The following is a 66,160-nucleotide window of genomic DNA, read 5'->3' as shown; positions in this document are numbered from 1 at the left end:
CAGTGAAGCTTCCCTCCAGGCATTCCTCTCAAGCCAGACAAGTAAAGATCTGGTGCCGGGAGGAGTAAATGTGTTGGAGGGAGGTCTCCTTGAGCCCGAGCGGGATTGGTAACACCTCGGACCGTACCACCCCGAGTAGGTGGAGGTGGGGAAGGAGGAGCTCGCCAGGAATGAAGGGCACAACATTTGACAAAATGATTCTCTGGGCAATGGCCTCCAGAGGGTCCACTGCCAGGAAAGCCCCACCCACCGTCAGCCCTTTTTCTGGGGTAGGGTGAACAACCTGCTCAGCCTTCGGGAAAAATATGGCTTTGCTTTACATTTTAGAGGCAACTACAATGGTGGAGGGGTCGACAACCCCAGCCATTGCCCTGATCGAAGCCTCTATGGTCATGTCAGCGTGAGAGTAGCACTTAATCCCAAATTGTTTTATCATCAGGCAAAATCATAACAGGGCTTTGGGAGCGGCAGAGGCCTGAGAGCAACCACTGCCATGTATGAGGGCTGGAAAGGCACACCACCGGCAACAATGGTATTGTCGTCATAAAGTGATGTACATCCACGCCTAAGTGACGTTTGACTTATTAAAGGTATTGGGCGGGGAGGGGGAGCGAATGGAGATGAGGAGCTTTCCCCTGTTGATGGGTGTTGTAAGGAGGGAGAGGGGAAGGAGAGAGGGAAGAGCAGGACAAGTAATGGGGGCTTGTGGGCAGGTGCAGAGGGCAGGTAAGTGGGGCCAGTAACGTGTTCCCAGTTGGTGTGGTGGGTGGGAGGATTTAGTATCTTCAACCTAGAAGCGGTCTAACTTCAAGTCCAATGCTGTCCTTCACTTCCCACCCCTTCAATTGGTAGAAAAGCCTTTCCCCTCCCCCAGCAGGAAGCACCAACCTTAAAATGAAAGGGCAACAAGCCCAGACTCAGTCCAATTTTCCTCTTTCTCCCTTGCAGGCTATGAGGCCACCAGGCGCCTCTCTCTTCCTCACTTTAAGCAGCAGGCTTCCCTCTCAATTGCACTCAGCTCCTCACAGCTCCCAGTTTGGTTGAAGCAGCAGTAGCAGATTTCCAGCAAGTGCAGCAAACTCAGAGTCTAACAAAGCTAATCTAGCCCCAAGAGATGCAGAGGGAGAGGAGAGGGAGATATTATCAATAAGGTGTTCTAAAATGGTGTAATGTATGGGAGGACTTAGCTTTCAGTCCAATACTGTCCTTTACCTCCCACCCCTTCAGTTGGTCTCAGAGCCTTCCCCTTCCTCCACCAATCTTAAAATGAAAGAGGCAGCAAGCCTCAGACCAGTTTTCAGGCTGAGTCCTGTTTCTCTCCTCTCTCCCTTGCAGGTCATGAGGTGTTTGAGCCTCCAGGCCGAAAGTCTCTCTCTCCCCAAGCAACAGGCTTCCCCTTTCGGTAGCACTCAGCTCCCAGTGTAGCTGTGCCACAGCAGCAGCAACAGATTTCCAACAAGTACAATAAATCCAGGGTCTAACGACACCAATCACTAGTCCCTGCTGAGGACGACAGTTCAGCAGGCCCAGGACTGGGCCTGCCTTATAAAAGGCTCAGGTAGTGAATTCCAGCTGGGCAGGACACTGCCTCCGACCAGGGGAATTCATAGTCAATGAGCCCTAAAGGGGAATCAATCAGTGACCCCATCGACCTCATGAGGGTTATCACAGTTTGAATTAGATCCTCTCTTATTCTTCGGAACTCCAGTGAATAGAGGACCAGGCGACCCAATCTCCCCTCATACAACAATCCTGTCACCCCAGGAATCAGTCTGGTGAACTTTCATTGCACTCCCTCTATGGCAAGTATATCTTTCCTTAGATAAGGAGACCAAAACTACACACGATACTCCAGGTGAGATCTCACCATGACCCTGCACAGCTGCAGTAGGCATCCTTGGTCCGTCTCTCAAGTCCTCTTGCAATGAAGGCCAAGATACCATTGACCTCCCTAACTGTTTACTGCACCTGAAGATTTTCTTTCAGTGACCGGTGTACAAAAACAGTCAGGTCCCAGTGCACATCAACATTTCTCAACCTATCACCATTTTAATAATACTCTGCCATTCTGTTTCTCTGTCTGAAGTGGATATCTTTACATTTATCTCAATTATACTGCATATGCCATGTATTTACCCACTTACTCAATTTGTCCAAATCATATTGAAGCCTTGAAGAGAGCTAAGGCCTTTCATTAGAAGGATAGAGTTGACTATTACTCCTCAGCAGATGAGGGGAGTGTGGAGGAGGGGGCTGAGCAGCTGAGGCAGAATGATGAGTTCCTTACACTGGAGCCAATGGGCATTGCAAGGTGCACAAGGGGTTTTAGGATAATCTCATTCACACCTGCTTCCTGTGGCCATGATATCCTTTCAATTCCTGCCCATTAAAAAGCTCACACCTACTTTGACAAGACTTGTGCTCCCCCATATTGCTCACCATCACTGAGTGTCCAGGCCCTCCACACACACACCGACATGGCTGAGGAGATGACCAAACTTGGCCTTCCCCAAACAGACAAACAGCTGAAGGTGGAAAGATATAGGTTCCATTGACAAGGCAGCAATAACTTCACAAATGACCCACAAAATATGACAGTCATTTTACTGAAACGACATTATCAACCCTTTACATGTATAAAGTTTAAACAGTAAGAAGGCCTTTGTGCATTGAAGTACTTTTCTTTATGCACATTTTCTCAAAGTATTCTTTCATTGGATGTGGGTGTTGCTGGCTGGGCCAGCAATTATTGCTCATTCGTAATTGCCCATGAGAAGGTGGTGATCTGCCTTCTTTAACTGTGGCAGTCCGTGTGTTGCAGATGCACCCAGAGTGCTGTTAGGGAGGAAGTTCCAGGATTTTGAAGTAACAGTCATATGTTCCCAAGTCAAGATGATATTTGTCTTGGAGGGGTACTTGCAGGTGATGGTGTTCCCCTGTGTCTGCTGCCCTAGATAGTAGAGGTTACAGGTTTGTAAGGTGCTGTCAAAGAAGCCTTGGTGAGTTGCTTTCATGCAGGTATTTGTATGAGATACGACTATGCAATTGAAGTGGATGGAGGCTGCTGCCCTTTCTGCCCTGTGGCCTGGGATAAGCTGGGCAGTTGGGAAGCATGGTAGCACATTGGTTAGCACTGCTGCTTCACAGTTCCAGGGACCTGGGCTCAAATCCCAGCTCGGGTCACTGTCTGTGTGGAGTTTGCACATTCTCCCTCTGTCTGCGTGGATTTCCTCCGGGTGCTCCGGTTTCCTCCCACTGTCCAAAGATGTGCGGGCTAGGTTGATTGGTCATTCTAAATTAGGGTCCTTGGATGCATAGGTTAGAGGGATTAGTGGGTAAATATGTCGGGATGTAGAGATAGGGCATGGGTGGGATTGTGGTTGGTGCAGACTTGATGGGCCGAATGGCCTCTTTCTGCATCAGTTTGGGGCTCAGCCTGAACCAGTCCTCCAATAGGCCTCTGACAGTTAGTGACCTCGGGTGGTCACTGCCTCCATCAGCTTCTCAGGCGAGGCGGTGGGGTGCTCACCAGCTCGTGACACTGAATGGAATCGTGAATGAATACTCACTGACGTGAGAATACAGGCACTGGAACACGGTGTGGGAAATGATGGGTCACTGAGTCCTCGGAAGTATCCCCTTCCTCCTCCGAGGTGGACTGCTGGTGTCCAGTCTCAGTGTCTGCCTGCCTATCTGGAGTGCGGAGACCTGAGTGAGAAAATACAAATAATTAGAGGCTGAGGGCTTCATATGGTCTCCTCACATCCCCACCTACAGTGAATCTCCATCTGTCCAGTGATGAAGACAAAAGCTCAATGTCGCTTCACTCTCTGGATTCACCACCCTCGTTCCACCAATAATCACCCAGTCACATTGTGACCCCAGCCATTCAAGGGACACATGTTACAGAGATGTTCAGTACAGTCACTGCAGTTCAGGTGTATTTAGTACAGTCACTTGGCTTCAGGGTTATTAAGTACAATCACTGGGGTTCAAGGGTATTCAGTGCAGTCACTTGGGTTTAGATGTATTAAGTATAGTCACTGGGGCTCAGGGATATTCTGTACTGTCACTGGGGTTCAGGGTTATTCAGTACAGTCACTGGTGTTCAGGGGTATTCTGTACATCACTGGGGTTCAGGATATTCAATACAGTCACTGGGGTTCAGAGAAATTCAGTACAGTCACTGGGAGTCGGGGGTATTCAGTACAGTCACTGGGAGTCAGGGGAATTCAGTACAGTCACTGGGAGTCAGGGGAATTCAGTACAGTCACTGGGAGTCAGGGTATTCAGTACAGTCACTGGGAGTCAGGGTATTCAGTACAGTCACTGGGGTTCAGGATATTTAGTACAGTCACTGGGAGTCAGGGGAATTCAGTACAGTCACTGGGAGTCAGGGGTATTCAGTACAGTCACTCGGGTTCAGGATATTTAGTACAGTCACTGGGAGTCAGGAGAATTCAGTACAGTCACTGGGAGTCAGGGGTATTCAGTACAGTCACTGGGAGTCAGGATATTTAGTACAGTCACTGGGAGTCAGGGGAATTCAGTACAGTCACTGGGAGTCAGGGGTATTCAGTACAGTCACTGGGGTTCAGCGATACTCAATATAGTCATTGAAGTTCAGGGGTATTCTGTACTGTCACTGAGGTTCAGGGGTATTCAGTACAATCACTGAGGTTCAGGGATATTCAGTATAGTCACTGGGGTTCAGCAATATTCAATATAGTCATTGAAGTTCAGGGGTATTCTGTACTGCCACTGAGGTTCAGGGGTATTCAGTACAATCACTGCGGTTCAGGGATATTCAGTACAGTCCCTGGGGTTCAGGGGTATTCAGTACAGTCACTGGGGTTCAGGGGTATTCAGTACAATCACTGAGGTTCAGGGTTATTCAGTACAGTCCCTGGGGTTCAGGGGTATTCAGTCCCATCACTGGGGTTCAGGGGAATTGAGTACAGTCACTTTGGTTCAGGGGTATTCAGTGCAAACTCTGGGGTTCAGGGATATTTAGTACAGTCACAGGGTTTCAGGGTTGCTCAGTACAGCAACCGGGGTTCAGGGGTATTCAGTACAGTCACTGGGGTTCAGGGGTATTCAGTACAGTCACTGGGCTTCAGGGGTATTCAGTACAGTCACTGGGATTCAGCGGTATTCAATACAGCAACTGGGTTCAGGGGTATTCAGTGCAGAAGCTGATGTTCAGGGATGTCCAGCACAGTAACTGATGTTCTGAAATGTTCAGTTCAGTCATTTGGTTCAGTGTATTCTGTCACTGGGGTTAAGGTGTATTCAGTACAGTCACTGCGGTTGAGGAGTATTCAGTGCAGTCACTGGGGTTCAGGGGTATTCAGTACAGTCACTGGGGCTTGGGAGTATTCAGTACAGTCACTGGAGCCCAGGGGTGTTCAGTATAGTCACTGGGGTTCAGGTGTACTTATTACAGTCACTGGGGTTCAGTGTATTCAGTACAGTCACTGGGGTTCAGGAGTATTCAGTACAGTCTTGGGGTTCATGGGAGTTCAGTCACTGGGGTTCAGGGGTGTTTGGTACAGTCACCACGGTTCAGGGTATTCAGTAGAGTCACCGGGATTCAGGGGTATTCAGTGCAGTCACTTTGGTTCGGGGTGTTCGTTACAGTCACTGGGGTTCAGGGGTGTTTGATACAGTCACCGGGGTTCAGGGGTGTTCAGTACAGTCACCGGGGTTCAGGGGTGTTCAGTACAGTCACCGGGGTTCTGGGGTGTTCGGTCCAGTCACTGGGGTCTTCACTGCTGCTGAGGATATCCTGATGACTGCTGCATTCAGCGCTAACAATCTTTTGAAGATGTCACCAGCATTTGCCTTTCTATCGGGGGCACTCAGATCAGTATTTTGTTTTCCACTCCCACTTGTTCGTTGGAGAATTCCCTCAGCTCCAGACCATGATGGAGGTTGGACCATATTCTTAAACAGCAGAAATCCAGGGTTATCACCATGATGGACACGGGGGCGGGGGAGGTGATTAAATTCAGCTCATCATTAAACGCAGCAGCTCAGTGAGCTTCCCAATCTTTTCCTCATCTGATTCCCACATAATAATCCTGAATTATCCATTGGTTGTGAAAACTCGGAACACCCTGAGATTTGGATTGTTGCCACAGAAATGGAAACTCTTTCTTCAGTAAGAAGCTTTCAGTTACAGACTGTCGAATCCTTTAAAATTCCCTCTCTGCCTCCTTCACCCTCTCACCATGGAATTAGTACAAACAATATTCCACTGTGGTGACTTGATCAGCAAAATGCATCCAAACTATTGAGCAATATGTTGTTATTATTGTTGTACAGGTGGGTGCGGATGGTCAGACGATGTTTGCTGCAGTTGAGGTTTTTTTGGGATATCGTGAACCCCTATTTGGTCCTCCTCCGCGGAGAGCTGTCATCACTCATTTCAAGAACAAAACTTCAATCCAGGTAACGGAGCGAAACTCCTCCATCTCAATCTGCAGTGATATGGGTTCCACACGGTCAGTGTTTATATTTATTCTGCAGTTTTTATTCACTATTTATCTATAACCTGCTGTTTTTACAGTGTTTCTGGACTGGCTCCTACTCACTTCTGCCAAAGTCAGTCTGTAATTCATGGGGTTCAAGTGAACATGAGTTTAAATTTGCAAACTTCCTGACATCACCTGAGTTTATCTGAGATCTTCCAGCCCATCTGCTTCCTCAGACCATGAGAATATATTTGTTTATTCATCAAACATCAATCCACAGAAGCATATTATATTCCCAGAAATCTTTACAACACCTGGGCGGAATTCTCCCAAAATATTTCTGAGTGTTGTAACAGTGAGAAAACAGGAGCAATCCGTGCTGGTCTTCTAGGTGTGTCCAGCACCGCAATCCTTCCACACTTAGTGCACTGAAGGAGCCTCCATGTGAAACATGCCATCATGGAGACTCCAGGCGTGTGATTCATCCAAACTGGCCACAGCTGTGTGGCATTAACCGGGGGAGCTGCAATTAAACTCTCCCCACGGCACCCACAGCCAGTCACACCAGGAGGATGGCAGCCCCATCTCACCGAGGGAGATATAGGATGGCTGCTGGATGCTGTGGAGGAGAGACAGGCCATCCTGTACCCCCAAGAGCACAGAAGAACCATCTGTCACACCCTGGCACCAGTCCCACCTGTCACACCCTGGCACCAGTCCCACCTGTCACACCCTGGCACCAGTCCCACCTGTCACATCCTGGCACCAGTCCCACCTGTCACACCCTGGCACCAGTCCCACCTGTCACACCCTGACATCAGTCCCATCTGTCACACCCTGGCATCAGTCCCACCTGTCACATCCTGGCACCAGTCCCACCTGTCACATCCTGGCACCAGTCCCACCTGTCACATCCTGGCACCAGTCCCACCTGTCACATCCTGGCACCAGTCCCACCTGTCACATCCTGGCACCAGTCCCACCTGTCACATCCTGGCACCAGTCCCACCTGTCACATCCTGGCACCAGTCCCACCTGTCACATCCTGGCACCAGTCCCACCTGTCACATCCTGGCACCAGTCCCACCTGTCACATCCTGGCACCAGTCCCACCTGTCACACCCTGGCATCAGTCCCACCTGTCACATCCTGACACCAGTCCCACCTGTCACACCCTGGCACCAGTCCCACCTGTCACACCCAGGAACTAGTCCCACCTGTCACATCCTGGCATCAGTCCCACCTGTCACACCCTGGCATCAGTCCCACCTGTCACACCCTGGCACCAGTCCCACCTGTCACACCCTGGAATGTCCACATCAATCCACTCCAATGCCATTTGGCTGTCTAGTACCCGAACCCCCAGCATCATCCTCGCATCCCTCTGAACCCCCCCCCCCCAACCCCTCACAAACGCTGCCTGGTAAGCACAGTGCCAGTATACGCCACCTGTTCCCCCACATTCTCCCCTCCTCCCCCCGCCAACCCTCTCTGCCCCCGGGTCGATCAGCCATCAGGTTCTCACTCATCCCCTTTTGTCCTGAAGGAGAAGATGGCGCACAACAGAAGGGAGAGGGAGAAGACTGACAGGGAAATTCCCGAGTTGAGGCCCTTCAATGAGTGTGTATTGGAGTGCCCGGGAGGCACCCAGGCGAGCTGTGAGTGACAGTGAGATTGGAATGTGCCACAGAAATGAGAATCCACTAAACTTTCATTCATATGACCTTCCTTCTGTTGTTTCCAAGCTGCCCAGACACCTGTCCCTCCCTTGCACTGAACCGACTCTTGCCTGATGAGGCTGGGCCCCCCTGCCCTCCCCTCCCCCTCCTGTGGCCCCCGCTACCTCTGAGGAAAGCACTGACCTGGTGTCCAAGGCATCACCTGCACCATCCACCGGGGCAGAGACACACCCCAGTGAGTGGAATTAGCAGACAGGCTTTGGGGTCACTTTCTGGTGAGCAGCACACAGCTGCACATCAGGTGGAGAGGAAACGTTTGAGGCAGGCGGAGGTCTGCCGGATCCAAGGAAACAGCTGGCCCCCAGTCAGATACTGAACCTCTGGAAGCATTTTTCACAGAGCTGTTGGAGATGGAAAGGCAGAGCCGGGTACTTCAGGAGGGGGTGGCAGTGACACTCTGCAATTGCAAGGCCTCTTGGAGGAGCCCCACAACCTTCAAGTTCAGGAAATGGTATCGGCATTGCGTGGCACCCAGTCCAACACTGCAAGGGTGGCGACTGTGGTGGAAAGCTTCAAGCAGGAAATCGTATCCATGGGTGACAGTGTCCAAGGCCTGGCCAGTCACTGAGGACCATGGCCGAGTGTCTTGGGAGCATGCTTGAGACACAGCGGGCCATTGGAGAGAGGCTCCAGAGCTTTGTCCAGACTCAGAGGACTATCGCTGAGGGCTCACACACCATGGTGCAGGCAATGTTGGGCCTCCTGGACTGGCATCGCCAACTGGTGCAGATATTCCTGGAGCTCACTCCAGCTGCCCTGAGGGAGGAGGAAGAGCCCATGCCAGGGCCTCCCACCCAGAAGATTCCAGCAGTCACCAAGCCTTCCAAATTCTCCTTTCCTGATACCGGTGCATCTCACGGACTGCAGGCTGAACTGGGTGGTAGGGTTGCATCCGTGACACTCGAAAGTCAGCCAGGGCCTCCCAGGACCCGGCCCTCCCGGGGACACCCACCAAGGGCATCAAAGGCCAAGGGGCACGGAACACAGCAGACCGCCTCCACCTCTGATCTGCATCCTGAGGGTCACCTAGATGATGGGCCAGGCCACATCAGGTTAAGAAGTTGTAGGAATCACCAAGAGGGCATTGATGAAGGTAGACACTAGTTGGGGATAGGGTAGGATGTACTGTAAATAATCACGATTAAAGGATATTATTCCCCAAAGCCAGATACCGATCCTTGATACCACAGGCCATTGGCTGCAGCATGATGCTGACTGGGCTCAGCGCTCTGGAGCTCACGTAGAGCATAACGGTGGCTGCGGGAAGCTCTTCATTACTGTATTAACCTGTGTGCACCCACCTGGATGTTTGGTGCAAACTCGCTTCCAGACACCGTGCAGTTCAGACAGAGAGTGGGGAAGTATCCTCCTGTCTTCAATACCACAGGTGCCCATTGTAGGGAGCAGTGTGAAGAGGCATGTTAAGAGCTCTCCAGCTCCCTTGATTGGATCGACAGTTGCTAGGCCTGGTGCTTGTTACTATTATTGGGGCCTGGGATAGAATGTCAACGATAAACCACAACCTTTCCAGCAGACAGATGGCAGAGTAACCAGTTTTACATTAATGAGATTTGAACTCGATCTCTTATGGAATCCCTTGGAGGTCTGTCAGCAGGCAGGGAGAATGCTCACCACATGAGCCCCATATCCAGCGGAGACCCCCGATCTAGGTCCCCCAGGCCTGCCCAATCCCTGACCTGAAGCCCTCCATCCTGCACCTTGGCATTGGATGGCCATTCCTCTTTCACCCTGGAGGTTGGTGCTCTGCAGGACTTGCCTCCAAAGGATCAGTAATGATTCACGCCCGTTGGAGTTCCGCTGGAGAGGTGGGAGCGTTCTGGGAGTGGGAAGGATCACATGCCGAATTCACTAAAGAAATCCAATCAATCTCATGCTAATCAGCATCGCACCCAGTTTGTATCATTAGAAAGGGGTCAGAAGAATCACTAACCATCTCATGCCAGGTACAAAACTGATTTTTAGGCTCGCTATTCTCTGGGATCACTACGATCTGTGCCAAGCTCAGAGAATCGCTTCCCAACCCCTGCCCCCAATCAGAATCAGGATCTTGTTGAATGTGAAGGGAACCTGGATACTAACAGGAAGGTGGGTAGGGTGTGGGGGAGCCCAGTGGTGGGTAAAGAACCTGACAAGGCCGGGGATGTGGGGGTCCTGCTGATTGGAACAGGAGAGGCTCATTCCAATAATTCTGTTCAGAATCACAACTGACAGTCGACCAGACTGAGTGCCTTGCTTTCAGACAAGAGCAAGACAGTGGATCTTGCTGGTGGGGGTTGGGGGGGGCGGTGGGGTGGGGGGCGTGTTGGAGGAAGAGAGGGGGTACCCCAACAATGCACTGGTGAACCACCCTCTGAGGTTCCCCTGTAAGGATTGCACAGGAAGATTAAACTCCTTTTGACAAATGCCCTGCAACAGGGACCATCTAACAATGTGATTGCAAACTTCAGGGGTAGAACCTTCCCAAAATGATCCGAAGAGCGCGATCTTACAAAAAAATCTATGTACTGAATGACTGAGAAAATGGGGCAGTTTCAGGCCTGCTTTTTAAGAACATAAGAAATAGGAGCAGGAGTAGGCCATCTAGCCCTTCAAGCCTGCCCTGCCATTCAATAAGATCATGGCTGATCTGAAGTGGGTCAGTTCCACTTTCCTGCTTTCTCCCCATAAACCTTAATTCCATTATCGATCAGAAATCTATCTACCCGTGACTTAAATATATTCAATGAGGCAGCCTCCACCACTTCAACGGGCAGAGAATTCCAGAGATTCACTACCCTTTGAGTGAAGAAGTTCCTTCTCAACTCCATTCTAAACTGCCCCCCCTTATTTTGAGGCTGTGACCTCTAGTTCTGTTTTCCTTTCCAAGTGGGAAGAATCTCTCTACCTCTACCCTCATTATCAAGCCCCCTCATTATCATATATGTCTCTATAAGATCCCCCCTCAGCCTTCTAAACTCTAACGAGTACAGGCCCTGTCTACTCAATCTGTCTTCATAAGCTAAGCCCCTCATCTCCGCTATCAGCCTGGTGAACCTTCTCTGAACTCCCTCCAAGACCAATATACCCTTTCGCAAATAAGGGGACCAAAACTGCACACAGTACTCCAGTTGCGGCCTCACCAATGCCTTGTACAGTTGCAGCAAGACCTCCCTGCTTTTATATTCTATCCCCCTTGCTTTAAAGGCCAAGGCTTTTTAGGCAAGTTTGAAAATACAACCTTATGGCATTTGGTGCAAAAAAAAGTGCCAAAATGCAATTCTCACCAGCAGGGGGTGGGGAGTTGGGGGGGAGGGGAGAGTGTGGGTGGAGTTTGAACTCTTGCCCCTCCCCCCACTTTCCCCAGCAAATCAGGCCAACCGCTCCATGCCTTTTTTTTCCCACACCCCCAGCTGCCCCACAGACATCCCCAGCCCCACTGATTGTCCCCCTGCAGAGTTTCCTTCCTCCCACCCTGATCGCCAGCCCTTCTGCAGATTCTTTTCCTTCCTACCCCGATCACCACCTCTTCTGCAGAGTTCTGCCTTCCCTCCCACCTCAGCTCCACCCCACAGGCTGTGCCCCACCACTTTTCAGTGGCCCTGGCACAGTTATGGTGCCTGGTAGGAAGCGCCAGACAAGCACTGCCAGGATGGCACTGCCCCATGATTGTTGCCCCCAATCAGTGGGGAGTTCACTAAGGCCTTTGACAAGGTCTCTCATGGCAGACTGGTGCAGAAAGTGAAGTCGCACGGGATCAGAGGTGAGCTGGCAAGGTGAATACAAAACTGGCTTGGTCAAAGAAAGAAGTCCCGCAACACCAGGTTAAAGTCCAACAGATTTATTTGGTAGTAAATGCCACCAGCTTTCGGAACGCTGTTCCTTCATCAAGTGAGTGGAGAGTTAGAGTCTCTGGAGAACTCTCCACTCACCTGACGAAGGAACAGCTTGGAGGACTGAAAGGGCCTATTCCTGTGCTGTAATTTTCTTTGTTCTTTGAGGCTATCTTGAACTAGGAACACAATTTCAGACCAAGGAGTCTCATGTTTAAGATGGAGATAGGAAGGAATTTCTCCTCTTCGAAGGTTTTTTTTTTGGAATTATCTATCGCAGAGAGCTAGGAAGTCTGATTTTTGAACATGCACCAGGCTGAGTTGGACAGATTTTTGATCAAGATGGAATCAAGTGTTGTGGGTTCAGGCAGGAATGTGCACTTGAGGCTATAATCAGATCAGCCATGATCTTGTTGAATGGTATAGCAGGTTGGAGGGGCCTAATGACCAACTCCTCCTTATTATTATGATCACATGAGCCTGTTGATAGCAACAAATGGAGGATGTGTGGGAGTGATTTGCTGATAGCTGTGATTGGCTGAGGTGTAGGTTCAGGCTGAGGAAGCTTCTCTGGCTCCTCCAAGTTCACAAGGAGTTTAAAACCTGGGAAGGTCTTGTTGTGACCACAGTAGATATTCTTCACTGAGGGAAAGTTGTCTTCCTGACCATAACCTTTTCTTTATGTGTTGAAAACTAGAAAAACTAGTGATCCCAGGAGCACATAATTCCAGTAATGCCTTGGGGAATTTAAAGAATGAAAAAATTTATTACAAGAAGAAAACTTAAGCATCCAAGTTAAACAGTATAAACCATTTATTAAAACATCCCTCCAACATAAACTTCACTTGCTCTCATAACAAACAATAAACACCACCCTGGCAACACTTTCTTATGTATTTTAACCATAAAACTGTTGTCACTTAAGTAAAACCAAACCTCTTGACTTCTCATTCTGTTCCATTCTGTTGTAACATCTATCCTCACAGTTCAAAAAATTACCCAGGCCACTTCAAAGCTGTTGGTTCCTCCCAGTGGGTTGCTGCTTCTTCATGTCAGAAATTGCAGGATATCCTTTGCATTGAAGTTCAAAAGGCTGCAGGCCCTTGTTCCTCTTACTTTTCTCATGCTTCCAAGTTAATCTGCACGTTGAATTGAAAAACTGCGAGGACCACTGAAGACACTTCCATGAGTTTCACAATAGAACATAACATAAGAACATAAGAACATAAGAAATAGGAGCAGGAGTAGGCCATCTAGCCCTTTGAGCCTGCCCTGCCATTCAATAAGATCATGGCTGATCTGTCGTGGCTCAGTTCCACATTCCTGCCCTTTCCCCATAACCCTTAATCCCCTCGCTTATCAAAAACCCATCAACCTGTGTCTTAAAAATACTTAGCGAGGCAGCCTCCACCACTTCAACAGGCAGAGAATTCCAGAGATTCACCACCCTTTGAGTGAAGAAGTTCCTCCTCAACTCCGTTCTAAACCACCCCCCCTTTATCTTGAGGCTGTGCCCCCTAGTCCTACTGTCCTTTCTGAGCGGGAAGAGTCTCTCCACCTCTGTCCTATCCATCCCATTCATCATCTTATATGTCTCAATGAGATCTCCCCTCATTCTTCTAAACTCTAACGAGTACGAGCCTAGTTCATTCAGCCTCTCCTCATAGCTCAACCCCCTCAACTCCGGCATTAGCCTAGTTAACCTCCTCTGCACTCCCTCCAAGGCCAAAATATCCTTGCGTAAGTGCGGCGACCAAAACTGCACACAGTACTCCAGCTGCGGCCTCACCAATGCCCTATACAGCTGCAGCAGGACCTCCCTACTTTTATATTCAATCCCCCTCACTATGAAGGCCAGCATCCCATTAGCCTTCCTGACCACCTGCTGCAATAAGACATCTTCCAGCTTCTATTCCCTTGCAAAATTCTGGGATGAAACCTCAACTGTATTCCACACACTGATTGATGATATAAATTGATGTTTTGACTTTGCTAACAGTGCATGCCCACTAACTACCATTTACATCAGCTATTTCTTAGTTAGCAGAAAACCACACCAGGTCCAAACTGCAACTAAAACATTTTCACCCCTCACTCTATTTTACCGGCTCACCACACTGGTCAGCCGATATGGCGAACTGTTAAGTTCCCATCCATCATGTTTCCACCAAAAGATTCACAGATCGATTGTGTATTCTTTCAGTTTCTCCACCTTTCTGTTTTATGATCTTGCCTTTCCAGCTGTTAAATCTCCCAAATCAACCATTTCAATGTTTAACCTCATGCTGTTTTTGATTACATTTAGCCCATTTCCTACTGTTAAAATTTTTATTCCTAAAACTAAATGTAATATTCTGAAACACATGAACTCTGAGCTAGATATTTGCAACAGTTTAGATTTGTGAATTCCTGTCCCTGCTCCCAATCTCTGTCACCCATCGAGAGGTGGGGATTAAAACTGAGGCCAGGAATTCAAAACAGGTGGAACCCATAGGATCTGAATTTGGGCATTTCTCTGGGTAGTCTGAAACTGACTGAGTTTCAAAGAGGAATGGGGGACTCCCTCATCACAAACACATTCCATCCTAAAACTGTCAAACTTTACTAAATATATGTGGCAATTTCCTTTGGTATTTCATTTTTAAAATCAATTTTGATATGAAAAGCCAAATGAATTTGTGTGGTAAAGGTTGCAATTTTCAGTGAAAACCTAGAGGTTGTGATTTCCCGACCATGTTAGTTATATTTTAGATATATTTAGTGTTTGTGAGTGTTTTTTAGTGTTTTTTAATAGAAAAGGATTATCAAAGCTACTCGATTGTTATAAAAAATTATTTGGTTCTCTAATGTCCTTTAGGGAAGGAAAATTGCTGCAATCACCTCATTCGACTTACAAAAGACTCCTGTCCTGTAAGGTTGATTTTTAATACTCTCAGGATATTTAGTGATGAACAATAAATACTGCATTGCCAGTTGTAGTGTTCAATTATTCTGTGTTTGACTATGAGAGTCTGTTTATTATTGATGCTCACTGTGTTTGATTGGTTAAGCCTGGGAATGAATTCAGAGAAAAATCAACAAACTGCAAAGGGTGCTGGACGGAAAGTTGTTAATGTGGAAATTTAAAATATACAACACCAGTACCGTCCATATCGCAGGAGCAGAGCAATATCATTCTGCTTTGATGCCCACATTAGCTCTAAGTCGTTTAATTCTTTATTTTTCCCTAAGATATATTTTATTCATAAAATTTAGTGAGGTACATTGTATCATATAATTTAATGTTACATGAAGTGTAAAAGAGATCAGATTTTCTCTACATAGTTTCAAATACTCTGAAGTGACTCTTAGACTTGCCTATAGATACAGGTTATGTCTACATAATTCATTTCATATCAATCTTACAGCCACAAGGGTTTTATACAGTTTTCACCTCCTTGATGTTCTATAACAAGAAGGTCTTAATCATTAGCGTTTCCCAATTGCATCTTCGCAACAGCTGCCCCAAGCTTTAGTGCATCCCTCGCCAGAAGTCCTGGACCTTGCAAAGTGTCAGTCTGTGATACTCCTTAGTGTTATAATCCAGGACAGAAACTTCAAGTTATTTTATGAAGTCAGCCTAAATCATAAGATTTGCACTTTGAATTTGGCACAGGTAAGTATCAGATGTTTCACTCCAGATGTGATTCAAATGACCCACTTGGGAGCTTTTTATCAAATAAAGTTTATTTATGAATACAGTTAACATACAGAAAGAAAACTGTCAATACCTTTTACCAATTACAAACAAGAGAAAAAAGCCATGATATTGTATAAACCTTAACAACCAAATGCATTGTTCCAACCAAACAAGCCTCCTTCCAAATATACACCCATCCCAGGTTTAGCACAGAAAACAAGGATGCTCACCTGGTTTTGCAGTTTTGCAATACCTGATGTGAATTGAAATGTAGTATGTCGGAGCAGGAGGAGGCCATTTGGCCCTTCAAGATTGTTCTGCCATTTATTATGATCATGGCTAATCATCCAATGCAATAGCCTAATCCTGCTTTTTCCCCAAAACCTTTGGTTCCATTTAGCCCAAGTGCTATATCCAGCTGCCTCTTGAATACATTCACTGTTTGGCATCAACTACTTCCTGAATTTCACAGGCTCACCACTCTTTGGGTGAAGAAATGTCTCCTCACCTTTGTTCTAAATGGTCTACCCTGATCCTCAGGGAGCGAACCCTGGTTCTGGACTTCCCCACCATTGGGAATATCCTTCCTGCATCCATCCTGTCTAGTCCTGCTAGAATTTTATAAGTCTCTATGAGATACCCCCCTCATTCGTCTGAACTCCAGCGAAAACAATCCTAACCTAGTCAATCTCTCCTCAATCATCAGTCCTGCCATCCCCAGAATCAGCCTGGTAAACCTTCGCTACACTCCCTTAAGACCAAGAACATCCTTCCTCAGAAAAGGAGACCAAAACTGTACACAATACTTTAGGTGTGGCCTCACCAAGGCCCTGTATAACTGCAACAACACATCCCTGCTGAGCCTGCTTTAATTATCAAGGGGCCACACGGTGAAGCCTTCCATTGTTTGCTGGAGCTGAGAGAGAGCTAAGATTTTACCTGTTAAAAACCTGTTTAAAATAAGTTTAAAGCACTTTACTCTTTGTAGAACTGTTTAAAGCATTTATTTATTGTATTTACTGCTTTAAGAATTCTGAGGGTGTGGTGAAAAGGCATTTGTGGACCAGCCTGCTTTAAATCAGCGCCAGGTTTAAAAGGAGGCCTGGTGTAGACAGCGGGCAGCGTCTGAGCGGGCAGCGGAGTGAGGGGGAAGCAGAGTGAGTTAATAGGGCTTAATATCAAAAAGGGCTGGAAGGAAAAAAGGCCAGGTGAGTTTGTTTGAAAAAAAACAAGGAAAAAAAATTTTTTCAAAACTACTACAGCAAGAAACAAGGAAAAAAATTTTTTCCCCATAAAAAATTACAGTGAATAATGGAGGGGCATGTGATGTGTGGTTTCTGTATGATGTGGGAACTGGCGGACCCCAGGGTCCTTCCCAGTGACCATGTCTGCAGTAAGTGCAGGTTGCTGGAGGAGCTCCAGCTCAAGGTGGATGAGCTGGCCTCTGAGCTACAGACACTGAGGCTCATCAAGGGGAGAGAGGGTGCCCCTAGACTGGCTAAATCTAAGGGTCAGGGACAAAAGGGGACTGCTGGGAGGAGGAGGAAGGGGGGTGAGGAGCGGAGGCCTCAGCCTCTTAATCTGCATAACAGGTTTGAGGTTCTTGCTTCCACTCTGGAAGAGGACGAGGCAGGTGAGGTTGGTGAGCAAACTGCACACGGTACAGTGATGCAGCAGGACATAGGCAAAGAGAAGGGGAAAAGGAACGTAGTAGTGATTGGAGATAGTGGGGTGAAGGGTATTGACACTGTCCTTTGTCACAATGACAAAGTGCACAGAAGGGTGTGTTGTCTGCCTGGTGCTCGGGTACAGGATGTCGCAGCTGGGCTGCAGAGGAACCTGGAGTGGGAGGGTGAGAACCCGGTCGTTGTAGTACATGTGGGTGCCGGCGACGTAGGCAAAGTGCGGACTGAGGATCTGGGGAGGGAGTATGAGAAGCTGGGAATGGAATTAAAAAGTAGAACCGACAAGGTGGTCGTCTCTGGGCTACTGCCTGAACTGAGTGCAGACGGGCGTAGGATTGACAGGATAAAGGAAGTGAATGGGTGGCTCAGGGATTGGTGTGGGAGGAATGGGTTCGAATTTATGGGGCATTGGCACCAGTATTGGGGTAGGTGGGACTTGTTCGGGCGGGATGGGGTTGGTCTGAATCGTGCTGGGACCAGAGTGTTGGCGAATCGAGTAAAGAGGACTGTAGACAGGGCTTTAAACTAATTAGGGGGGGGGAGGGTGCGAGGGTAGGTGACGCTACAAGGTCTAAAGTTAAGGATAGGGTACAGGTAAGGGAAGAGGCCGAGGATGTCCCAATTGGTGGCGTTACGGCAAATAGGGTCCAGGTGAAGGCTGGGATGAAAGCACTTTATCTGAATGCACGAAGCATTCGGAATAAAGTGGATGAGCTGGTGGCGCAGATCGACACAAATGGATACGATCTGGTGGCCATTACAGAGACGTGGCTGCAAGGTGACAGGGACTGGGAGATGAATGTACAGGGCTATCAAGTGTTTAGGAAGGATAGGCAGGAGGAAAGAGGGGGTGGCGTAGCTCTGCTGATTAAGGATAGTATCAAGGTGGTAGCAAGGGATGATATCGGAGCCAAAGAGCAGAAAGTGGAATCGTTGTGGGTGGAGATTAGGAACAGCAAAGGGAGGAAGACGCTGGTGGGTGTCGTCTATAGGCCCCCGAATAATGATCTGGAGGTGGGGCGGGCTGTTAACACGCAAATAAGTGCGGTGTGCAGGAATGGGACGGCAGTAGTTATGGGAGATTTCAATCTGCATATTGATTGGTCGACCCATGTTGGACGAGGTGGGCTCGAGGAGGAGTTCCTGGAATGCTGCCGGGATAATTTCCTTGAACAGTGTGTGTTGGAGCCGACGAGGGAGCGAGCTATCTTGGATCTGGTGCTATGTAATGAGGCGGGTAGAATTAGGGACCTTGCGGTGAAGGATCCTCTTGGAGAGAGTGATCATTGTATGGTGGAGTTTCTGGTGCAGATGGAGGAGGAGAAAGTGGGTTCCCGGACACGCGTCCTTTGTTTGAATAGAGGGGAGTATGGTAGGATGAGAGAAGAATTGGCGAATGTGGACTGGGGGAGTGCGTTGGAAGGTAGGTCTGCTGAGGAGCAGTGGAGGATCTTTAAGGAGATCTTTCTTGGTGCTCAGCAGAAATTTATTCCGATGGTTAAAAAGGACAGCAGGAAGAGAGGTAATAAGCCGTGGATAACGAAGGAGGTGAAGGAAAGTGTTAAATTAAAAGCGGAGGAATTTAGAGTAGCTAAGAGTAGTGGGCGAGAAGAGGATTGGGAAAGGTTTAAATGTCAACAAAGATTGACAAAGAAGTTGATAAAGGAGGGTAGGAGAAGCTATGAGGCTGGGCTAGCACTTAATATAAAAAAGGATAGCAAGAGTTTTTATAAATATATAAAAAGGAAGAGGCTGGCTAGGGTGAACGTTGGTCCTTTAGAGGATGAGAAAGGGGAGCTAGTGGTAGGGGATGGGGATATGGCTAAGGTCTTGAATAACTTTTTTGTTTCTGTCTTCACGGAGGAGGACGTGAATAATTTGCCGGGTGTTAGCGATGGAAAGGTGGTAGGAATGGAGGGTCTTAATGACATTACTGTTACTAGAGAGGTGGTGCTCGACAGACTGGAGGGGCTGATTGTGGACAAGTCCCCAGGACCGGATGGAATGCATCCGAGGGTTCTGAAAGAAATGGCGGAGGTGATAGTGGATGCCTTGGTGGTTATTTTCCAGACGTCGCTGGATTCCGGGGAAGTGCCGGAAGATTGGAAAACGGCTAATGTTACGCCGTTGTTTAAGAAGGGTGCCAGGCAAAAGGCGGGGAATTATAGGCCGGTTAGTTTAACGTCTATGGTAGGTAAAATGTTAGAATCCGTCATTAAGCAGGAAATTGCGAGGCATCTTGAAGGGAATTGCTTGATAGGGCGGACGCAACACGGTTTCATTAAAGGGAAGTCGTGTCTGACAAATTTACTGGAGTTCTATGAGGATGTGTCTAGGGCAGTGGATAGAGGAGAGCCGGTGGATGTGGTCTTTCTGGATTTTCAGAAGGCGTTTGACAAGGTACCTCACAAGAGGTTATTGCAGAAGGTCAGGGGACATGGAGTTGGGGGTAGGGTGTTAGCGTGGATAGAGGATTGGTTGTCAAATAGGAGGCAGAGAGTGGGGGTCAATGGGTGCTATTCGGATTGGCGGTTGGTGACTAGTGGGGTGCCCCAGGGGTCGGTGCTGGGGCCTCAGCTATTTACCATTTATATAGATGATCTGGAGGAGCGAACCGAGTGCAGGGTGTCGAAATTTGCTGATGACACCAAGATTGGGGGAAAGGCAAATTGTGCGGAGGGTGTGGAGAGTCTGCAGAAGGATCTAGATAGGCTGGGCGAATGGGCCAGGAAATGGCAAATGGAATTTAATGTTGGCAAGTGTGAGGTGGTCCACTTTGGTAGGAAGAATGGTAGGAAGGACTATTACTTACGTGGCGAAAAACTGCAGCAGGCGACGGTGCAGAGGGACCTCGGGGTCCTTGTGCATGAGTCGCAAAAACCCAGCTTGCAGGTGCAGCAGGTGGTCAGGAAGGCGAATGGGATGCTGGCCTTCATAGCGAGGGGGATTGAATATAAAAGTAGGGAGGTCTTGCTGCAGCTGTATAGGGCATTGGTGAGGCCGCAGCTGGAGTACTGTGTGCAGTTTTGGGCGCCGCACCTGCGCAAGGATATTTTGGCCCTGGAAGGAGTGCAGAGGAGGTTTACTAGGCTGATACCGGAGTTGAGGGGATTGAACTATGAGGAGAGGCTGAATAAACTAGGCTTGTACTCGTTAGAGTTTAGAAGAATGAGGGGAGATCTCATTGAGACGTATAAGATGATGAATGGGATGGATAGGATAGAGGTGGAGAGACTCTTCCCGCTCAAAAAAGACAGTAGGACTAGGGGGCACAGCCTCAAGATAAAGGGGAGGCGGTTTAGAACGGAGTTGAGGAGGAACTTCTTCACTCAAAGGGTGGTGAATCTCTGGAATTCTCTGCCCATTGAAGTGGTGGAGGCTGCCTCGCTAAATATTTTTAAGAAGCGGGTTGATGGGTTCTTGATAAGAGAGGGGATTAAGGGTTATGGGGAGAGGGCGGGAAAGTGGAACTGAGCCACAACAGATCAGCCATGATCTTATTGAATGGCGGGGCAGGCTCGAAGGGCTAGATGGCCTACTCCTGCTCCTATTTCTTATGTTCTTATGTACTTGAAACTTTGTGCAATGAAGGCCAACATACCATTAACCTTCTCTAATGCCTGTTGCACCTGCGGTGATTGGTGCACAAGGACATCCAAGTCCTGCTGCATACTTCCCTCTCCTAATTATCAGCCATTCATTAGTAATCTGCCTTCTTGTTTTTGCTTCGAAATTGAATAACCTAACACCCAAATTATTCTGCATCTGCCATTGATTACCCACTCACTCAACCTGTCCAGATCATTCTGAAAGATCTCTGCATCCTCATCACAGTTTACCCTTCCATCTAACTTGGCGTCATCTACAAACTTTGAGATGTTACATTTTGTTCCCTCATCCAAATCATTAATATATATCGTGAATAGCTGGAGCCCAGCACCGATCCCTATGGCACCCCACTCGTTACTGCCTGCCAATTTGAAAAACACCCAGTAATTCCTACTCGTTGTTTCCTCTCTGCCAACCAGTTTTTGACCCGTCTCAGTACATTTTTCCCCAATCCCATGTGCTTTAATCTTGTACGATAATCTCTTGTGCAGGACTTTATCAAATGCTTTCTGAAAGTCCAAATATACCACATCAACTGGTTCCTCCTTGCCAACTCTATTAGTTACATCTTTAAAGAATTCCAACAGATTTATCAAGCTTGATTTCTCCTTCATAAATCCATGCTGACTCTGTCTGATCCTGCCACTGCTTTCTAAATGTTCTGCTAAAGTCCTTGATAATGGATTTGAGAATTTTCCCCACTACTGATGTTTAGCTTACTGGTCTATAATTCCCTATTTTCTCTCTACCTCCCTTTTTGAATATTGGAGTAACATTTTCTACCTTCCAATCTGTAGGGGCTTTTCCAGAGTCTATAGAATCCTGGAAGATGACCAACAATGCATCCACCATTTGTCGAGCCACTTCCTTAAGTACTCTGGGATGTAGATTATCAGGCCTTGGGGATTTATCCACCTTTAATCCCAACAATTGTCCCAGCACCATTTCTCTATTAATATTGATCTCCCTCAGCTCTTCCCTCTCATTAACTCTTGCATTCTTCAACATTTCTGGCATTTGATTTGTGTCCTCTTTTGTGAAGACAGAACCAAAGTTTGTATTCAGTTGCTCAGCCATTTCTTTATGTTCTCCTGTTTCTGTCTGTAGGGGACCTACATTTGTCTTCACCAATTTCTTTCTCTTTACATATCTACAGGAACTCTAATGTCAGTCTTTATGTTCCCTGCAAGCTTACTTTGGTACAGTACTTTCTTCTCCTTAATCAACCTCTTGGTCCTTTTTTGGTGAGTTCTAAACTCCTCCCAACCCTCAGCCCTATTATTTATCTTAACCAATCTGTATGTTTCTTCCTTAGATTGGATATCTCTCTAATTTCCTTTGTAGGCCATGCATTGGCCCTCTTACCCATTTTGCTTTTGTGTCAGACAGGAATAAACAATTGCTGCAGTTTCTCCGTGTGTTTCTTGAATATTTGCCATTACCTATCCACTGTCATCCCTTTAAGTAACTCTCCCCAATCTATCACGGCCAACTCATGCCTCATATCCTCAGAGTTTCCTTTATTAAGATTCAGCACCCTAGTCTCTGAATCAACTACTTCACTCTCCATCTTGATAAAAAATTCTCTCGTGTTATGCTCGCTCATCCCCAAGGGGTTTCATACAGCAGGATTGACAATGATTCCCTTCCCATTACACAGTACCCAATCTAAGATGCTCTCCAGTTGGTTCCTCCACATATTGGTTAAGGAAACAATCCAAGATACACTCCAGGAATTCCTCCTCTACGGCATTGTGGCTGATTTGATTTGCCCAATCTATGTGCAGATTAAAATTACCCATGATCACGACATTCCTTTATCACATGCATTTCTAATTTTGTGTTTAATGCTATTCCCAACATCACCACTGCAGTTTGGGAGTCTATATTATCACACCCATGAATGTTTTTGTCCCTTGGTATTTCTCAATTCTACCCATACAGACACCATGTTGTCAGAGCTAATATCCTTTCTCCCTATTGTGTTAATTTCCACCACCTTTTCCTTTATGCCTGTCTTTCCTAAATATTGAATACCCTGGGACATTCAATTCCCACCCCTGGTCAACCTGAAGCCATGTCTCTGTAATCCCAATTATACCGTACCCGTTTACATCTATCTGTGTGGTTAGTTCATCCACTTTACTGCAAATACTCCACTCATTAAGGCACAGAGTCTTTAAGCTTGTCTTTTTAACATTGTTTGCCTTGCTCCCAGTAATTTTCTCTGTAGCTCCATTTGAACTTTGTCCTTGATTCCCTTTTCTACATTTTGTTTTTATCCTTGTTCCTTCATTCTCTGACTCATGACATAGATTCCCATCCCCCTGGCATATTAATTTAAACCCTCCCCAACCGTTGTAACAGACAGTCCCCCGAGGACATCAATCCCAGTCCTGCCCAGTTGGAACCCATCCAGTTTGTACAGATCCCACCTCCCCCAGAACCAGTCCCAATGCCCCAGGTATCTGAACACCCCCCTGATACTATCTCTTCAGCCACATATTTATCTAATATATCCTGTCATTTCTACACTGATTAGCACATGGGACCGGTCAGATTTCTTAACTTTCTTCCTAGCTCACTATATTCTGCTTTTTGGACCTCATCCCTTTTTTTAACCTATGTCGTTTGTACCAACTTGTACTTTGACCACTGGCTGTTCACCTTTCCCCTCCAGAATGCCCTGTACCCACTCCAAGACATCCTTGACCCTAGAGCCAGGGAGGCAACATACCGTCCTGGAGTTTCGTTTACAGCCACAGAAACACTTGTTTATTCCTCTTACAATTGAATCCTCTGTAACTATTGCACTGGCACATTTTTTACTGCTCCCCTCTTCAGCAGAACCAATCATGGCTGCTGCTGCTTTCCCCAGAGAACTCATTCCCCTCATCAGTATCCAAAGCGGTATATCTGTTTTGCATGGGAATGGCCACAGGAGATTCCTGCATTACCTGCCTATCTCTCTTGCTCTGTCTGTTGGTCACCCATTCTCTTCCTGCCTGCAGAGCCTTAGTTTGCTAAGTGACCACCCTCTCTACGTGCTATCCACAATACTCTCTGACTCGCGGATGCCCCACAGTGTCTCCAGCCGCCACTCCAGCTCTGAAACTCAAGCTTCCAAGAACTGCAGCTGGAGACACTTCCTGCACACATGCTGATCCAGGGGATTGGAACTGTCCTCAGCCTGCCACATGGAGCATGTTAAGTAGTGAAATGAGCCTCCAATTTCTGATTTACCCCTTCTGCTTGATGAGGGTGATGGTGCCTTTCCTCGTGGATTCCAACATGCTGCCAGCCGGAAGCACACTCTTGTATATTTTCAACAGGTCTGGGCCAACCCAGTTCCAGATAGGCAAATACAACTCAGCTGGTAATCACTTCCCAGCGTTTTACTTGTTTTGAGGGACTTGTCAGTCTTTGTCACCTTCTCCAGAGTCATTGGTTTGTCCAGACTGTTTGTTGTCTCACGTATTGTTGTCTCAGACTGCCATGATAGAGCACAGGAAGTACTGGAAGGCTTTGGTGTCTGTGGTTTTCACTTCTTTCAATTCAGCATAAAAGGATTTCCTGATTTGCAGATTTGCTACTCGAGTTTGCACTGATGTTTCAGAGCCACCTTCTTCCTTCAAGCTGCAGATTACATACTCTTTCTCCCTCTGTATCTTCTGCAAAGAAAAACATCAATACCTCTCATCCTGCTGCATGGAATGGATTCTGGACCAGACAATGATCTTGGAGACCTCTTCAACAAAGGGTGAGGCCTGTTAGCTCTTCACCTATGGAGATCCTCCTTGATATTGACCCAAGTCGACTATAACAGGAACAGATTCTAAATCCTCTCCTGGAATCAGGACATTTCCCTCTGTCTCACTCTACCTTGTACAGATTTGAAGATGAAAAATCTCCTTATTTACCTTGATTGCTTCCCATGAGCCCGTTGGGGAATTAAAGAGGATCTTGCAAAGTTCTCCAACTTTTGGAATAAATTTTAGTTCCTCCATGTTTTCTGATGTCATCAGTTTCATGTTCAGCTTCCATCTCCCCAACCAACCCTCTGATCTTCCTGTAGGTGACAGTCAACCGGCGGGAGGAAGCGTTCGGACAAGAACAGTGGGTTTCCTCCAGGTGCTCTGGTTTCCTCCCACAGTCCAAAGATGTGCGGGTTAGGTTGATTGGTCATGCTAAAAATTGCCCTTTAGAGTCATGAGATGCATGGGTTAGAGGGTTTAATGGGTAAATACGTAGGGATATGGGGATAGGGCCTGGATGGGATTGTGGTCGATGCAGACTCGATGGGCCAAATGGCTTCCTTCTCCACTGTAGGGTTTCTATGATTTCTGTGGTTTCTATGAACACTGGTTTGACGTCAATGGATATGACCATGAACAGGTGGGACACAATCAGGAATTCTATCCTGGAATGGAAGGAACCCTGGCCTTGATCACGTGTAGCCATGCGGTGCTCCATCTGCATGGTCACTAAAGATATCACACAGCTTGGGGTCTTTTACCGTTTCCATTTGGGGTCTGAACATAGTGTCCAGTTTGCTGTCAGCCCTGCTGGTCATCCATCTGCATTGATGATGCAGTTGAAGTTACTGTCTGGAATGATCAGTCTGGATGTTGCCAGCAGCAGTGAGGGCTACTGAAGGATGGCCAGCCACTCACTGTTGAGGTGACGTGCTGATTAACCAGAGCAGAGTGTTTTTGTACTTTACGTTTGTTCTGTGGAGGTGACTGTCGATCACCTCCTTAACCTCAGGGGTGATGAAGTTCCCCCCAAAGCAGAATGCCCAGGCCAGAGGATTGAGAATCATTCACTTTGACCATATCAGTGGTCATGGAACCATCACTGTGGCCATTACCTGCGTGTGCTAAGATGCAGAATTCCTCACTCCTGCAGAAACAGCTGGTCAGCTTTGACCTTGTGAAGTATCCCAAGGTCAAAACTCAGGAAACTTAATGCTCTGTACATTCAGGAAGGCAATCTTTACACCCATTAAAACAGTGTGTGCTTACCAGACCTGTTATAAGACTATAAGACATAGGAGCAGAAGTAGGCAGTTCGGCCCATCGAGTCTTCTCTGCCATTAAATAAGAACATGACTGATTGGAAATGATAATCCTCAACTCCACTTTCCAGCCTTATCCCAATAACTGGAATATTTTATGCTTTTTTTTTCATTGGGAGTTCACACTAGAATTTCCCACACTCTGTGCAATGCAAAGGCCACCAACATGAATATTATTCGATTTCAGGGAATGCCCTGAAGTCTCTTGCCCAGTAGGCTAAAACCAGCACATGGGCATTGGCCCTGAACTGTCAGCTTCCCATTCGTAGGTCAGCCCGCGACCCCCGCAGGGCCCAATTATGGGGCCCATTCCCGAGCCAGCCCTGACCCTCCCCACCACCCTGATCTGCAGCCCTTGTGAGGCAGACACTCCCCAGCTGACCCCCTTCCCCAGGCTGTTCATCCCCTTACCCCAACCGAACCCCCCCCCGCCCAGCTAACTCTAATTGCTGGCCTCCCTCCTGCACTGACCGATCCCCGTGCAGAGTGGCAGTGGGACTCCCCATCCCTACCAGTTACCCCCAGGCCCTCTCCATCAGTGCCTACCCTCACAGGCCTCATCCCCTTGGCACTGCCCCATGCCTGATGGACAGTGCCAAGGTTCCCCTGAGCATGGGCACTTATCCCCTTGGGCAGTGCCGAGGCACAGGCTGGCACTGCCAGGGTGCCCATGCCCTGGGGCACCACGCCCCACCACCCAACCACCTGGGGGCCCCGATTGCCCCCCACTTCACTCCAGCAGTGTCGTTCTGATAGTTCTCCGAAAGTGGGAACCTACTGTAAACCTTGGGAGAGTGAGACACTCTGGTGGGACAGGAGAGATCTGTGGGACTGCAGAATTCAGTCCCGGGCTCTCTAATTATTTTTGAATTACATTAAAAACAGATGACATTACTTACCTTCCAGCCAGTTTCTGGCATGGATCTGACAGCACCAGAAATCTGGCGTTGGGACATATGCCCATGGCTGGAATGCATGAACGAATCCCTCACATGCCTGGCATTGAGATTCTCCCACTCCACTGAGTGAGGACATTAACGCAGCAAGTGGGAGAATCACCCCTGTTATTTGTATTGTCCTTTGTGAAGACAGAACCAAAGTATCTATTTAACTGGTCAGCAATTTCTTTGTTCCCCATTATGTAAGGGACCGACATTTGTCTTCACCAATCTTTCTCTCTTCACATACCGATAGAAATTTTTACAGCAGTTTTTATGATCCCTTCAAGCTTAGTCTCATACTCTATTTTCCTCTTCTTAATCAATCCCTTGGTTCACCTTTGCTGAATTTTAAACTAATCCCAATCCTCAGGTATGTTTTTTTTTCTGGCCACTTTGTATGCCTCTTCCTTGGATCTCGTACAATCTCTAATTTCCCTTGTAAGCCATGGTTTGGCCACCTTTCCCATTTGAATGTTGCACCAGACAGGAATAAAAAATTGTTGCAATTTATCTGTGTGCTCTTTGAATGTTTGCCATTGCATAGCTACCATCATCCCTTTAAGTAATGTTTCCCAATCTATCATAGCCAACTCACACTTCATACCATTGTAGTCTCCTTTATGAAGATTCAGGACCCTTGTCTTAGAACCAACAATGTCACTTTGTATTTTGATGAAAAATTCTATCGTACAATGGTTGCTCATTCCCACGGGGTCTCGAAGATTATCAATTATTGCTTTCTCATTAGACAATACTCAGTCTAGAATGGCCTGTCCACTCGTTGGTCCCTCAATGTATTGGTCCAGAGAATCATAAGAACATAGGAAATAGGAGCAGGAGTAGGCCATCTAGCCCTTCGAGCCTGCCCCGCCATTCAATAAGATCATGGCTGATCTGACGTGGCTCAGTTCCACTTTCCCGCCTTCTCCCCATAACCCTTAATCCCCCTGCCTATCAAAAACCTATCTACCTGCGTCTTAAATATATCTAGCGAGGCAGCCTCCACCACTTCAACGGGCAGAGAATTCCAGAGATTCACCACCCTTTGAGTGAAGAAGTTCCTCCTCAACTCCGTTCTAAACTGTGCCCCCCCTTATCTTGAGGCTGTGCCGTCTAGTCCTACTGTCCTTTCTGAGCGGGAAGAGCCTCTCCACCTCTATCCTATCCATCCCATTCATCATCTTATACGTCTCAATGAGATCTCCCCTCATTCTTCTAAACTCTAACAAGTACAAGCCTAGTTTATTAAGCCTCTCCTCATAGCTCAACCCCCTCAACTCCGGTATCAGCCTAGTGAACCTCCTCTGCACTCCCTCCAAGGCCAAAATATCCTTGCGCAGGTGCGGCAACCAAAACTGCACACAGTACTCCAGCTGCGGCCTCACCAGTGCCCTGTACAGCTGCAGCAAGACCTCCCTACTTTTATATTCAATCCCCCTCGCTATGAAGGCCAGCATCCCATTAGCCTTCCTGACCACCTGCTGCACCTGCAGGCTGGGTTTTTGCGACTCATGCACAAGGACCCCGAGGTCCCTCTGCACCATAGCATGCTGCAGTTTTTCGCCATGTAAGTAGTAGTCCTTCCTACCATTATTCCTACCAAAGTGGATAACTTCACACTTGCCAACATTAAACTCCATTTGCCAGTTCCTGGCCCATTTGCCCAGCCTATCTAGATCCCTCTGCAGACTTTCCACACCCTCCGCACAATTTGCCGTTCCACCAATCTTGGTGTCATCAGCAAATTTTGACACCATACACTCGGTTCCCTCCTCCAGATCATCTATATAAATGGTAAATAGCTGAAGCCCCAGCACCGATCCCTGGGACACTCCACTAGTCACCAACCGCCAATCCGAATAGCACCCATTGACCCCCACTTTCTGTCTCCTATTTGACAGCCAATCCCCTATCCACGCTAACACCCTACCCCCAACTCCATGCCCCCTAACCTTCTGTAACAACCTCTTGTGCGACACCTTATCGAACGCCTTCTGAAAATCAAGAAACACCACATCCACCGGTTCTCCTCTATCCACCGCACTAGACACATCCTCATAGAACTCCAATAAATTCGTCAGACACGACTTCCCCTTAACGAAACCGTGCTGCGTCTGCTCTATCAAACAATTCTCCTCAAGATGCCTCGCTATTTTCTCCTTGATTATGGATTCAAGCATTTTACCTACAACAGACGTTGAACTAACCGGCCTATAATTCCCTGCCTTTTGCCTGCTACTCTTCTTAAACAACAGCATAACATTAGCCGTTTTCTAATCTTCCGGCACTTCCCCAGAATCCAGCGAGGTTTGGAAAATAATCATCAAGGCATCCACTATCTCCTCCGCCATTTCTTTCAGAACTCTTGGATGCATTCCATCCGGTCCTGGGGACTTGTCCACAGTCAGTCCCTCCAGTCTGTCGAGCACTGCCTCTCTAGTAACAATAATGTCATTCAGGCCCACCACTCCTACCATCTTTCCATTGCTAACACCCAACAAACTATTCACGTCCTCCTCCGTGAAGACCGACGCAAATGCCATACACATTCCAGGAATTCCTCTTCTATGGTATTGTGATTAATTTGAATTGCACAGTCTGTATGCAGATGAAGGTCACCCATGGTGACAGATGTTCCTTCATCATTTGCGTCTCTAATTTCCTGTTTAATGCCATTCCCAACATTAACTCTACAGTTTGGGGGTCCATATACATTCCCCAGTAACGTTTTTTGCACCTTGGTGTTTCCCAGTTCTACACAAAGAGATTCCACATTGTCAGAGCTGAAACCTTCCTTCACCAATGCAATAATTTGCTCTTTAACCAGAATTGCAACCCCACCATCTATTTCTTTGTGTCTGTCCTTCCTAAATACTGAATACGCCCTGATGTTCCAATTCCCATCCCTGGTCACCCTGCAGCAATGTCTCAATAGTCCTGACCACACCTTAACCTTTCACATCTATTTGCACAATTATTTCATCCATTTTATTGTGAGGACTCCAGGCATTAATGCACAAAGACTGAAGGCTTGTCATTTTAACATTCTCTTCCCATTCCCACTGTTTTCGATTGTGGTTTTATTTAATTCTAGCCCTTGAATTTACTGCCTATCACTTTTGTTACTCCCCTTTCTGCATTTTGTACTTGTCCTTAATTCCCACCTCCCCCCCCCAACTCCTTACATACGTTACCAACCCCCTGCCATTTTTGTTTAAACCATCTCCAACCACTCTATTTCTACTCTGACTAAGTGACGTTGGTCCTATTCCTGAGATCACTACTTCTGAGATTGTACTTTTCAACTTATTTGCTAACTCCCAATATTCCACTTTTACGACACCATTCCCTTTATTAACCTATGTCATTTGTACCAATGTGTATCACGACAACTACCCATTTGCACTTGCCCTCCAGAATATCCTGCAACTGCTCCAAGACACCCTTGATCTGAACACTAGGGACATAACATACCATTTTGGAATCTCGTTGCTATTGAAAGTTATATCTATTCCCTTTACAATTGAATCCCCTGTAACTATTGCACAATTTTTACTCCTCTCTCGTACAGCAGAGCCAACCATGGTGAATCAAATTTGGCTGTTGCTGTTTTCCCCTGAGAGGCCATTCCCCTCAACAGTATCTGCTTTGTAGGGGAATGGCCACAGGAGATTCCTGCACTGCCTACCCGGACCTCTCCTCTGCCTGATAATCCCCCATTCCCTTCCTGCCTGTGGAGCCATAGCCTGTGGTGTGACCGCCTCTTTATACATGTCAATCCATGATACTCTCCACCTTGCGGATATTCCACAATGTCCGCAGCCACCTCTCCAGCTCTGCAACCCAGGCTTCCAGCTACAGCTGGAGACACTTCCTGCACACATGATGAACTGGAAGTGTTCCTGGTCTCTCCATGGACAAGAGGAGCACACCACAGATTTGAGCTCTACTGCCATGACTTACCCCTTTAAATTAAACCTTTGGAAGATGTTTAAAATTGAATAATATCAATTACTCTGGGACCCTTCTTTGCTGGTCCTCATTACTCCGATTTTTTCCCTTCCAAGCTATAAGTGATAAAAACAGTAATATTTACTCAAATTTACCCACTACTCCTGCTAATCAGCTCTCTCCCTTGTAGACGGCACAGTTATAGCAGGGCAAGACCACTCAGTTCAAATCCCATTATGTTCCAAATTCCCAATACCCGTACTCACTCTGGCTGTGAGTCACTCAGAAGGTGTTCTCTCCCACTGCTCATGTGCAAAACTCCTGAGCATAGAATATCTAAGGTCTTCTCATCTCTGGTTATGTTAATTAGAAATGCACTTGGAACCTTCCAAAAGCTTGACAAATATTACAGTTGTAAAAGGTCAGGTGACTTTTGGCATCCATTTTTAAGGCCCCATTTAAAATATTAGCTGTTTTACAAAATGAATCATATTCCAATTACATTTTAGTGACACAACCAGTCTCACAATTAATGTCACTATTATCCAAGTGGCACACAATCCATAGTGTTCAATGAAAAAGCTTATTAAACAAGGCTCCAGGGCCTGCTCTTAAGCTGCTGGTTTTTGAATGAGTGAAAATCTTGCCCACAGTCTCCATATGGGAGTAGAGCAGCTTGGTCTTGGGAGCATGAAAATAAAGCCAAGCTTTCAAAGAACCTGTCTGGTTATAAACATTAACATGCTGCAGTTGTTGGTGTTTCTGCTGTCACATGTCACCAGTGATTGAATTATATCGAGTCTCTGATCTTTTTAATCTCTGGAATGAGGAAGTTGATTATTTTATTTTTGGTGTTGATTGTTGTGGAACATGCTTGTGAATGAAATAAATCTGAGTGAAAAATCAGAGCTGGGATTCTCCTGAAGTAAAACTAAGTGCCCAACGGGTAGAAAAATGGGAGAATTTACTGCCAGATTTTTGGCGTACTTACCTAGACAAATCTCTGACAGTCTGTGCCTGCCTGCCGGAGTCTCCACTTTAGGATTGATTTGTCCTGAGGCAGCCAGTAGAAGCTGTGCTGTGTGATTCCAGATTCTGGGACCTCCTGAGACACTCCAAGGTCAGTCTTTCGCAATAACATACCTGAATATGGAGCCTGGAGAACAGGATTATTCCTCCTGAACACAGATTTTACAAAATCTCACTGCTGTTCCGCATTCTCAATTGCTGCCATTGGCACCAGATTCCAACAACTGATTCCCAATTCCTCCGGAATCCTATTCTTTTCCATTTAGATTCCAACCCTGGTCCCTAGCTCCACTTACCTGAGGGCGAAACGATTGTATGAAGGCTCCTCTCTCCCAGGTGCTGCTGCATCACACTGACTCCTCAGTGATGAAACCCAAGGTCCAAAATCTGGGTTGAATTGGGCCTCATCATTAGGAACAGGGTTTGCACTCTGTGCCCCACAGGCACCCAGAACGGAGTGTCTCTGAATGTCTATCCCTCTCTCTGGGAGTTGCTGTCACTCAGACTTCCGGGAATTCCACTGGAGTGGACATCATTGACGTACTTTAATGTGTTAATGACCCCATCACCGCAGTCTGACACAGGGCCCACAGAAGGCTTCATGTGGGGGATCTGGAATTGTGATTCACACATTTGTGTCAACAAGGTAACCAACAAAATTCCAGCCCCAAAGAAAATATTTGTTATGTTGAGGAAAGCTGCATTGCTCACCCTCACCACAGGAATGAAGATCATTGAAATGTTTCTGTGTATAATGTAAATCCGCAGGATGTGGATTTTCACTCACTTTCTGTGTTGTTACAGGGTCGGGAGAAGATTCCTCTTTCACCCAGTGTTACAGTTCAAGTGGGAAATTCGAGAATTGATGATCTCTCAATCCCTCTGACAGTTACATTTCAAAACCTAAAGTTTCAGGTGAGATAAAACTGAACAATCTGATCGAGCTCAGCCTGTTTGCAGCTTTTTCTGTGATTGGAGTTGTGCAGCACAGAAATTGCCTCATCCTAGGGTTGTAAATGGAGCACTTTCTGGGTAGGTTTGGAGAATTTGGAGTTGATCTTCTTGTCTCTTTAATGATCTTCAGAATTTCTGGTCATGATGAGAGTGCGGGTATATTATGATATCAGACAAATGAGGACAGTTGTGTCTTGTGACATATTTTCCTTCACTTGTGCCCTGAAATTCCTCTGGAGGGTGTTAGCGACCAGATCAGAAACTCCAAGTTTTCTGGGGGGAGCATCATCAAAGCCTCAGCAAAGAGGGTCATACTTCCCCAACCACTGAAGTAATGTGTCACCCCAGTCCCCCACCCTCACATTTTGCAGGGATGAGGGTGACCTGACCTGAATCTGCCCTCACATCCATCCCCGCCCCCGTCTTCCATCCCACTCAGACCCCCTAGTACCACCTCCTCAGCACCTTCCACCATCAGAGCCCCCTGGCCCCGCTTCAACCCTCCCCCCTCAACCTTCTTCCTGAGCCCCTCCCCACTCAGACCCCCACTCAGGACCCACCCCCCCAGACCAACACTTAGGCCCCCCTGCCCCTTCAGACCCCCATTCAGGCCTACCCTTCAGGCTTTGCCCCTTTGCAGTGCCAACAGTACACTACTCTATGACACCCTGGCACTGACACCCTGGCCTGGTGCCCCAGGCCCCAGGAACACTCAAGGAGGTATGTCCAGTGCCCATGTCCGTTTGCCATTGTCAGGCTGCCGAGGAAGGGCCCCTCAAGAGTCCTGGGGGTTGGGTGGACTCGGGCTGGGGGCAAGGGATTGACCTTACCATTTTCCCAAAGATCGCCCCCCAGTGCACCTTCTCTTCATAAAATCAGCAGAGGGTCCTTGGGCAACCACAGGGAGATGCTGGACACCCTGGGCCAATCTACCCAAGACTACCGAAGGCTGTCCAGCTACTCCATGTCCCTTCTCCATGTGATCCCAGCAACTCCAACTGCTCAAGCTGAGGAAGGTGTATATATCACACAGCAGGAAACCCTGAACAGGCCAGAGCCTCCAGGCCTCAGCCCTCCAGCAAAGGCCTGACAAAGTAATCAAAGACAGCAGGGCATAGCAGTCAGCAGGCTGCCTCTTCTTCAGGTATTGGGGATGCACATCAACAAATGGCAGGGAAGGAAAAAACAAGAAATATTGAGAGCTCAAAGGCAGCACAGATGTTCACTCAGTGTTTATACTTTGTTTCTGTTGACTCATCTTGTGAATGGCCCTTCTATCTGAAAATGCTCCAAGGTCATCCAAGTGTAACAGAAACGTCCCACCACCCTCCATCCTCTTCTCACTGATCTCCCATGGTCTGTGGTGTTTCACACAATCTCACTACAGGGATTTGTCTTTCTGTCCGGAGCAGCAACATGAGCAAAGCCAGTTGCTCTGTCAACACCATGGTTGGACAATGCATAACTTAGACCTCCGAGGGTAATATCCTGTGACCTTACAAGTATAGCTTTTGCTAACCCTAACATAACCCTAATGCTGTTTGTTTATTTTCTTGATGCTGCTTTAATGCAGTTTGCTCTGTGTGAATCTTTAATGGTGAGTCACTTTGGAGTCATTTTAACTTTGGTGTATCTTTCAATAATCTTCTTATAATGTCTGTCAGGCTTGAGCGTTGATTACATTTCAGGTAATAGGTGGGGACTGTCATCATAATATGGTGATTGTGGTAATGGACTCTGGTATTAGATACATTATGGTACACTGTACTAGTATTTAGCATCAATCCGCTTACATATTACCTCCTGTGAGCAACTGATAATGCTCCCTTTGTAATGCATGGTTCAGATATCTAGGTTCATAAATCCTAGGTGCAGAAGGAGGTCAATCAGCCCATCAAGACTGAACCGACAACAATCTCACCGAGGCCCTATTTCTGTAAACCAACATATTTACCCTTCCAATCCCCCTGACACTCAGGGCAATTCAGCATAGCCAGACTCACAGATTCCCATCTGATTTTTCCACAATTACAATTGGATTGACCCACTTTGTCAGCTCTTCAATTTTCTTACTGATATGAAGTTTCTCCATTCTGTCCAAATCTGTTTTCAGTCGATCTCTTAGCATTAGTGGTACTTTCCTGGATGGATGTATTTTGGGTGTCACTAGTTTGCCAATCATAATGGTGTGTTTTATCTTTAGGCAAACAATCCCCTTCAGTACATTTTTGTACTCGCTCAGGATGTCATCAGAGGTTACAGCCATTATTCTCTTGATTAACTTCAAATTTTCACCAACTTTGATTAAAAGAATGGGTGTAGTATCATTTTGCACCTCTATAAATGGAAGTGTTTGAGACTCTTTTTCATAATGCATACGTAAGAGACGGTTGTAACAAGGCTGTAGAGACCTTGCAGTTGAATGTTCATGTTCTGATATTAATAAAGTTAGTTTACAGAAATGGTGTTGGTCATCCTGTAACATAAACACAAGACAAGCACCAAAATGTCTGCTGACTTCAGGCAGGAATTTCAGGTCTTGCTCGAGCGAGGCTGTAAAATCCCACCCAAGGACTGTAACAGTTCATGGTGGCCTGTAGCGGGTCGCCGTGACTACATGTACAGCTTGACATCAGCCCTACTGTAGTTTGCATTCTCCACCTGCATGATGCAGAGCTGTGCCCTACCTTGCACTTGGTGACTCCTGAAATGTCTGCCTGGTGGCTAGATCAGTGCTGTATGTCTGAGCTGCTGATGCCAGATGATTAAATTGGAGAATGCTGCTTTGGACCTGGAAGTCTTGACAGAGGTCTGGACCTGGAGCGTGAGTTGACATAATCCCTGAGCTCGGTGTCGATGGACAATTAGCATTGTTATCTGATCATGATAGCATCAATAATGTCCCAGGTTTCTTGTGTTTCTCTGAAACTGCTAGAAGGAAAATATAGAGGCTTCAAATTGAATCAGAGCAAAGCTCCGCTACATCTGATGTGTGCTCTTTATTCAACAAAGTTACAAAGTAATGCCTAAGTGCAGTGTCAACATTTATTGAGCTACTTCACAAGCCAGAGGCCAAGGCAATGCTGGTCATGGACTTGGGAAACGAAGGCTGGATACGACTGCTTGTCAATGGTCTGATGATGATGCCAATGAATCTCTCTCTGTGCAGACAGCTCACACCTATGACTGAAGGTGACCCATCACTGCACCCCAAAGAACAGTTTCATGCTGGGGACTCAGTATGAGGCTGAGGCCAGAACATTAATCTTGCCTGAGGGATGACTTGTGGAGAGATGCTGCACACTGGATTCAGATCAGTTCTCAGACATACACACAAGGGCCAGTGATTAGTGATTGTCCTCTTTGAGACAGATCACAACACCCAGGACAAACTGCCATGAGTGTTGCTCCTGCCTCTTGAAGGCTGTCACAGGCAGTGAAATGCTGGTATGATGATTCAAAAGACTGCACCATGTCTCCGTACTTCACAGTTCTCACCTTTGGAGTTCTTATTCTATACCAGAATGGGCACATGCTCCAGAGGCTGCCTAACCTTCCAAGGATGAGGCCATTCTGCAAGATTGTTACAACTCATTCTGAGATAGATGTCCTTCATTGAGATACTGAGGATATCGAGTAGGTGTAAATGTTGAGCCTGAATGGAGGACACAGGTGAAAGGGGCAATTCGTCTTTATACTATGGAACCTGGTGGCAATAAGGCTGTCGTGGGCTGCAATAGACTCATGCTCTGGCCTTCTCTGGAGCATTGTCTCTCACTCATCTGCAAGTATGAGAGGCCCCTGTGATACATCCTGAATCGCACCAATTACCCCTGTGGAATTGGTCTCTTCTCCTCAGTATCTGAGTCTTCAAGGGGGCCCTCTGGCTCATGTTCCTCAGGGCAAGACTCTTCCCTTTGCCCCGTCTGATGGCAATGGTTCCTTTTTCTCTTCCTCAGTTCCATGAGAGCCATGAAGAAGGTAGCATTGCCTGCTGCCTCCATTCTGCATTCCTGGAAAAATAGCCCAGAGACATGATTGTTGCAGGGTAATGTTCAATCACCTTCCATCGCTAACTGAGGAATCATTGTGAAGTCCTTGGACTTGTTCCAGGTAATCCCAAATCCTTTCTTGCAGCTGTAGCACAGCTCAAAGTATCACTGGAAGTTGATCTGCCCTCCACTCCTGTCCACCCCAGTACCCCAGACATGAAAGCACGTGTATAAAGTGAGTAGGATCTGGGCGAGTAGAGCCTGGTGCTATCAGTTTCAATCAGGACACTGTCAGCCTGCCTCCTTTGGAGTAATCTAGAGACCAGACTCGCACTAATATAATGACTATAATCATTGAGGTGTGTAAAAGCTGAACCTCTCAGCTGCAATGTGTCACAGTCTTTGGAGCATTTCACGTTGTGTATGTATTTTAGTTATTACCTGTTTACAGTTGGATCCTTCTGACCATTGCACATTCCTATGAGAGGGACAAATGGTCATTCAAATCCAATTAACATTTGGCCTTGAACCATTATGAAATCTTGCAGGAATGCATGTTATCAGTTTAGGTACACAAATCCTTCAATTGGAATTGGAATTTTCCTAACATATCTCAACTCAGCCTCGCTCCATGTCCTGAAGAGGAAATTATTAGGCGGCCCAATGGTGCTATAATCGACTCAGAATCATACAGTGCAGAGGAAGCCCTCAGCTCATTGAGCCTGCACTGACACGTGGGAAATACTAAACTATCTAATCCCATTTACCAGCACTTGAATGCTATGATGTGCCAAATGATCATCCAGGCACTTTTTATAAAGGATGTGAGGCAACCCACCTCCACCACCTTACCGGGCAGCGAATTCCAGACCTCTGAGTAAAAAGGTTTTTCCTCATATCCCCCTAAACCTCCTTCCCTTCACCTTGAACTTTTGTCCCCCGTGACTGACTCTTCAACTCAGGGGGACAGCTGCTCGTTCATGCTGCTCAAAATCTTGTACACCTCAATCAGGTTGCCTCTCAGTCTTCTCTGCTCCAATGAAAACAACCCAAATCTATCCAACCTATCTCCGTGACTTAAAGGTTGTTACAAAAGGTTAGGGGGCATGGAGTTGGGGGTAGGGTGTTAGCGTGGATAGGGGATTGGCTATCAAATAGGAGGCAGAAAGTGGGTGTCAATGGGTGCTATTTGGATTGGCGGTTGGTGACTAGTGGAGTGCCCCAGGGATCGGTGCTGGGGCCTGAGCTATTTACCATTTATATAGATGATCTGGAGGAGGGAGCCGAGTGTAAGGTGTCGAAATTTGCTGATGACACAAAGATAAGTGGAATGGCAAATTGTGCGGAGGGTGTGGAAAGTCTGCAGAGGGATCTAGATAGGCTGAGCGAGTGGGCGAGGACCTGGCAGATGGAATACAATGTTGGCAAGTGTGAGGTTATCCACTTTGGTAGGAATAATGGTAGGAAGGACTGCTGCTTACAGGGCGAAAAGCTACAGCATGCTACGGTGCAGAGGGACCTGGGGGTCCTTGTGCATGAGTCGCAAAAACCCAGCCTACAGGTGCAGCAGGTGGTCAGGAAGGCAAATGGGATGCAGGCCTTCATAGTGAGGGGGATTGAATATAAAAGTAGGGAGGTCTTGCTGCAACTGTACAGGGCACTGGTGAGGCCGCAGCTGGAGTACTGTGTGCAGTTTTGGTCGCCGCACTTGCGCAAGGATATTTTGGCCTTGGAGGGAGTGCAGAGGAGTTTCACCAGGCTGATACCGGAGTTGAGGGGGTTGAGCTATGAGGAGAGGCTGAATAGACTGGGCTTGTACTCGTTGGAGTTTATAAGGATGAGGGGAGATCTCATTGAGACGTATAAGATGATGAAAGGGATGGATAGGGTAGAGGTAGAGAGGTTCTTCGCGCTCAGAAAGGACAGCAGGACTAGAAGGCACAGCCTCAAGATAAGGGGGGGCAGTTTAGAACAGAGTTGAGGAGGAACTTGTTCACTCAAAGGGTGGTGAATCTCTGGAATTCTCTGCCCATTGAAGTGGTTGAGGCTACCTCGCTAAATATATTTAAGACGCCGGTAGATAGGTTTTTGGTAGGCAAGGGGATTAAGGGTTATGGGGAGAAAGCGGGAAAGTGGAACTGAGCCACTTCAGATCAGCCATGATCTTGTTGAATGGCGGGGCAGGCTCGAAGGGCTAGATGGCCTACTCCTGCTCCTATTTCTTATGTTCTTAAATGTTCCATCCCAGACAACATCCTGGTGAATCTCCTCTGCACTCCCTCCAGTGCAATCACATCTTCTCTATAGTATTGGGGACCAGAATTGTACCGTATTCCAGCTGTGGTCTAGTGCTATAAAAATTCCAACATGACCTCCCTGCTTTTGTAGTCTATGCCTTAACTGATAAAGGCAAGTGTCCCATATGTCTTTTTCACCACTAATCTGCCTTCCGTCATTAGAGATCCAGGGACAGACATGTCAAATTCTCCTAGTGTCATGCCATTAATTGAATACTTCCTTGTCAAATTAGTCCTCCCAAATCATATCACCTCACACTTTTCAAATTATATCTGGCACCCTAATGGCAAACTGGGTATCAGGAGTGCCAAGGAGGTGGGACCTAGGGACTATCAGTAGGGGTGGGGGGGTCCCACTGCCACTCTGCACGGAGATTGATGGGGGCAGGAGGGAGGCCAGCGATCAGGACAGACTGGGGGGTTGTGACTGCTGGGGGGGGGAGGAGGGGGTGAATCTCTTTTTGGAGGGACTGGAGACTGGGGCAGGTTCGGGGGGGAGCCTACCAGGGGAAGGTCTGCTGGAGGCAGGGATCATCACTGCCAGGGGGTGGTGGTCGCTGGAAATTGGTGTCATCCGGGATGGCGGGGGGGTTAAGACTAGCCCAAGAATGGTCAGGGGGTGCCACGATTGGGCCATGGAGGGTTGGGGGAGAGAGGCAGCACCGCGGCATCTTCGGCTGGTCAGCAAATGGGAGTCTGACAGTTTGGGGCCAGTGTGCATGTGCAGAGACCTGCTGGTTTCAGCCTCTCCAACATGAATAGGCCCTGCCCCCTGAAATTTAATGATATTCATGCTGATGGTCTTTGTGATGGACAGAGTGTAGGAGATCCTAGTGTGAACTCCCACCACGAAAAACAGCATGAATTACTCCAGTTTTCCTGTGAATTCGACACTTAGAACTTTTCTGGGAGAATTCCACCCGTCATCTTTCCTTACTGACTCCTTAACTAATAATACAAAACCTCCTCCTCTTTTACCTGCTCCTCTTTTACCCCCTCCACTGTCTCGTCTGAAGATTCTATACCCTCGGATGTTGAGCTGCCAATACTGCCCGTCCCCCAACCCCGTCGCTGTGATGGCTACCTGTATCACAATTCCATGTGTCAATCCTCACCCTTAATCCTGTAATACTCCTGGCATTACATCCAGCTTTGCCTTACTCCTTGGAAATTTAATACAGCTGTACTCCCTCGGACTTGAATTTTTACTATGTTGTGGTACGTCCCCACCCCCTGCCGAATTAGTTTAAACTCCTCTCAAGAGCACAAACAAAATATCTATGTCATTGATACCAACATGTAACATGACCTCTGCCTTATCACCCTCCCCCATCAGGATGCCCTGAAGCCGTTCAGTGATACCCCAGCACAGGGAGGTAACAAACCAAACTGGAGTCACATTGACAGCCACCGTAGCACTTATCTATTCCCTTGTCTATAGATTTCCCCGTTTCTATTGCTCATCTTCTCTTCCTCCCCTCCTGTACACCTCATAGTGCCAGAAGCTTGGCTCTGTCTGCAGCCCCAGGATGAACCAACATCCCTGTCAGCTTCCAGAATGGAACCAGCTTCCTGTTTCTCTTGGATTGCGGAGTGCTCACCCATTCCGATCCTTCCTCAAGTCCAGTCCCGTCAGTTGCAGTGTGACCTACCTCTGGTTTTCACAATGATCTCAGACTCGCGGATGTTCCGCAGGATCCCCAGCCGCTATTCCAGCTCTGAAACACAAGTTTCAAGGATCTGAAGCTGGACGGCGTGCAGGAATGGGACGGCCGTAATTATGGGGGATTTCAATCTGCATATTGATTGGTCGACCCACGTTGGACGCGGTGGGCTCGAGGAGGAGTTCTTGGAATGCTGCCGGGATAGTTTCCTTGAACAGTGTGTGTTGGAGCCGACGAGGGAGCGAGCTGTCTTGGATCTGGTGTTATGTAACGAGGCGGGTAGAATCAGGGACCTTGCGGTGAAGGATCCTCTTGGGGAGAGTGATCATTGTATGGTGGAGTTTCTGGTGTAGATGGAGGACGACAAAGTGGGTTCCCGGACACACGTCCTTTGTTTGAACAGAGGGGAGTACAGTAGGATGAGAGAGGGATTGGCGAATGTTGACTGGGGGAGCGCGTTGGAAGGTAGGTCTGCTGAGGAGCAGTGGAGGATTTTTAAGGAGATCTTTCTTGGTGCTCAGCAGAAATTTATTCCGATGGTTAAAAAGGACAGTAGGAGGAGAGGTAATCAGCCGTGGATAACGAAGGAGGTGAAGGAAAGTGTTAAATTAAAAGCGGAGGCGTTTAGAGTAGCTAAGAGTAGTGGGCGAGAAGAGGATTGGGAGAGGTTTAAATGTCAACAAAGATTGACAAAGAAATTGATAAAGAAGGGTAGGATAAACTATGAAGCTGGGCTAGCGCTTAATATAAAAAAGGATAGCAAGAGTTTTTATAAGCATATAAAAAGGAAGAGGCTGGCTAGGGTGAACATTGGACCCTTAGAGGATGAGAAGGGGGACTTAGTGGTAGGGGATGGGGAAATGGCTGAGGTCTTGAATAACTTTTTTGTTTTGGTCTTCACGGAGGAGGATGTGAATAATTTGCCGGGTGTTAGAGATGGAAAGGTGGTAGGACTGGAGGGTCTCGATGACATTACTGTTACTAGAGAGGTGGTGCTCGACAGACTGGAGGGGCTGATTGTGGACAAGTCCCCAGGACCGGATGGAATGCATCCGAGGGGTCTGAAAGAAATGGCGGAGGTGATAGTGGATGCCTTGGTGGTTATTTTCCAGACGTCGCTGGATTCCGGGGAAGTGCCGGAAGATTGGAAAGTGGCTAATGTTACACCGTTGTTTAAGAAGGGTGGCAGGCAAAAGGTGGGGAATTATAGGCATGTTAGTTTAACGTCTATTGTAGGTAAAATGTTAGAATCCATCATCAAGGAGGAAATAGCGAGGCATCTTGAGGGGAATTGCTTGATAGAGCAGACGCAGCACGGTTTCGTTAAGGGGAAGTCGTGTCTGACGAATTTACTGGAGTTCTATGAGGATGTGTCTAGGGCGGTGGATAGAGGAGAGCCGGTGGATGTGGTCTTTCTTGATTTTCAGAAGGCGTTTGACAAGGTACCTCACAAGAGGTTATTGCAGAAGGTCAGGGGGCATGGAGTTGGGGGTAGGGTGTTAGCGTGGATAGAGGACTGGTTGTCAAATAGGAGGCAGAGAGTGGGGGTCATTGGGTGCTATTCGGATTGGCGGTTGGTGACTAGTGGAGTGCCTCAGGGGTCAGTGCTTGGGCCTCAGCTATTTACCATTTATATAGATGATCTGGAGGAGGGAACCGAGTATATGGTGTCGAAATTTGCTGATGACACCAAGATTGGTGCAAATTGTGCGAAGGGTGTGGAGAATCTGCAGAAGGATCTAGATAGGCTGGGCGATTGGGCCAGGAACTGGCAAATGGAATTTAATGTTGGCAAGTGCGAGGTGGTCCACTTTGGTAGGAATAATGGTAGGAAGGATTATTACTTACGTGGAGAAAAACTGCAGTAGGCGACGGTGCAGAGGGACCTCGGGGTCCTGGTGCATGAGTCGCAAAAACCCAGCTTGCAGGTGCAGCAGGTGGTCAGGAAGGCGAATGGGATGCTGACCTTCATAGCGAGGGGGATTGAATATAAAAGTAGGGAGGTCTTGCTGCGGCTGTATAGGGCATTGGTGAGGCCGCAGCTGGAGTACTGTGTGCAGTTTTGGGCGCCGTACTTACACAAGGATATTTTGGCCTTGGAGGGAGTGCAAAGGAGGTTTACTAGGCTAATGCCGGAGTTGAGGGGGTTGAGCTATGAGGAGAGGCTGAATAAACTAGGCTTGTTCTCGTTAGAGTTTAGAAGAATGAGGGGAGATCTCATTGAGACGTATAAGATGATGAATGGGATGGATAGAATAGAGGTGGAGAGACTCTTCCCGCTCAGGAAAGACAATAGGACTAGGGGGCACAGCCTCAAGATAAAGGGGGGGCGGTTTAGAATGGAGTTGAGGAAGAACTTCTTCACTCAAAGGGTGGTGAATCTCTGGAATTCTCTGCCTGTTGAAGTGGTGGAGGCTACCTCGCTAAATATTTTTAAGAAGCAGGTTGATGGGTTTTTGATAAGAGAGGGGATTAAGGGTTATGGGGAGAGGGTGGGAATGTGGAACTGAGCCACGACAGATCAGCCATGATCTTATTGAATGGCGGGGCAGGCTCGAAGGGCCAGATGGCCTGCTCCATGTTCTTTTGTTCTTATGTTCTTATGACACAGCTCCTCCCACAAGCCCCCAGCCAACTCCCAGGCAATTTAATTTCCTAGGTTATTTTTCGCCTGTTGTCATTCCATTGGCTGTCATAATTGTGTTGCTGTACTTCTACTTTGAGATCAGTTTCCAACCCCCTGTCCAATGTCACTGTCCAAATTCCTCCTATCATCCTGGAAGAGGTTTCCCTCCCTCCGATCACTCTTCTTCCACCCCCTCTAATCCTGAAACCCATTGTAATTCTTCTGGATATCCTGGTGGTTCCTTCTAAACCATTATCTGTGATTGACCACATGTTGACTTCACACTTACCCACTTTGAGACCTTTGCACAGTAACCTACTGAGTCCCCTCTCCACTGAGTCTATTGAGTTATCAGTTCCCCATGTACATGCTGTAGATCACCAGCACCAAATCCCAGGATCGATATCTGTGAGGGACTGACCACCCCTGCACACGAGACTGTCATAATTGACACAGGACGGACAGGCTTTGCCCCCTCCCTGGACTGGGACCAGCACATACATGCCAGACACAGCCTTCTAGTATGGTGCACAATGCCGCAGGACTGGTGCAGACTCTCTTCCTTTCAACCCCTCCAATCATGTGTTGGTCCACCCCTTTCTCTTGTGCTCCAGGCAACACCTCCTCCTCCCCAGTCAAGCATGTCCCTTCCAACCCCTTCCCTTCCCCTTGTCTAGTCTTACCACCCCTCAACAATGTAGCTTTTGCCTTCTGCCTCCTCATTTCCTTCCTGCTGGTCTCGCTTGAGCAGCCTTGGCATGGAGTTGGAGCAGCCGTGAACACAGCGCAGTGAAAGGTACATGTTACGGTGAATGCTGCTCACACAAACCTCAAAGTCACAAGTGAAATGCAGTTCACCGGGTGCATGTCTGTTATTTGCCGTCGTTAATCACATCAGTCTAATTAGTCACCAGTCTGGCCATTAGATTTGGAGTGGAAGTGTGATTCTGGTGAGCTGGGTTTATAATGGGAATTCACGAGATGCCAAGACAAATGTGGTTCTTGACATGGCTCGGCGGGTAACCCGACCCACCATGAATGTGGGGAGTGGAAAATCACAACCTGTTTTCACACTGGCGGGAAACTGACTTTTGGCCGCGCTCTGAATTTTCCAGTCACTCTCATCACAATGCTCACCAGTGGCGGGACTGGAAAACCCCAATGATTTCACAGCCAGCACGACAGTTCCTCCTAATTCTCTAATTTACCTTGTTAGTCAGACAAATGAAAAATGTCCAATTGTTTAAACACTTACACAGCTGATTAAATTGTTTAATTGCTGAAGAATCTAATGGTAAGATTTATCTTCTCCATTTTAGTCAAATACCATACGGTGTCAATCCAAGAATTCTGGGCAAGGTAAGTAAAGAATTTTATAAAATGCTGACATCATTCAATCCTGGAATGTGTAAATGAGATAATGATTTTTATAATTAGTAATTCACCGTTACAGACACCTTCAATCAGAACGGATGTAACTTCGTTAAGAATGAAAGCACAATCATCTGCAGCTGTAACCGTTTGTATTATTCCTTCACTCTAACACTGCAATCAAAGGTAAGGACAATGTTAATCTTTATAGTTTAAATAAACATGAATATAATCCTACATTATCCTGAGAAATCAGACTGTCTTTCCATTCACACCGCAGTCCAGTCAAACTCTGCCCAGATTTTAAAGAGTTTCCTGCAAAATATTTTGTGAATCTGCAACCCCAATTTCTGTAACGTTTACATCATTTTCATTAAGGGTGACACCAGCCTCTAAAGAAATCCACTGAAATGCCAGACTGGATTATCCTCAAATAAAAAGTCAGTTTTCAGTGGGCTTGAGACATTCTGGGAATAAAACAAGGCAAAGGCACTGGAGATCAGACCTCAATAAAATGCAATACGAAGTCTCACAACATCCAGTTAAAGTCCAAAGGTTTATTTGGTAGCCACTAGTTTTCAGAGAGCTCGCTGCTCCTTCATCAGGTGAGTGGGATTTCCGTTCACAAACAGGGCATATAAAGACAAACTCAATTTACAAAATAATTGTTGGAATGCAAGTTTTTACAGGTAATCAAGTCTTAAAGGAACAGACAACCTGAGTGGAGAAAGGGTTAAGCACAGGTTAAAGAGATGTGCATTGTCTCCAGCCGGGACAGTTAGTGAGATTTCGCAAGCCCACATTACAGATAGTGTGACATGAACCCAAGATCCCATCCTCATGTGTGTGGAACTTGGCTATCAGTCTCTGCTCAGCAACTCTGCATTGTCGTATGTTGTGAAGGCCACCTTGGAGAACGCTTACCCGAAGATCAGAAGCTGAATGCCCATGACCGCTGAAGTGTTCACCAACAGGAAGAGAACAGCCTTGCCTGGTGATTGTCAAGCGATGTTCATTCATCCGTTGCCTGCATTGTCTCACCAGGAGTCACCAGGCAAGAGAGTGTTCTCTTTCTGTTATATCATTTTAGAATGTTAAATATTTAAATGTTACTTCATTTTATTGAGCTCAGGTCTCAATAAAATGGACAACTTGGTTTTCCTCCTGTGACTCTGCTGTGTCTTGATCCACAGGGAATGCCTCCCACTGAATTTAAATTAAATACAAATACAGCCAATTGGCTCCTGAGATTTCCTTGTGTTTCTACCCACTCATCACAACAATAATAAAAACAACTTACCTCATACTTCACAGGAGTGAGATTAGAGAAAAATTAACTCTGAGCCAAAGACTGAGCTCACCAAAAGCTTCACCAGCAAGATATTTGAATGCATTGGAAAACAGACCAGGAGGAGCATAGTTATCTCAGAGGGCTTTGGGCCTACAGGAGGTTACAGAGATATGAAGGGACAATATCTGAGAGAAATTTCCAATATGAGGTTGCGTATTTTAAAAATGAAGTGTTGCTGGACTGGGCACCAGTGTGGGCCAATGAGCAGAGGGCAGAGGAGGAAAGGGACTTGCTGTACCTTCAATTCACCACTCTGAAAAGGTGGCAGTGCTGAGCATGTAGGGTGACCCCCTGGCAGTAACAGACTGGAAAAGTGAAAGGTCACATCGGAATGCAATTCTACAATACTGTTATAATTAAGAGTCACTTCTGGTATTTTCAAGCTGCATCAAGAGGCACTTGTGAAACTTGCTGAGAATTTACTGTGAGCTCTGCATTATAAAATAATGCATTTCTCTCTGTGAATTCCATTGTTTCTGTGCTCAAGAAGAAGCAAAAGGACATGGAGGAAAAATAATTAATGAAAATAAAGACAGTTTCAACAGCAGCATGTCTGAAGGCAGCAGGAAACCTGCAGGTAGCTACATCATAGGTCTGCAGACTGTGGAGGACCTGTCTGGAGCTTTCCTGCAGGCAGTGTCTCTCAGGATGGCCTTTTCTCTGAAGCCATCACAGTACTGTACGGTTGTTGGGTCCTGACTTGCAAACTCTTTTCACCAGGACATTGCTTCATCTCTAGCTGTGAAGCTGATAACTGCAAGGAGAATGAGACAATTCTCCGATCCTGCCACACTAATTTTTCATCATGGCCTCACTCCCCTCCTCCTCCGACTCCCCAACCAGAGAATGGTCAGGCCGACCTCCCTCCATCCCCCCACCAGTGATCTGAGTCAGAGAGCAGTTGGAAGCTCTGAACACACTCTTCAGCAGCTGGAACGCCTGATTCAGACTTGTATTTAGCAGATCCATTATGGAGCGGTTCCGGATCGGCAAAAGCAGTGGTAAAGGAGGAAATGCTGATAAAGTTGGACGGGCAGTTCATTAATTCAATTTAAATGCATGCAAATGCATTTAAATTGCCGTTGCACCTGTTTTGGGCGTGAAGAGGTCGGCGCCATTCCTGGGTTTTGGTAAAGTGGCAATCTGCGCAGACACAGGCGTGGATCACTTTAATGGCCTCACACCTGACTTTACTACATTTTCGCGTCCAAAAACAGGCACGATGCAATGGTAAAATCGGGCCCTGAAAAGTTTTTTTGGGAGAATTCTGGCTCTGATCGCTAGACTGATAATTCCTAGGAAAACCATTGTATCCACAATGGAATGACCACCGACCCATCTAACCACAATTCCCAGTGCTACCACATGGAATCCCCTCGACAGTGGCCCCTGGCACTGTCTGGGCATTGCCCCCTGGTACTGCCCAGGATCTGCCCTCTGCAACGTCCAGTGGTAATACCAGAGGATATTTCCATTGGGCTCAGCTGAGGGGTACTGCCAGGGCTACTGCCCAGGCACGACATCCTCCCCCCATCCCGCCCGGGGTCTGTACTTATTACCTAATGGGTTCTGCTTACCAGTTCCCCATTTTATAAAACGTGCCAGCATATCTCACACTGACAAGCGTACAATTCCCTATGTGGAAGGGTTGATGCAACTGCGAGGCCTGCTAAATATATGGTAATGTATTATAATAGGGTTCCAGTCTTTACATGGCAAGAACCCCATTACATCACTGGCAGGGAGGGTGGGGGTGTGGGGTAGGGAGAACAATTGAGCAAGAAAATCCTGCCAGTGTTAAAGCTGTTTTGAGTTCTTTGTGTCCACCACCATTCTCATCCATCAAAAACAGGGGTGGAAAATTTCTCCCCATCTCTCTTTAATACCAGGAATTGATCCAGTGAATCTTTGTTGCATCCTCTCCAAAACAAGTCCAACCTTCCTTACATAAGGAGGCTAATCGATGTCAAATAGTCCATGGGTGCTGTCACCAAAATGCTTTCATTTGTAGAAAGACATCCTTCCTTTTATACTGCAACCCTCTAATAATAAAGGTGAATATACCATTTGCCTTCCTAATTGTTCACCACACCTACATGTTCATCTTGTGTGATTTATGTGCACTTTGTCATGTTCTTATTATAATATAGGTTGAGCTTATTTGCTGTATAAACCACAACGCACTAATCATTCATAAGGGATTGGTAAATACCTTGTGGTTCATTTATTAAGACTAGGCACATGGGAAGAGTCTCATATTGTTTTAAAGCTTGAAGGCTCAGAGTGATGTGGGTGCTCTGTTAAAAGCAAAAATGAGACTAAGATTGGATCACTTGATGCATTTCCTTTCTAGTGATATCATGCTGATGTCACTTGAAGGCATTTTGCAACATCCCCCATTCTTTTAAGAAGATACTTTACCCGTTTGCAAAGAAATATAACTTCTATAATACGTATTCATGTGTACTTACCACTCCTCAAGTGCACAGAACTGATGAATCTATGATTTTCTGAAGTGTAGAGGTAATCTCTAACTGAGGGGAGGCAATGGCCTAATGGTATTATCATTAGACTATTAATGCAAAAACTCAGCTGATGTTCTGCACACGCAAGTTTGAATCCCGCCATGGTAGATGGTAGAATTTGATACGTCCGGTATTAGGAATGACTGTGAAACCATTGTTAATTGTTGGAAAAACTCTGCAGATGATGGAATAGTTGCATTTAAAGGTGTCAATCTCAGATGCAACAGATCTTGCTTGATCTGTCTACATTTGAGAATTAGGTATTTCAGTGCACAAATAATTTATTCATCTGGGCCATCAGATTTAAGGTAATGAGGAGATGAAGCAGTCTGATTGATATTTCACTTCTCAAATATGTTCTGAAATGGCTTACCAAGAATTGGGGAATGTTATCCATAATTACCTCTTTAGCCACACCAAATAAATTGAAAATAGCACTTAAAAGTATGTCTGATAGTTATGCTTCACATATTATGCAGTTGGTAAAGTAGTCGATGATGCTCAAGTTACTACCATGGACATGAAAGAAATCAGATGTGATTTGGGACCAATGATGGGTAGTAACTTCATGTGGACTCAATGATGCTCTGTGCTGACTTGGTATATTCTCTTGACATGCCTTGTAGTTTTTGACAATGACTTCAATATCATTGACCATACCTGACCAATAGACTGTCTGTTTTGCGTGTCTTCTTATTGAATCCATGTCCATGTGTGAATGAAGAAGTTGTTGAAGAAAACTGCAGCGGGCGACGGTGCAGAGGGACCTCGGGGTCCTTGTGCATGAGTCGCAAAAACCCAGCCTGCAGGTGCAGCAGGTGGTCAGGAAGGCTAATGGGATGCTGGCCTTCATAGCGAGGGGGATTGAATATAAAAGTAGGGAGGTCTTGCTGCAGCTGTATAGGGCATTGGTGAGGCCGCAGCTGGAGTACTGTGTGCAGTTTTGGTCGCCGCACTTACGCAAGGATATTTTGGCCTTGGAGGGAGTGCACAGGAGGTTAACTAGGCTGATACCGGAGTTGAGGAGGTTGAGCTATGAGGAGAGGCTGAATAAACTAGGCTTGTACTCGTTAGAGTTTAGAAGAATGAGGGGAGATCTCATTGAGACATATAAGATGATGAATGGGATGGATAGGATAGAGGTGGAGAGACTCTTCCTGCTCAGAAAGGACAGTAGGACTAGGGGGCATAGCCTCAAGATAAAGGGGGGGTGGTTTAGAACGGAGTTGAGGAGGAACTCCTTCACTCAAAGGGTGGCGAATCTCTGGAATTCTCTGCCCGTTGAAGTTGTGGAGGCTGCCTCGCTAAATATTTTTAAGGTGCGGGTTGATAGGTTTTTGATAAGCAAGGGGATTAAGGGTTATGGGGAGAGGGCGGGAATGTGGAACTGAGCCACGACAGATCAGCCATGATCTTATTGAATGGAGGGGCAGGCTCGAGGGGCTAGATGGCCTACTCCTGCTCCTATTTCTTATGTTCTTATGTTCTAATATCAGATCACAAAGATTCTGCTGGGATGACCTGTCTGCCTTTAAAAATGACTTCCCGGGAAATGCCTAGCTCGTCCCAATAAGGCCAAAATGGTCTCATGTTCATGGACATGCTGAATTGTGTCAGGCCATCCTTCGGTGATGGTTTTTCATAGTTTCTGCAGTATAGTATCTTTCACCATTTTGTATAAATGCTGGCATTTGCATTGCACAAATAGTACCAGATCAATTTACAGAACATCTTCAGTCTCAATGTCAGTGAAGTCAACTTGTAGATTTAAGAATATATCTTCTGTTTTCACTGGGTTAAGCAATGTACTAAATGTATCCAATGTGAGCATCCAGTTACCTGACTTGTACCTTATCCCACAGTCGCAACCTTGAATCTTTATCAAGAGACATTGCAATCTTGGTAGTGTACTGATCAATGGCTTTCACCAAATTATCTTCAGTAGCTTTTGGTCAGTTTCTACAATAAATCTTAGGCCAAATAGATAGTTATGAAATTTGCTGATTCCAAGCACTAAAAATTTGAATTGAAGGAAGTGATAACTTCACGTTTATGTTACGTTTCAGACTGTTGAACACCAATCCTTCATTACATGTGTACAGTGTACATCAGTTTATCAATGTGTACAGATTGTGGTCATGTTCTTGTTTTGTTCTTTCTAAGAGAGCTACCTCATCTGTGAAACAAATGCATCCTGGCACAGTGCATATCATACAGTCCATGCCAATGTGAAAGAGATCTTGGCTAACAATGTGAAATGAAGTTGTTGAAAGCAATATTGTCTGAATGGACTATGAAATATAATAAGCTCTTGAGACTTCTGTGCAAGCTGTTCTGACCAGTAACCATGCTTGGAATCAAGCTTCAAGAAGCTTAGACCTGCAAATCTCAGATTTAACTCTGCTAATTTTGGTATTTTGTAAACATTTCAAAGTTGTGAGGATTAATGTATAATCTCAACGATCCATCCTTCTTTGTGACACATAATTGAGCTGCACATATCATTACTCTTTTACTCTTCTAATGATTTAATTTTCCTTTATTTTGTCTAATTCGACATTCAATTTGTTGTGTATGTGGATGTGTCAGTTATGTGGTGGTTCAATTGATGGACTTGCATTCTCCTGCAGGTGTAATGTTGCTGCTCCCTTGAAATTGTTACTTTTTTTCTTAGCATTCTGGATATTTTGATATTTGGTTAAGGACAGATTTGTAGTAGTTTTTGATCTAATTCATGATGTCTGATTGATTCCATTAAAGAAGTAAGAGCAGGACACCTGGATAAATTCAAGATAAGCAGGTTTTGTGAAGGGGAAGTCATGTTGAACCGACTTATTGGAATTTTTTGAGGAAGCAATCTATGCTGTGGGTAAAGGGAAACTGGACTGTACTTAGATTACGAGACACATTTGATAAAGTGCTGCGTCAAACGTTTTTATGGAAAATAAAAGCTCATGTTATAGAGAATGACATATTGGCATAGATAGAGAATTGGCTGACTAATAGAATGCAGAGAGTAGGCATAAATTAATATTTTTCAGGTTGGCAAGATGTAATGAGTGGGCTGCCACAAGGATCAATGTTAGGACCTCAACTGTTTACATTTTATATTATACAATACATGTAAGTTGGCAGGTTTTAAGTCGGTCCACCTCGTGTCCAATGAGGGGCATACACGCGATGGGTCGTACTGGGGCTGCTCTTGGTTGCTCAGGATTGGCCTAGTGCTTCATGTCGTTAGTGTGTGCCTAAACTGCACAAGATACTGGGCAAGACGAGAGCTCAGTGACTGTCACTGTTTGCTGTGCAGACACATGGATTTGGGCTGGTGTCTGTGGGAGTTTGCGCATTCTCCCCGTGCTTGCGTGGGTTTTCTCCGGGTGCTCCGGTTTCCTCCCACACCCCAAAGATGTGCTGTTAGGCTGATTGGCAGGAATAAATTGTCCCTAAATCAGTTTCCCTCGATATGGATGGCCATAAAACATTACGTTTGATAATATACTCACAAGCTTTCGGGGTTAGCCCCTTCGTCAGGTGAATGGAGAGTTCTGGCCTCAGACAGAGCATATAAAGCACAGACAGTTTAGAGATTACTGATTAGAATGCGAATCCTTACACCTAACCTGCTGTTCAAGACCTGAAGTGGCTGATAATGTGAGTGGAAGGAGCACTGATCACAGGTTAAAGAGATGTGTATTGTCTCCAGACAGTACAGTAAGTGAGGTTTTGCAAACCCAGGCAAGTCACGGGGGTTACAGATAGTGCAACATGAACCCAAGATCCCTGTTGAGACCGTCCTCATGTGTGCGGAACTTGGCTATCAGTCTCTGTTCAGCGACTCTGCGCTGTCGTGTGTCGTGAAGGCCGCCTTGGAGAATGCTTACCCAAAGGTCAGAGGCTGAATGCCCGTGACCACTGAAGTGTTCGCCAACAGGAAGGGAACAGTCTTGCCTGGTGACTGTCGAGCGATGTTCATTCATCCGTTGTCATAGCGTCTGCATGGTCTCCCCAATGTACCATGCTTCGGGACATCCTTTCTTGCAACGTATCAGGTAGACAATGTTGGCCGAGTTGCAAGAGTATTTACCATGTACCTGGTGGATGGTATTCTCACGTGTGATGATGGTATCCATGTCGATGATCCGGCATGTCTTGCAGAGGTTGCTGTGGCAGGGTTGTGTGGTATTGTGGTCACTGTTCTCCTGAAGGCTGGGTAGTTTGCTGCGAACAATGGTCTGTTTGAGGCTGTGTGGTTGTCTGAAAGCAAGAAGTGGGGGTGTGGGGATAACCCTGGCGAGATGTTCGTCTTCATCAATGATATGTTGAAGACTCCGGAGAAGATGTCGTAGCTTCTCCGCTCCGGGGAAGTACTGGACGACGAAGGGTACTCTGTCCACTGTGTCCCGTGTTTGCCTTCTGAGGAGATCGGTGCGGTTTTTCGCTGTGGCGCATCGGAACTGCCGATCTATGAGTCGAGCACCATATCCTGTTCTTATGAGGGCATCTTTCAGGGTCTGGAGGTGTCTGTCACGATCCTCCTCACACAGGATTTGCTCAGATGAGGAGGATCGTGACAGACACCTCCAGACCCTGAAAGATGCCCTCATAAGAACAGGATATGGTGCTCGACTCATAGATCGGCAGTTCCGATGCGCCACAGCGAAAAACCGCACCGATCTCCTCAGAAGGCAAACACGGGACACAGTGGACAGAGTACCCTTCGTCGTCCAGTACTTCCCCGGAGCGGAGAAGCTACGACATCTTCTCCGGAGTTTTCAACATATCATTGATGAAGACGAACATCTCGCCAGGGTTATCCCCACACCCCCACTTCTTGCTTTCAGACAACCACACAACCTCAAACAGACCATTGTTCGCAGCAAACTACCCAGCCTTCAGGAGAACAGTGACCACAATACCACACAACCCTGCCACAGCAACCTCTGCAAGACATGCCGGATCATCGACATGGATACCATCATCACACGTGAGAATACCATCCACCAGGTACATGGTAAATACTGTTGCAACTTGGCCAACATTGTCTACCTGATACGTTGCAAGAAAGGATGTCCCGAAGCATGGTACATTGGGGAGACCATGCAGACGCTATGACAACGGATGAATGAACATCGCTCGACAGTCACCAGGCAAGACTGTTCCCTTCCTGTTGGCGAACACTTCAGTGGTCACGGGCATTCAGCCTCTGACCTTTGGGTAAGCATTCTCCAAGGCGGCCTTCATGACACACGACAGCGCAGAGTCGCTGAACAGAGACTGATAGCCAAGTTCCGCACACATGAGGACGGTCTCAACAGGGATCTTGGGTTCATGTCGCACTATCTGTAACCCCCGTGACTTGCCTGGGTTTGCAAAACCTCACTTACTGTACTGTCTGGAGACAATACACATCTCTTTAACCTGTGATCAGTGCTCCTTCCACTCACATTATCAGCCACTTCAGGTCTTGAACAGCAGGTTAGGTGTAAGGATTCGCATTCTAATCAGTAATCTCTAAACTGTCTGTGCTTTATATGCTCTGTCTGAGGCCAGAACTCTCCATTCACCTGACGAAGGGGCTAACCCCGAAAGCTTGTGAGTATATTATCAAATAAATAGGTTGGACTAAAACCTGGTGTTGTCAAACTTTTTACTGTGTTTACGCCAGTCCAACGCCAGCATACCCACATCATAAAACATTAGACAGGCGTCGTGGGGGGAGAGGGGGACTGGTGGTGTTGAGATGGCGGCGCGGGCTCGTTAGGCCGAAGGGCCTGTTTCCCGTGCTGGGTTGTTCTTTGTTTTTTGTTCTTGTGGACAGTGAAGAAAGTTAGCTCCAATTGCAACGGGATCTTGATCAATTGGGCCATTGAGCCGATGAATGGCAGATGGAGTTTAATTTAGACAAATGCGAGGTGATGCATTTTGGTAGATTGAACCAGGGCAGGACTTACTCAGTTAATGGTAGGGTACTGGGGAGAGTTACAGAACAAAGAGATATAAGAGTACACATTCATAGCTCCTTGAGAGTCACAGGTGGACAGAGTGGTGAAGAAGGCATTCAGCATGCTTGGTTTCATCGGTCAGAACATTGAATTCAGAAGTTGGGACGTCTTGTTGAAGTTGTACAAGACATTGGTAAGGCCGCACTTAGAATACTGCGTGCAGTTCTGGTCACCCTATTATAGAAAGGATATTATTAAACTAGAAAGAGTGCAGAAAAGATCTATTAGGATGCTACCAGGACTTGATGGATTGAGTTATAAGGAGAGGCTGGATAGACTGGGACTTTTTTCTCTGGAGCGTAGGGGTCTGAGGGGGATCTTATAGAGGTCTATAAAATAATGAGGGATACAGATCAGCTAGATAGTCAATATCTTTTCCCAAAGGTAGGGGAGTCTAAAACTTGAGGACCTAGCTTTAAGGTGAGAAGGGAGTGATACAAAAGTGTCCAGGAAGGGCAATTTTTTCACACAGAGGGTGGTGGATGTCCGGAACAAGCTGCCAGAGGTAGTAATAGATGCGGGTACAGTTTTGTCTTTTCAAAACCATTAGGAAATTACATGGATGAGTATACAGGGATCTGGGCCAAATGCAGGCAATTGGGATTCGCTTAGGGGTTTAAAAAACAAAGAGTAGCATGGACAAGTGGGCCGAAGGGCCTGTTTCCATGCTGTAAACCTCTATGACTCTAATTCAGGCTGGTATGATCACTAGAAGTGAGAGACCAGGAGTCTCTCACTTTTTCGCCTCTCATGATTTAACTGGCTCACCACGTCGATCGACCAGCGTGACAAGCTGGTAAAAATTACCCCCGATGAGTGAACCAGACGTGTTTTTATAAAAATCTAGTAGATCTGTCATCATCTTCCTTCTAGTTACAGATTTATTTAACAAACTGAATTTAAACATACAAACTGCCATGTTGGGGTTTGAATTCAAATCTCCACATCCTTCAGCCAGGCCTTTGGATTACTAATTCTGGAACATAACCACTGATGAGGCCCTAGTTTAAAATCCTTTCTGCTTGAATCTTACCAGTAAGATTCAGATGCAGCCTGTCTGTGTGGCACAGTTCCTTCCTGTGCCAATGCCAGTGCCATAAAATGGAAATTCCTTCTTCTCACATCACTCAAGATATATTTTCCCTTTCCTTATCTGTTTCTTCCTGCATCAATCCAGAGGTCACCACCTTTGAGGTTCTGTTTTTTAATTGAACTCGTAGTTGCTGACGCTGGGTGGCACAGTCTGGGCAACACGATGGCACAGTGGTTAGCACTGTTGACTCACAGTGCCAGGGATCCAGGTTTGAATCCCGGCATGGCTCACTGTCTGTGTGGAGTTTGCATGTTCTCCCCGTATCTGTGTGGGTTTCCTCCTCGTGCTCTGGTTTCCTCCCACAGTGTGAAAGACGTGCTGGTTAGGTGCGTTGGGCCTAAAACGGGATTCTTGCTGTGGGTCAAACCTAGTGCAATGCTCCAGGTTTGTCCCAATCAGGTCACTTCCCAGAACAGGTAGGAACCCAATGAATATTCAAAAAGCCTAATAATCATGTAATTAGTGGGCGAGAAGCCCAATTCAGTGGCCTCCTGTGATGGGCCTGCACATCCAGCAGGAGCCCACTGAGTGGCCTTTGGTGCAGGTCCTGACAAACATGGACTTAGTGCCCTGTACTCAGAAGTGGGAGGACAAGGATGTAAGTAGTGTGCACATGTGTCCCTCTGCCAGGCTGCAGACAAAGGCCCCCCCTCAGGATCCTTCTCAGGACCCCTGGTGCCAACCTTGCGCTGTTCCCAGCAGTGATACCCTGTCCTGATAGTCTTGTACTCGGAAGGAGGCATAGGGAGGTAAGTGCTGTGTCCCTTTGCTGCTGCCAGGCTACATGGGGAGGTCCCCAAAAGGGCCTGGACATTTGGTGGCTCAGTCTGGGGGAAAGGGCTTGACCTCAGCACTCTTCCCCCTTGGATACCTGGAAAATCACAGCAGCATTCCATTCCACAATAGGGATTAGCCCAGGAGTACAAAGCCCTCTTTAATGTGCTCTTATATAAATGACCTGTCAGGATTTCCCTTGCTTTCTCGCATAACCCACAGCTGCTGTGAAACCGCTTTCCAATGTTTTGATGGCTAGTTTCACTGCAGGTACCCTTTCTATATTGGAAGGTTGATATCTGATGTCTGCATCTTTTGGAGTGGTTTGATTGACAGGTCTGGATTACTTACCCACTAGCAAAGAGTGTCTTTTTCCCTTCAGGCTTGAATGCATCTTGAGTGCTTTGTAACTATTGTAGTTAGAAAAGAGGAAGTTAAACCTCGTAAAATATCCAACCTAACTGCAATGTTTTTAAACATTCAGCTTTTGATTGCATATTTTTAAAGGGTGCCCCAATCTCTGTAAAGGCGGGCTGGCTGGCATGATTACCAGGACGCTGAAATTTAAATGCTGAACATGAGTAAATGTCACCTGACCAACACCACTAACACCAGCGGGAAACACACCAGTTTTCCTGCTGACGGGAGCACTTCGAGTGAACTGGCTGAATTGTGCCAGCATCTCCTACAACCACATTGGAACAGGGGATGACTGACAGTGATGTCATCATCGTGCACCCATTGAACACTTGCCAGCTCCCTCACCACAACATTCACTGTCTAAGTCACCATCCCTAGGCCACTTCCTCACCGCCTTGCTCACCGCTATCCGCTCGCACCCCAATCCCCTAGCCAACCCAATCTACTTGCCACTGCTACTTGCATCATCACTCGTCTTGCCACTCCCATCACTGTCCCACTCATCACCCTGCTCGCCAACACTCTCACTGCTCCCATTCGCCACCTTACCTGTTGCCCCCTCCCCTGCTGCTTTGTTTGCTTTCCTACTCCCAGTCTTGGCCACTTTTCTCACCAGTTCAATGTTCTGTGAAAACTGCAATTCCCAATCACGGTGAACAAAAACACATTTTATTGATGCTGCACCTGTTAAAATATCTTTATGTTGCTCAGTATTACAGATGGTCCTGTTCTTTGATGCAGAAACTACCTCTGGCAGTGACATCACAGGAGCTGTAGCTGCATGTCTGGTGAATGAGACCCTGCAGTTGTGGTGGGAGCAGCCTTGACAACTGATGATGTCTAGGGGTATTGGAGAGTGCTAGAGTATGGAGTTGATTTTGATTTAATTTGATTTAGTATTGTCACATGTATTAACATACAGTGAAAAGTATTGTTTCTTGCGTGCTATACAAACAAAACCTACCGTTCGTAGAGAAAGAAATGAGCGAGTGCAGAATGTAATGTTACAGTCATAGCTCAGGTATAGAGAAGGATCAACTTAATGCAATGTAAGTCCATTCAAAAGTCCGACAGCAGCAGGGAAGAAGCAGTTCTTGAGTCGGTTGGTACGTGACTCAGACTTTTGTATCTTTTTCCCAAAGGAAGAACGTGGAAGAGAGAATATCCGGGGTGCGTGGGGTCCTTAATTATGCTAGCTGCTTTGCTGAGGCAATGGGAAATGTAGACGGAGCCAATGGATAGGAGGCTAGTTTGTGTGATGGATTGGGCTGTACTCATAACCTTTTGTAGTTCCTTACCAATTTGGGCAAAGCAGGAGCCATACCAATCTGTGATAGAACCAGAAAAAATGCTTTCTGTAGTGCATCTGTAAAAGTTGCTGATCGTCATAGCTGACATGCCGAATTTCCTTAGTCTTCTGAGAAAGTAGAGGCGTTGGTGGGCTATCTTAACTATAGTGTCAGCATGGAGGGACCAGGACAGATTGTTGATGATTTGGACATCTAAAAACTTGAAGCTCTCATCCCTTTCGACTTCATCCCCATTGATGTAGACAGGGGCATGTTTTTCTTTATGCTTCCTGAAGTCAATGATAATCTCCTTTGTTTTGTTGACATTGAGGGAGAGATTATTGTTGCCGCACCAGTTCACAAGATTCTCATCTCATTCCTGTACTCTGTCCGGTCTTTGATCGAGATCCGACCCACTATAGAGGATCAGCCATGATTATGTTGAATGGCAGAGCAGGCTCTAGTGCCAAATGCCGACTCCTACTCCTATTTTCTATGTTTCTATGATTCATCCCAACATCTCTTGCAGAGCATCTTCCAAACACACACACCTATTTTAATAACTGAAGTGTTAATTTATGTGAGTTTAAGAAAGACTCATCCTGGACATTTACCCACTCAGTAATTCTATACCAATTGGTGAAAGGATAAGAAATTAAACAATTTAAATTATTTACTTATATGCTGCATGACACTTTCATTTGGAACATTTGCTGTAATATTTTTATCATTTTTTTTCAGGAGTTTAGATCTGGATATTCTGGTCCATTTAAAATTACAACACAGAGTAACTATTCCAGTAATGTCAATGTCACTCCACCAGCGACAGGCAGCCCATGTGAAACCTCCCTGGTAAGAGAGAGTTAACATATTTCACCTCCAGTTTTTAAAAACAGTTATTTCATTGAAACATGATCTGATGTTGTAAATTTCTACTTTAGGAATCAACAACCAGCGTGTCCTCTTCAACAGGTAAATAAATGTTTTCTTGTAAAATCTGTCATTTGGTTCTGCAAAAATGCATATCTAAAATAAAAGAGGTTTAAATAGAAAATTGGTTTCAGCAATTAAACAATAGCCAAGATATCTAAGGCAATGTAACTATTTCCAGACAGGTCCTTCATTATCACATGTTGAACTGTGCTGCATTTACACCAGTGTGAGACAGCTACATCAGAGATTTTGGCTCAGTTCATTTACTTATCCATTGAAGAAACCTTTATCAAAAATCCCTCTTCGACAGCATTGAAATTAAAAACAGCCTTAATAAAGTCAATTTGGGGTGAAGATTACAATAGAAAGCTGGGGAGTAGCAGCTAAATTGCAGAGTGTTTCATTCACACAGTTCACTGTTAATTAGTTTGATTTGAATTGGGTTGAACTTTCCTCTTAATTACCAGTCATTCTGGAGCAGACTTGGGAATCAAATTATAGGCTAAATTTTATGCTGGGTGCAGTTCCTGCCCCCCACAGTGTCCACGGTGTAAAAATTAAGGTGAGTCTCTTTCCCACCCCTCCCTGCAGCATTTTAACAGCTGTCTGCCCATTAATTGATTGGGTGGCCATTTTGCCCCTACCTGTGAGGAAGGCCCACTTCCAAGAGCTGCTGGCCAATCAAGTGGCTGTGTTGGCAGTCACATTTTGTAATTCTTAATCACTTCCCTAATCTCTCCCCCCCATTGTAGAGAACTAAAATAAGAGCATAAGAAATAGGAACAGGAGTAGCCCATTTTGGCCCCTCGAGGCTACTCGCAATTCAATAAGATACTTGGGAGAGGGTTTTCAGCTTTCGCTTTTATCAGGCAGGATCAGTACCAAGAGTGGAAAATGTCACCAGATATCCTAATCATGTTCCACATCCACATTAAAGTGTGATGCGATTGACCCCAGCCCCTGCCAGTGATAGAATGTGAATGCTGACTTTCAACACTGAGAATATCATTCTAATACATTTGAATCTCATTATCAGTCCTCTATGCCTGAACTGTTTCCCCTGGCCCCCCCATAAGAAAGTCTATTCACATCAGATGTGAAATCCAACAGGTTTACCAGGGTGTGCATTTGGTGGGCAGATCTCCCAGAGGAGCTCAGATGAGTGCAGTGCTTGGCATTGCCCCCTGTGGCATTGTCTGTGCAGTGCTGGTGGGGAGGGGAGAGGGGGGAGCTGCATGTGGGGCTGGATGGTTCCACATGAACTGAGCTGACCTTTAAAAATGGTGCCCCAATCTTTAAAGATCTAAGTTACTTGCGGGCTGAGTTCAATCAGCTCATGTTACGTCATGGGACATGTCACATGCCTTTTTTTTAATGTTCCCAACAACATTGCATTGACAGCCACCATTGGTGTTGGCTTTAATGCTGTTTTCCTGCCTGTCAGCCTTGACCAATATTTGGGAAAATTCCACCCCATGTGTGATCGGAGCTTGGTCTCAACTCCACCTTCTTGCCTGTGTCACATCACCCTTGACTCACCCCTTAGATTAAGAGGAGTTTAAGCCCTGCTTTGGCTGTATGGGAATTCAAATTCAGCTTACTCGATAAGAGTGCCAACTTTGGTGCGAACCTCAACATAACAAGTTGGGAGTGTAGTACCAGATTTCCTCATTGATTATTTATGTCAAGGCTACATGTTACCATCAATAAGCCATCTTTTCATTTTGCCTTTCCCATAGAAAGGTCAAACAATTAAGAGAATAATTAACATTATACTGCCCATGACCACAAACCTCACTTTGTTATTGGAACAGAATCCTATTATTAAATCAAATGGATACAGTTGGAGCCCTCAATGCCTATGTGGAAGTAATCAGTGATAATCAATGGTAATCAATGATCCTTACAGGCTGAGAGACAGAATAAAACATTCTCTCTGATTCAATGTGAAGGTGGTGGGTGTCACCATGCCCCTAATTAATTAATCTGTCACTGCTACAATGAGGCAATGATTAGTGAACTGTCGAATGTGGCCAATGTTACCAGTCATGTATTGAAATTATTCTGTTCGATAACAAAGCTATAATTCTCTTTGCTGTTACTGATGATGCTGCTTCATCGGAAAGACGTGGCTGACTTTAACAGATGTAGAGGTTAGTCATGGTCTCACATATAAACTTACAAAGTACACAGCTAGATTCCACTGCCATGTGTTACTCTAGATCACTGCCAATCTTTTTAATCAATTATAGTCAATGGTTTAGTAAAATCTTTGGAGTTGTACCTTAATTAGTTTCACTCACACAACAACACCCTAAGAAACACAGCTCAAAAAATTGAATCCATATTTATTGAATGTAAATAAAGATACATCAATAGATGAAGAGAGAATGAGAGTATTCCGAACAGGAGTGAGGTTCAATTCCAAAAGCATTCATTGCTCCTATCTCCACCCTGTCTATAAACAGAAAAGTATTTTGATTTGTTTTCTTTTTAATACACAATGATATATTTCCCAACTCCTCAGTTTTAATGTGATCCAGTTCTGACTAATAACCCCACAGCAGACCCCAGGAATGCTGAATTCAAAAGGTTAGTTTGTTGCACACATTCATACAACACAAATAGACATGAACTCACAAATACAGGGTCAACCACCAGCCAAAAGATCCAGATTAAAATTAAGAAATAGTTTTCATAGAATCCCTTGTGCAGAAAAGGTCATTCAGCTCATCCAGTCTGCACTGATTCTCTGAAAGGACGGCATGGTGCCACAGTGGTTAGCACGGCTACCTCACAGTGCCAGGGACCTGGGTTTGAATCCCAGCTTGAGTCACTATCTGTATGGAGTTTGCATGTTCTCCCTGTGTCTGCATGGGTTTCCTCTGTGTGCTCCAGTTTCCTCCCAGAGTCTGAAAGATGTGTTGGTTAGGTGTATTAACCCAAACAGGTGCCGGAATGTGACGGCTCGGGGAATTTCACAGTAACTTCTTTGTAGTCTTAATGTAAGGCTTACTTGTGACTAATAAATAGAACTTTAACTCTGACAGAGTATCTTACCCAGGCCCTTTCCCCTGCCCTATCCCTGTAACCACACTTTTAACATGGCTATAAACCACCTAATCTCCATATCTTTTATATATTATAAAAACACACAGTGTCACAAGATACCAAAGTATCTTCAATATTTAAATAAGGGCACAAAACCTGTAATAAACAGCAGCTTCTCCAGTCTGGAAATCTATTGTTCGAAAATACAAGGGGCAAGACCTTCTGACTATTGAATCCGATGGGATTTTCTGGGCCCGGTGACAACACACCCCTGTCGAGGGTTTCCTGGTGCCGTGAGATGGATTCAATGGGAAATCCCTTTGACAGTGGTGGGACCAGAAGATTCTGCCACTGGTGAACTGAGAAACATGCCGTGGGATGTCAGTGAATATTGCCCAAATATTTTGAGAAAATCCAACCAACCCACAGCATCATTTTAGTCGAGTATTCTGGGGATGGAAACATGGGAGATACTGTATTGAGATAAATGAAACAATTATCATCACAGCTTGTTTCAAGCTTCAGCTTAATATTCATATCTGCAGTGTTTTCCAGTTCACACATTTGTGATTAGGTATTCTAACATCATTCTATAATCCAGAAATGTCTTGGCTGTAAGCATTCCAAACTGGAGAGGTTACAGTGAATGCATTTGATTATGCTCCATTGTATGAGTATGACCCTATAAATCTTACTGTAAGTAGCACAAATGATCAGGACATGGATTTCCAACACCCCCAGTAAATGATTATTGAAAAGTATTCGAATAAATTTGTATTGTTACACAAGAATAGTGGCATGATGGGATTATTATTCTTGACATTATTTGTAACAAGCTGATTAATGGGTCTGATTGAACCTCCTCTTTTCACTATCTGAATAAATCATCACTGATTCATTCAGTACAAAACAGGGAATTTCTCACAAACACGTTAACCAATTTATTACAGAGCCTAGAAAGAGATTTCAGTCCCCAAAATATAACAGCCATGTGAAGACCTGATTGACGCGGCAGCCAGGTAGTGAGTTCTTTCCAGGAAGAATTTCAAAGGATTCAAGTGCACTTGTATTGACTTCTTCATTTCATCCTCTCTTTCTCCATTTAGATCCAAACAAGAGTTGTAATTATTTGTTTGAACAATGGAGAGAAAATGACAGTGAACAATGTTTGGATGCAATTAAAACAGCGAATATGTTCATGCAGAAATGTCACAATCAAATTCCTGATATGTAGGTAACCATTCTTCTAGAATATAGTATCAGTCTCAAAACATAAACAATGTTTGATGTGTGATTGAAGTAACACATCTTTTTAAAATTGTTTATATATTAAATATTGCCTGATATTTTCCTCACCTACCTCTCATTCCCAGCCTGCTGCTGTGCTAGACTCCCAGTGTTAAGGAGATATCTACTCTCCCTCTAATTGTATACATGAAAATACTTTTCCACCTTTCCTAGTGACAAACAGGTGGGAAGTCCAAATCACAACAAATTAGCGGTTGTATTTCTTATTTTATCATCAGTTAATTTAGTTCAAATTGATATAAAATGTAAAAATCTAGTTATAAAATGTTAAACTAGCAAGTTTCTGTATTGTATTCATGGAATGGTTACTGAATTTTACACATACTCCAGTTGTGTTTAATAGCATGGCCAGAGCCCAACACACTACAGGACAATGCTGAAAATGACATATATTCCTGAAATGGAATTATCACAGAGCAAGCCTTTGGCTTATTGAATCAATGGCAGTGATTCTCCCATTGCGACCCGCAACTTTTCTGATGGGTCGATGTGGGAGATGCGCATCGCCGGCTTGTACCGGGATTTGCGGATGTGCCGGGAACGCGTGCGCGTCTCCCAGAGCCGGGAAACGGTCACTGGTTAGTCCACGCTGGAAACCGGCGGGAAGGCAGGTAAGTAATTTGAATCATTTTTAAATGTATTTTAAATATGTTTGGCAGTTCATTATCGGGAACTTTCAGGTTCTGATTGAATCTCCCATCCCGCCAGAAGTACTTCATTCCGGTAGGATTTACACAAGCTCCCCGTGTCCTGTGAACTAGCAGGAGACCCCGCTGGAATGAAGGGGGGGTCAATCAAGGGCCCCCAGGGGGGGTCAGGGAGTGGAAGGGTGGTGCCCCCTGGGCATGGGCATCCTGGCAGTGTCAGCCTGTGCCCCCGGCAATGCGCATGGGGCAAAATTCCCATGTCCAGGGAACTCATCAGGTACTGGGCAGTGCCGAGAATGGGGGATATATTGTGGGCAGGGCTTAGGGGTGATCAGTGGGGGTGATGAATCCTGCTGCCACTCTGCAGACGGGATTGGTATGGGATGGAGGGAGGGCAATGATTGGGGTGGGGGTCACCTGCTGGGAAGTGTTGTGAGTCTGGGGGGAGGGTCTGACCCTGGGTTGGGGGAGGGGGATTACCTTCGCTGAGATGGGATGGGTTATGCATTGGGGCACTCCAGGACGGGAGGCGGGGTGCAGGGGGGAGGGTGGTGGTCAGGGCAAGCCTGGGAATTATTGTGGGGGCTGTGATCGGGCTGTGGGGGGGTGGGGGTGTGCTAGCTGGAGGGGCAGCACTGTGGGGGTCCTGGATTCGCCAGTGATCGAGCTGGCTACAAAACAGGGAGTCTGACTGATCTGGACCACAGCGTATGCACAGAGTTCCAGAACTGTCAGACTCTGGGGTGAATAGGCCCTGCTCCCCTCCTGGGTTTTTAATGAGATTCACAACTGGGACCTCTGCAGTGCGCAGAGTGCAGAGATTCGGGTGAGAAGCTGAACTGACAAAACAGTCAGGATCTAGAACAGTTTTCCTGCTAATTCAGCACTTTTGGCAGAATCGTGGCCAGTATTTCCAATGTTTAATCTGTAGGTCTCTCACTTAGAGGCTTGATTGGGTTTGCAGAATAATTCAACTGTGTTACACATTACACAATGTTACCAAACGGCCTCTTTCTGGGCTGCATGTTTTCTATGATTATGATTTCTTCAAGCTTATTGAAGAAGAACAGCTGCACATCAAACTTGTCGGGAAGCTAGTATTCAAAGCAACACTGTTCAATTGTACTTGACAAAGAGTTGATAAGCTGCATTTTGAACTGCTGCAGTCCAGGTGGTGTATGTACATCCAGAGTGCTGTTAGGAAGGGAGTTTCAGGATTTTGATCCAGTGACCATGAAGGAATGGTGACATAGTTCCATGTCAGGATGGTGAGGACTTTGAGGGGAACTTGCAGGTAGTTCCTCTCTGCAAGTGTTCCAATGCATCTGCTACCCTTGTTCTTCTAGGTGATAGAGACATTGGTTTGGAAAGTTAAAGGTGCCTTGATGAGTTGCTGCTGTGCATCTCACAGATGGGACACATATGGGGTGTCAATCAATCAGGCAGCTTTGACCTGAATGGCGTCGAGCATCTTGAGTGTTAATGGAGCTGTGCTCATCCAGGTAAGTGGAGAGTATTCCATCACATTCCTGACTTGTGTTTAGTTGATTGTGAACACGTTTTGGAAAGTTAAGAGTTGAGTAACTCTCTGCAGAATTCCTAGTCTGTTACCTGCTGTTGTAGTCACAGTCTTGATATGGTCCAGTTCAGTTTCTGGTCAACAGTATCCCCCAGAACAAATAATGGAACAGAATAGAATAGTAACATTATGAAATAATACCATGCAAGTTGAACATAAGAACATAAGAACATAAGAACATAAGAAATAGGAGCAGGAGTAGGCCATCTAGCCCTTCGAGCCTGCCCCGCCATTCAATAAGATCATGGCTGATCTGTTGTGGCTC

General features: G+C 46.2%; 2 long non-coding RNA genes across 2 annotated transcripts in view; both read left to right on the top strand.

Moving 5' to 3' along the window:
- The first annotated feature begins 6,377 nt into the window (after nt 1-6,377).
- Nucleotides 6,378-44,908, top strand: LOC145342586 (uncharacterized). Its single transcript, XR_013886572.1, has 3 exons — nt 6,378-6,453; nt 32,821-32,931; nt 44,869-44,908. It is a non-coding gene; the product is annotated as an uncharacterized LOC145342586 (long non-coding RNA).
- Nucleotides 44,909-59,317: 14,409 nt separating this feature from the next.
- Nucleotides 59,318-66,160, top strand: part of LOC145342587 (uncharacterized) — an 18,649-nt gene continuing 11,806 nt past the window's right edge. The window contains exons 1-2 of the long non-coding RNA XR_013886573.1: nt 59,318-59,349; nt 63,468-63,591. This is a non-coding gene — a long non-coding RNA (uncharacterized LOC145342587). The remainder of the gene's footprint in view (nt 59,350-63,467; nt 63,592-66,160) is intronic.

The sequence above is a fragment of the Carcharhinus amblyrhynchos genome, chromosome 4, assembly GCF_965287045.1.
Source record: "Carcharhinus amblyrhynchos chromosome 4, sCarAmb.v2.hapA, whole genome shotgun sequence".
Classification (NCBI taxonomy): domain Eukaryota; kingdom Metazoa; phylum Chordata; class Chondrichthyes; order Carcharhiniformes; family Carcharhinidae; genus Carcharhinus; species Carcharhinus amblyrhynchos.
Note: the sequence above shows the minus strand (reverse complement) of the source record. Positions and strands in the feature narration are given on the sequence as shown.